Here is a 71,030-nt window from a genome sequence, read left to right as displayed (position 1 = left end):
ACTTTTAGGATTTGTAGTTGAACTTTTAGTTTATAACAAAGATTATGATATGAAATAACTAAATTAATTTGTTCTTGTTTTATTTGTATAGATGGAACATCGTACTTGGATGTACAATAGGAATTATTCTAATCGGCGGGGATTGCGGAAGGATTTTGTAGAAGAGGTTGATAACTTTATTAGACATGCAATGTCACTTCCACCATACCAAAATAAAGGAGTAATTAGGTGCCCTTGTATTAGGTGCGACTGTATGAAGTTTGAAAAATCGGAGGAAGTTAAGCTTCATCGTTATAGGAAGGGGTTTATAGAGAATTACTTTGTATGGACTAATCATGGAGAGATCGATGGTAGCCGTGAGATATTTCATAACATGGTTGTTGGTGAAAGTAGTAGGTTGGTGAAGAATACAAATCGTGACTCTAGAATTCATGATATGGTTACGGATGCTTTTGGGATGCACTTCAGGGTTGAGCCCAATGAAAATGTTGAACAAACTCTTAATGATGACGCAAAACGTTTTTATGAATAGTTAGAGGAAGCTAGTCGTCCACTACGTAAAGGAAGTCTGCACTTTGAGCTGTCTGTTGCAGTTAGATTACTAAGTATCAAATCTGATTGGAATATTTCTCAAGCAGCCATGGACTCTTTCATTGACCTTATGAGTGAATTAGTTGACCCTAATATCGAATTACCTGGTGATTTCCATAAGGGAAAGAGATTAGTTTCTACGTTAGGACTTTCGTCAATAAGAATTGATTGTTGTGAAGGGGGTTGCATGTTATATTATAAAGATGATGCAACTTTAGACAGTTGTAAATTTTGCAAAAAGTCTTTCAAGAGGCTTTTCATCGGGAATATGGTCGCTATCAAGGCGATGCATTATTTACCTCTTATACCTAGGTTAAAGAGGTTATATGCGTCGATGAGTTCTGCTCCTCATATGAGATGACACTTTGAAAATAGAAAACCACCTGGTGTTATGTGTCATCCTTCAGATGGAGAAGCTTGGAAGCACTTTGATAGGCATATCCAGATTTTGATAGTGAACCAAGGAATATTCGGTTACGTCTGTGTGCGGATGGCTTCACGCCTTTTCTATATCTGCGACACCATATTCATGTTGGCCTGTCTTTCTTACACCTTATCATCTACCACCCGAGTTGTGTATGACTAGTCCATATATATTCTTAAATTGTATTATCCCCGGTCCACGTAACCCGAAAAATTTGATTGATGTATATTTGCAACCTTTGATTGATGAGCTAAAACAATTGTGGTATGATGGTGTTGAAACATATGACATATCAACCAAGCAAAATTTCAATTTGCGTGCTAATTTAATGTGGACTATTAACGATTTTCTTGCGTATGGAATGTTGTCTGGGTAGATGACTGCTGGGAAGCTAGCTTGTCCTTACTGCATGGAAAATAGTATAGCATTCACTTTGAAACATGGCCGAAAGCAATCATGGTTTGATTGCCATCGTCAATTCTTGCCTCATGATCATGAGTTTAGAAGGATGAAAAATGCATTCAAAAAGAATAAAATAGAATATGATTCTCCACCTCCGATACTTTCAGGTGAGGAAATTTGGGAGAGGGTCCAAAATTTCAGTAAAGTTACTGAAACTCCCTCTTATAGATTCCCCGGATATAGTGTTACTCATAATTGGACGAAACATAGTATATTTTGGGAGTTGCCTTATTGGAAGGATAATTTTTTCCGTCACAACCTTGATGTCATGCACATTAAGAAAAATTATTTTGATAATTTGTTCAACACAATGATGGATGTTAAAGGTAAGACAAAGGATAACCCGAAGGCTAGAATGGACTTACAAGAATATTGCAGGCGGCCTGAATTATACTTGCAGACAAAAAAATATGGTAAGGTGTTCAAGCCCGAAGCAAGTTACATATTCACTTTGGAGGAAAGATGGAAAATTTGTGATTAGGTTACGAAATTGAAGATGCCTGAGGGTTATGCATCGAATCTTGGAAAAAAAGTAGATATGGAGGTAGGGAAGTTGAGCCATTTGAAAAGTCACGACTGTCATGTTTTCATGGAGACCTTAGTGCCTATTGCATTTTGTGGTTTGCCTGAAAGAATCTGGAAACCTATCATAAAGATTAGTTTGTTTTTTAAAGACTTGTGTTCTACCATATTAAGGGAAGCAAACCTACTCCGGATGGATCAGAACATTCATGTAACTTCTAGTAAGATGGAAAAGATATTTCCATGTGTTTTTTTTAATGTGATGGAACACCTTCCAATCCACCTTGTACACGAGGCACGACTTGGAGGGTCTGTTCAATGCAGATGGATGTATCCCTTTGAGAGTAATATTATAAGTTTGATGTAATTTTCTATTTTATTTGAAGGATCTATGGCTAACATGAATGTAGGACAATTGGAAAAAATGCAAACAATTTGTTAAGCAGAGGAATAGGATTGAAGGATCTATATGCGAAGCTTATCTTGCAAAACAAAATGCTCATTTTTGCTCTTATTATTTTGAGAGTAACGTGCCATGTTCTAGGAATAGGCCCAATAGGCACATGGTCGAATGTGTGAATTATCCATTATATCCGCCAATGCCCATATTCAATCGACCAGGCTAATGTTCTAAAGATGTTAGAAAGAAAAGTTTGAGTGATATGGAGTACAAGTCAGCTACACTTCATGTGTTGCTAAATTGTCCCGAAGTTGTACATTTCTCAAGTAAGTATTGATTTATTAGTTATCAAAATATAAAATTTACAGTGATTACATCTCGACACAACTACTAAAATTTTTTGATGTGTCACAGTCACTTCATGGGTCAATTTGGCCATGATGCTGTATATACGAGATTTGATACATGGTTCAAATAATTTGTAAGTTTATCCTGATAATGTTCTAACACTATATAGGTAAATAATGTTTGTAAGTTATGCTAACTTATAAATTTTTTTAACATCATGTAGGTAAATAATTCAAATAATGGTGTAAATCAATTTTTGAAAGATATATCTTGGGGACCTGGGCTTGAGGCCACAACAATGTCTAAGTACGTAGTGAATGGTTATAAGTTCCACACAGAGGATTGCTCTAAAAATAAAAATAGCAACAACAACGGGGTGTGGGTTCAAGGTGGTGATGGCAACCAAGTTGGAGATATTGATTATTATGGTGTGCTCAAAGAAATAATAGAAATAGAATATACAGGTTGGCCATTTAAGAAATTGATGCTCTTTAGATGCAAGTGGTTTGACCCAAATCCAACAAGACGTATAAGAGTACACAATCAATACAATATAATTGAGGTTTATCATACGAGGGATTATGATCGCTATGATCCTTTCATAATCGCACATAAAGTTAGGCAAGTGTATTATGATCCTTATCCATTGGGACGGAATAAGTCTGATTGGTGGGTTGTAATAAAAACTAAGCCTGTAGGTAGGGTGGAAGTCGAGAATGTGTTAGATGTTGCATATCAAAACGATATCTCCAGTGTTCACCAGATAGTGGACGATCAGCTAGAAAATAATTTGGAACATCGTGAACACTTATTGGAAGAAGTTGATATAAATGAAATAACAATTATAGAAAATGAGGATGAAGAATCAACTGATGAAGCTCAAACAAGTGAGGACGAAAAATTCTCGGACGAGGAACAATATGTCGATGAGCTTTAAAAAGTTGGTTTTTGAAATAACTCTTTTTTATAGCTAGTTTCTTATATGTTTCAATCTAAATATGTATTATATTATGCAGATGACAGGCAAGAGTCAAGGTAACAATGACCCTACTGGTTCTCGGGGTCGAGGAAAGGCTAGGAAAGAAAAGAGGAGGCTAGTTAATGATACTCCCTCTTTTCCACCCTCTACAGAGATACCTATGTCTTATTCTCCACCCCACGTCTATACTGAGCTGCCACAGCATCACGAGCCCTACACCTTCATGCAGACACCAGGTCTTTCATCACAAGGCCATAGGACTGTACGTCCGACATACAGTCCAACTACCTCACGATCACGTGGATCACAACCATCTGCATCGTATGGATCACATCCATCTATGTCACAACCACATAGATCACAACCACTCCAGTCACAGCCATCAGTATCACAACCACTTGAGGTCCATCTAGCTATGTCGCAGTCATAGGGATCGCAACCATCTTCATCATCAACTCCATCTATTTCAGGCCTTCGCCTACGAGGTAGTAGCTCTGACCCCCCTACACCGTCCACATATACCTCTGATATACATGCTTCGGACGATGATGTTGATGATGACGAGGAGGTGCATTATGATTGATATGGCAGGATCATCATAGTCCCCGAGGGTGATGAGTAAAAGTTATTTGTTATTTTTGCATTTGTTGTTTTGTAAAGTTTTTACTAAGATATTAATCTATTTTTATTGTTAAATTGCAGGTTCATCCCGAGGAATAAGACCACGAGGATAATCACCAAAGTCAGCAGAAAGCTTTATGATGGCCCTTATGCGACTTGGACTGATTTCCTATTCTCGCTGAATGAGCAATTTTTCAATCAATTTAAAGTATAATATTCTTTTAAGCAGTTTAATAATTTATATTTATGATATCTTCATAAAATATTTAAGTTTTGAAATACAGAGCAAGTGTGTATGGGAACACCGCTATAGCGCGGAAGTGGCTGCAAATTTCCATCACAAAGCTCGCAAGCGATTGTCGCATACTTTCTCCGAAGCTAGAAAGAAGAACAAGAAGCCTGACTGGTTACTTCAAAATTTATGGGATGATTTGCAAAGGTAATGGCTTACCGCAAAGTTCTTAGAGAAGAGCGAAAAAGGAAAAAAAGCTCGCGCATCTGAGAAGGGAGGCTCCTTACACACTGGAGGTGCGATCAGCCTAGGGACAATAAAAAGAAGATTGGTACATAATTGCTTAAATTATTTTAATTTTCAAAGTATATCTATTCTATTTATTAACTGAATTAATTTTTTTTTCCAGGAAAAGAAGTTGGGGCGTCCAATGAACCATGATGAGCTATTCAAGGAGACGCATATTGTGAAGAAGAAGAAAGAGAAGAATCAAGAAAGGTGGGTCGAGGACTGAGCCTCGACTGTATATGTAAGCTTTCACTTTTCTTTAAGTATTTTAATTTACTTTTATATAAATTTTGAAATACTAATTCAATTTAAATTTTCGTATAGGATCGCTACCAAACTAACGTGGAAGAGTTCATCCGCACTCAGCCAACTGATGAATCGGGCGAGCTAGCCCAACCTTCGGACGAGGATGCTGAAAGAATATGGATGGAGTCAGCTGGCAGTCCAAAATGAGGGAAGGTATACGGTCTTCCTACTAAAAAGTTCCATCGCTATAAGTGTGGAATGCAAGGAATAGGGACTTCCTCGCAAGGCGAACAACTTGATGGGGAGAGCCTCTCCGCTATGCGGGAGACTGTGTCAAAGCTCACATCCGAGCTAGAAGCGGCCAAGGAAAGAGAAAGGGTTAGAGATGCTCAATTCCTTGGCATGCAAGCTCAGATCAGAACTCTCCTATATACTGGAGCTTTCCGTTGCCCCGGTCTCGTGAGTCATCACCAAAGGCTCGACTTGAACGTGAGCGTTCCTTCCGTTCTCCCCGTGATTGTTCCTCCTGTCCTCCCCGTGGTCGTTTTTCATGTCCTCCACAAGACCCTTCTCGACACCGTCTTTTAATGAAAGTTCATCAGACGGTGATGATGATGTTGTACAACACACTCCTTGACTTGTATATACTTTGAACTAGACAAATAGAACCGATTCTGAACTAGTTGTAATAAGTATTAACTTGGTTTTGGATTTTTTTAGTTCTATTGAACTTTAATTTGTTAGTTTTAATGTATTTATTGAATTGTGTTGTTGTTGGCGTAAAATGTCTGTTTAGGAATTTTAGTATGCTGGCAGGTGGTGTAGCTGCCAAAACAGGCATTTTATGCCAAAATTAAAACCCAGAAAATCGACCAAAGTTGGTCGGTATTTAATTTTAGAAAAAAAATTCTTCTGATTAGCGACCAAAGTTGGTCGCTTAATCTTAAAAAAATAATAATTAATAATTAATAATTACCGACCAAAGTTGGTCGGTTAATGAACAAGGATTACCTAGATTTCACATTTACCGACCAACTTTCGTTGCTAATTGTTAAATTTTAATTTTTTTTAAAAATATATATTTTAATTTACCGACCAACTTTGGTTGCTAATCTTTAAATTTTAATAATTAATAATATAATGTAATTTACATACACCGAATAACTTTGGTCAGTAAAATTAAATTGTTAAAATATGTTACCGACCAAAGTTGGCCGGTATGTGCTTTAAATTGCACAATTGGTCCTTTTACCTTTGCGACCAACTTTGGTCGATATATAAAAGAGACCACTAAAATAGCGACCAAGCCTGTTAGGACGGGTTTTGATCGGTATTTTACATAAACAGACCGACGTTGATCGCTTTTTGTGATCGCTAAAACCCAGATTTCTACTAGTGTTTGTTTAACAAATAAATGACTGACATATACCTTTCCTTACTTTAATTTATAATAATTCTTAAAATGTACTTATTTGATAAATTATTTTATTATGTAAATACTTTTTATACTCTCCAAAAGTTAAGCTAATTCTTGGTTAACTATAGAGATTAGAGGGTACCATGTTGGAAGCAATCTAGAACTATTATGAAAGCTTAATAATTTATCAGGTACCATGTATGCTAAACAAATCAAGCCATGTACTAAACTTTACTAGTAATAAATAAAAGTAGTTTCTTTTGGACAAAATAAAAAATAAAGAAGATTTTCAGTAAGATATTTTCCAGAAGTCTCTCTCTCATTGTTTGTAATTTTTTCAGGGCTCTCACGTTATAACTTGCTTAAAACCCTTCTTACCTAAAAAAAAAAAACCTCAATTTCCAGGCTGTTTCTTTTCTGGCCTAGTTGGGATCTTCGGCTTCGCATATATAAAGAGGGCAAGACTCCCCAAATTGAGTTGGTAGTTCGTTTCATTCTGCAGCTGTTGGTTTTGCGTCATAAGTCGTAAGTCTCTTCCCCCTCACTCAGTTCCGCTGCATGAAACATCTTGTATATATTTAAAAAAAATACTCCATTTTTTATTTGTATGTGTAGATAGATGATGTATTTTCGCTTCTCCATTTACTTTCATGAATTTTAGCTCGTGACTCTCTTAACTTTCTTGTATTCTAATCTTTAAGTTTCATGTGTGTCAGCATGACTAACTGCATGACATCCGCTTTCTAGTAGAATTAATCGTTCAGTTGGATTCTCCAAATAATTTTATGGATTAAAAAGGGTATTAAACTTCTGTAATGCCGTTGATTTAGTGCCTAGTGCTTCTCGGTTTAAAAGGTGGGTTTTTGAATTTTGGGTTTGATGAGGTTATGTAGGTTAAAAAGTTACTTTTCTTGAGAATTGACAGGAAACTGCAACGTCACCATCAATTGGTGAGATATGGCTTTCGTTACTGCTGGCGTATCAATGATAAAAATTAAAATTTGGGTGTTTTTGAAATCATGATTCTTGAAATTTGTTTTGGGTTTATCACGTTTTCTTGTTCTTACTTCTCAAAAACAAAACATTCCTCCCTAAGTCCCTGTCTTCCACATACTATACCTACCCGGAAAAAAAAGGTTGCTCCCAATTGATCTGTTGTCTTAGTAAATGCAAAACCAGGGAAAACTGAATTATAGTCTATATTATTGCTCATTTTGACAAATTTCCGGAAGCGTTATATAGACTTTCTACTAGAATCTGAAAAATCCCTAAATTGCTGGTTAATGTAACAAAGACACAAGTATCATTTGCTCCAATTTATTTTGATATTCTTTTGGGCAAGTTTAGTGGGTTAATATGTGGACATGTTATGAATTAAATACTCTTAATATCTGTTGTTATGCTGTCTTTGCAGAATATGGGCAATTTGTTCTGTTGTGTTCAAGTTGATCAATCCACAGTTGCAATTAAGGAGCAATTTGGCAAGTATCAGGATGTGCTTGAGCCAGGTTGCCACTGTGTGCCTTGGTTCCTTGGAAGCCAGTTGGCTGGTCATCTCTCCCTCAGAGTGCAGCAACTAGATGTGCGCTGTGAAACCAAGACAAAGGTCTAATTTTTTCCTGTCTCTGATTTACTTTGGCTTGAAATAACTAAGTTAACATCGTATACTAATATCAAAGTTACTACGATTTACTTGTTGAATGGAAACAGTAGATGTAAGTTTGAAATTTATGAGTTATAGCTGATGCATTTATTGCACTAATATTCAGGACAATGTATTTGTCAATGTTGTCGCATCAATTCAGTATCGTGCCCTGGCGGACAAAGCAAATGATGCTTTCTACAAATTAAGTAACACTAAGGGTCAAATTCAGGCTTATGTTTTTGATGGTCGGTAACTGAGCTTTCACTTTATTTATATCTGATGATTTATTTCATGCATAGGTTTTTGTTCATTTATGACCATCTAACTTAATATTGATACAATTAAATAAGATATGACAGATTTTTTGACTTGTCTGTGCTTTATTTCATCAGTCATAAGAGCAAGTGTTCCAAAACTCAATCTGGATAATGTCTTTGAGCAAAAAAACGATATTGCTAAGGCTGTTGAGGAGGAACTTGAGAAAGTAAGTGAATTTCTTGATGAATTTTCATTGATATCATTGATGTGGATCATATAAGTGCTTTCTTGCTCTTTTACAGGCTATGTCAGCTTATGGATATGAAATTGTTCAGACACTTATAGTTGACATAGTACCAGATGAGCATGTGAAGAGGGCTATGAATGAAATCAACGCTGGTATGAATAAATTCTTTACTCTGATTAAGCCTACCTTACACGCTTACTGTTTCTCAACTGCTCTAATAGAGGGGAATATCCATTCCAGTTGAGGTATTTTCCATGTACAGTTATAGCGATCTTCTTGTGGATAAAAATATTTAAATATGGATCAAAACACTGCGGTATTACGAATTGTAGTTACGTCTATGTCTTCCAAGCTTTTGTTCTGGTTAATATTTTGATGTGGAGATAGAGATGGCAATTCGATTTTAGTTTTCCAAATTCAAAATTTTGATACTCTTGTTCAGTCTTCCTTACTATTTTCATGTTCTAACTATATTCAACTCTACAGCTGCTCGGTTGAGGGTGGCTGCTAATGAGAAGGCAGAAGCTGAGAAGATTTTGCAAATTAAGAGGGCTGAAGGGGAGGCCGAGTCTAAGTATCTCGCAGGCTTAGGTATTGCTCGACAACGTCAAGCAATTGTGGATGGTCTGAGAGACAGTGTGCTAGGATTTTCAGTCAATGTGCCAGGAACTAGTGCAAAGGATGTTATGGACATGGTCCTCGTAACCCAGTACTTTGACACAATGAAAGAAATTGGTGCTTCCAGCAAATCATCTGCTGTCTTCATCCCCCACGGACCTGGTGCTGTAAGAGATGTGGCACAGCAGATCCGTGATGGACTTCTTCAGGCTTCTGTTGAGCATTAAATACTTATTGCTCATGAATGTTAAACGGGTTTCACATCAAGCAAGCTTTTGTCATTTTTAGTCTTTTCTTTCTTAAATGTGGAAATATGTGGTGACTTTGACTTTGTTAGAGATTGGTGAATCCCAATACTATCTCTGTTTATAATCGGATTGTGAGGTATTTACAGAAGAAATTTTTAAAGAATTTTCAAGTTGTTCTACAACATCACATATACTTTTGCAGCTACCATGATCCCATACTCTTCAGCAGAAGTAACTCATTTTCTATCTGCGCTGCTCGGAAAAGTTTGTTTGCCCAAATTCTCTTAGTCTTTCATATCATGGCACCAGAACACTCGATCTGTAAGAGCCCCATGCAATATTTACGTGGTGCATTACTTGGTATTTTTACTTTACTTTGACTCACTTTAGTAGGTATTTTGCTTTACAATCAGGCATTTTGGTTGAAATCACACGTGTAATGTACAAAGTTGCGATATTGGGGAAGACTGACATTAGAAGAACGCTCGAAATTTACCATTATCTGTGAAATTGACCAATGAGAAAATTTCTTTGCCTTTTGTTCCTCTTCAGAGTATCGCTGGCGCTGCTACTAGAGTGTGCTATAATATTGGCTCTTAATGAAGCATCCTTGTGAATTTGACGTCTTAGGTTTATTACTTATCCTTCTTGACATTGGCATACTTTGAATAATGTGAGAGGAGATAAATTTCCTCTGAAAATAGTAGGAACGGCTCGAAAAGTTCAGCGTATCTCTAATGCATGTTGTTACTTCTACAATGGAGTAATTCTTTTGAAAAGTAGAGACACGGATAAATAGCACACCACCACCACCAACAACAACAACCCAGTATAATCCCACTTAGTGGGGTCTGGGGAGGGTAGTGTGTACGCAGACCTTACCCCTACGGATAAATAGCACACCAAAAAGAGAAAAGTTGCTAACATGTGGCCTTCAAATTCAAGTTATGTAGTGTCTGTCTTCTTCCTTCAAAACATCTGGCAGTTTGTTTCTATCATATAACCTATAAGCTACATTAATTGTGGAAGAGCTGTAAAGATTTCTGAAGTTCTTCTAAGGTTTTCTTCCTCTTTAACTATGTAAAATTAGTCTCGTAGTCTCAGGCATTGCCCAATGAAGCCCAAAATAATTACACACACACACACCCCAATCTCAGAGGCTGTAGAACAATGAAAAAAAAGAGATAAGTCCGGGTTTCTGTCAGGTTTGACACGTATCATTTAAAGCGATCCATCCAAAACAAGCAACTTTTAGGAGGGATTCTAGTTCTCGAGGAGAGAAACCTTGGCATGTAGTATTACCATTACCAACTAGTTTCCAGTACACCTTTTATAGCGTCAGCCATTTTCATGCTTAAGAGTTTATTGTCTTCAAACATGCAGTTTATAACAAGTACAGAGTGATTCTAGAATGTGGGACTTTGTTTGCATTAATAGGTCAAATATAGGAAATCCTCGAAGATAATATGCCCCTGAGAGAGACTGTTGCTGTCTTTGTTGTGACTTGTGACTCAGACCTTAAGGGAGAGTGAAACCCCCAGTGAAGCAGTGTTTATGGCATCCATGACATTCATCTCTGCTCCAATGGTTAGACCGAGCCGTGAGAGAAGATCGTGTTGAAAAAGAGTAGCCAAACTGCCATCACTTGCAACTCGAGCTTTAATCAGCATCAAAGGAAACGGGGAATGCTGGGCTCCCAGGGTAAGAGTCGTTTGTTTGCTGGAGAATTGATACATTAGCTCCGCTGCAATCCCTGTGTGTGTTAAGGGTTGAATTTGACGGTAAGCAAGAGCTCTCAAAGTGTCAGCTTTATCGCTCCTGCATTTTAACTGCATCAGAACATTGAGCATTCTTGCAACAGAAATGCTAGTACCAAATCTATATTGAAAGTTCACCCTACATTATTTAACAAAATGGGAATTCAAACTTAAAAAAGAAAAAGGGAAATTAATTCCTGTTGGAGAAGATTTACAAGGTGAGTGAAGCAGTGAGAATGTCAGTATTGAAGCTCAAACCAGCATCGCATTTGGCCACTGTATCAGTTGCTGCATCAAGTGAGATATCTGTTCCAGTGTTGAAAAAACCATTTCCAATGACACCAGAAAAACTTATCAGGGGGCTTTTTGTCAAACTGATGCCTGCTGTATACCCAAAATAATCACGCAAGTACTGCATTTCCACCTGTTTATACATATATAGGCATAAGAAAGGTAACAGAATTGTAATGTCAAAAGAAAGGAAAGAAATTCTCACCTTATTAGACCTCTGATATGGTAAATAGAACTTGAGAAGTGCCCTTATTTCCTGTCCCGGTACACTAGCTCTAACTACAGTAACCGAGAATACATAGATCGCAAAATGATACTTTGAGAAAGCAGAATATAAGGAAATTGAAGAAATAACAATAGATACCTCCACCGCTGAGGTTTAAGCTCCAATCTAACCAATTGAAGTGATAGCAAATTGGCGGCTGCATGTTAAAATCTCCATACAGAAGATCTGATATAAACAAGTAACATTATCAAATCCTCAATAGAATATACAAAGTTACAGATTCCATTGATTTACCTCACCAACACATGCCTATGTATACAGAGAGGAAACACAACTATATTCTAATTAAACGATTTCCAGCAGTCAAGCGTAACAAAATCAAAAGCGGGAGAAATAAATGACAGCAAGTACCTGTTGCATCTTTGCCAATATCAGAATAGATCCCTGGCTGCTTGCTCATTTTTTCTCCTCCGACCCAAAAATTGAGATCCTGAACTGTTAATTGATCCTTCCTTTTTAAAATTATATTTGAATTTGATATCTGCAAGCAAGGTAATAACAAGACAAAAACGAAGCTTCCTTTTGAATCGAGATTTCATGCTGAGGAAGCTTCCATAGGAATGGTGGTACAACAGAGAAGATTATTGCAACAAGTTTCACATAAATGGCATTTCATGGTGCCGAGGAACAACAAATATTGAGCTTTTCGTTAAAAAAAATGTAAAAATTCTTCAAACAATGTGCATATTAAGACTTTTGCTTAAACTCTTAGCTTTGGCACTTCTCTGAATCACATTATTGGATTTCCTGCACATTACTGCAGATCGATGAATAATCACATACAGCAGGACGTACAAGATCATAATATATAAATTGATTAATAATCAAATATAAAATCAATGGATACCACTGGAAGCTAGAAGATACCCACAAAAATCAAGTCTGAGTAGGTCAGTACGGTTTCTAAGAGCTGCTGCTTTTTGTTGGAGAAATCCAATATATAGAAATTTGTTTCTTGCTTCCCAAGACAAGTTAACTGCGGAGTAATATCTTTTTCCAATCAAGTAACAACTTAATGACTCTAAGTTCTGATTTGATTCAGCTCCTTTCAACATGGACTATTCTTTCCATAATAAATTAGTAGTTATTCCATTAAAACTTAGTAATAGTATTCCTTATTAAATTTCAAATTTACCATTAAACAATATTTGACTCTCCATGCTAATATTACATAGAACTAACTATCAATTACTGAATATTTAATTAATTGATTAAAACATTCTTTGCCAGATACAATTTTCAATTGCAGAGTTTACACAATAAAAAATCTCCAAACCGAAACATGAATTTCTATCAATACATTATTATGTCACATAATGTATACTTCATCATCCAATTTATTAGGTATTTTTATCCATAATGAATCTCTCCATTAATAAGTCAAAATAATAATCAACATACATTGTTCATAACAATCATATCCAGATTAGAGTATAAGTATATTTAATGAACTAGAGAATTTTTTATATATAGCAAGTATAAAAACATTTATCTCTATTTAATCTTGTTTAATACATTTATAATGTACTGTTGAAATTAGACCATTTTCATAATCAAGATAAATTATATTTAGAAATTGTACTGTAATAATGTCGATGGTGAGCCCAACTTGCACATTAGATTGTGAACTTAAACTTATTCCTTAAAAATTAATCTTTTCATGTATGATCTAAACTCTAAACACCAAAGGATACACAAACGAACAAATGGTCCAGGTAATGCAAATCTTTATTAAAGTAAATAACAATTGTTCCATGAATACATGCGAAGACACCTAAAATTATCACGGTTTTTTATTTAGACACCTCACGTAGACTTTCTTCGGATTGAATACTTGTGGTAGGCTCAAAGTATACCAATCAGACAAATTTCATTGATATGGTTGATATCGTGAGTTGCATCTATAGGATGCTCGTGTTAATTGTCCTCTACTAATGTCCTATGAGTATTTTTGAAGCATAAATATATGTTCATACACACTTTCATTTCTTAATTATTCTATTTTCACTTTAGAAAAACTTACTTATTGTGGTTTATTTTTTTGGTACACTACAACCAAAAACATCAAGCCAAAGCATATGTTATACGGTGCAACTAACGCTATCAATTATGTCAGCGAGATATGTTTGATTGGTATAACTTGGACCTACTATAAGTATTTAATTGAAATAAGACCTACTTAAGGCGTCTAAACAAAAATCATGACAACTTTAGGCGTCTCCATATATATTCATTTCAGCCTTCTAAATACTAGTGTAACTATAGGCATGGTTAATAAACTGTGTTCCCTTTTTGCAAACTGATGCTTTGTAAGATGACTAATACTTTGGCCGGTTTATATATACTTCAAACAAGTCAAAAGCAGAGCTGCAAGTTGCGAAGTTCCGGAACCTATTGGGAGATCAAGATCTTTGTTACTTTTCTTGTACGGAGAACTTTATCAATTTCAGTATTTCAAAACTGAAGCTGTTAATCTTTTCAACTATAGTATCCTTTCAGCGAGCCGTTCAAGCATCAGATATCGGAGGTATGCAGCACTTTTACAATGAAGCAAAAATGGAAAACAAATCAACAATGGGCGTGCAATAGAATCTACAGTTGCAATATTTGTTCTCATGCGCTGAAATTGATTACAAATTTCGCCTTGCCAACTAATTGATTACAATTCGACCTTCCTAACTAACATAACATCAATGTGTCTATTCGTCTATCTTCTAAAACAAATACTTTTTTATGTATCTGATCCTCTTTACCTGCTAAACCTCACACCGTAACAATGAGAAGCCGTAAAAATGTGGGCAAGAACTTTAGTTTTCTGCTTTAGGGAGGATTCTATAGACACTGTCCGGTCTTGACTTCATCCCAATATGTGTCACAGAAAATTATAATGAAAAAGTTCACTTGATTTTTTTCATTTTTTTCATCAAGTGGCTCGATAGCGGATCGAACGGAAGGCGAGCAGCACTTTCATTTGCTGCAATTTGCCCTGCTTCATTAAGCAACTTGAGAATTACCTCCCTCTTGTCTTCCAAATCCTGCATCTTGGCATCAATTTTCTCCACTTTAAGCTTTAGTTTTGTTAAGTCTTTCTTAACATCGGGATTCTTTTCTTTTTTATCCTTCTTGTTCTTCTTCGTCTTATCTTTTCCATCCTTTTCCTTGGTTTTTTCATCCTTGTCTTTCTTCTTTTTATCTTTACCTTCCTTCTCATCTTTATCTTCTTTTCCATCTTCATCCGAATGCTTATCTTCTTTCTCCTTCTCATTAATTTCCTCATTTTCAGTTTTGGTTGCACCGTCATGTTTTCCTTTATCTTCTGTCTCTTGCATTGGTTACCTTTCTAGTTTAATATACCATTCAGAGTGTTGAAACCGAGTATAAAAAAGAGAAACGGATCAAGGTCATGGTATATATTTGATGAAGATGCTGATTGTGCTAAACATTTCTGGAAATGTCGGTAACGGATTTAAGACTAATTCAAGGTATCAAAGGGAAGAGATGACGATGAATTAACAGACCTGAAACAGTTTAAACATTGGTTTCTTGATCCAAGTGTTCAACTATGGTCCGTTTGTGTTGAAAATAAATAGGAAACCAAGATTTGAGAGGCTCCGTCCATACTCCCTATTTCTCTGCCATGGACACAAAAGAATTACAGCATATTGAACGGTATAGGCATTTTCAGAATTGTGCTGACGGTATGGACACAAATCACGCTACATTTAATCTGAGCGTCCTCTAGACATAACAACGTAGGCCATAATTTTGAATCCTGGATAATTGATACGTAATTATCTTAAGACTCATACCAATTTCAGAGTCCAATTCAAAGTTGATTTTTGATTGGCTAAAAGATAATAAGGCAAACGACTTCTATTGGATAGATACAAAAATCTCTTTCGTTTCAACTTGTTGAAATTAGTATGTGAAGTGTAGAGTTGTACATAAGCAATGATGTTTGTACATAATTGATTAGTGTTAGCTTAGTGTTGATAGTTAATTATACATGTGTTAGAGTTAATTAGAATAGAAGATATATAAATGTAAAAGGTCACACGTTTGGTATGAGGCAATAACAGAAAACTTCTCCAGAACTTTCCACTCTCTCTTTCTCTACTCTCTGTTCTTCCCATCTTAGCTCAAGGATCAGATCCTCTTCTCCTTTCAACATGGTATCAGAGCCATAGATCTATGATATTTTTTGATCCGATCCTTTGAAGAATCTAAGATTAGTATAGATAAATCCACTCAATATTGTCAGAGAAGTGAGAGATTAAGAGTATTCGTCGGAAATTTGGGGAATCTACCTAGGGTTTACGATTGATTTCAGAACTTGTGAATTCCGAGAAAGTGAAAGGTTTTCCTTGAAGATTGATGCAGATTCAACCTTCGAATCACTGATTCAAGCCTAGATGATGACGAACACAACTACTGAGACAGGGAAGGACGATGGAGAAAAATTCACGAACATTTATCCCATGCATCATCTGTACTTGCATCCCTCAAACAGTCCAGGTAGCGTACTTATTCATCAACAACTAACAGGAATAGAAAACAATACAGCTTGGAGCAATTCTATGCGAGTAGCTTTATTAGCCAAAAATAAGCTAGGATTTATAGATGGAAAGTGTCGGAAAGAACAGTATAGTGGTGATTTAGAGCATGAATGGGAGAGATGCAATGCTTTTGTATTATCCTGGATAACCAATTCAGTGTCTAAAGAGCTAGCCAATGGTATAATGTACTCAACCAATGACTGTAGTGTTTGGACAGATTTAAAGGAAAGATTTGATAAGAAAAATCTAACTAGAGTTTATCAACTTCTCCGTGAAATTTGTACCACCAGTCAAAGAAGTTTATCAATTTTAGAATATTACTCAAAACTGAAATGTACATGGGATGAGTATTGGTCAATGGTATCATTGCCATGTGACTGTACCAAGCATAAGGAATATGCTGAACACATGGAGCAACAAAGACTAGTACAATTTCTGATGGGCTTAAATGAGACATATGCACAGGCAAGGAGTCAAGTTCTATTAACTGTCCCTGTTCCCACTCTCAATCAGGCATACAATATGATAATGCAGGATGAAAGTCAAAGAGTGCAATCAAACATGATATCTCAGGTAGCACCAGCCTTGCAACAACTTGATTTGAATGATTCTACAGCATTAGCCTTTATTCAAAGTAACAGGTTCAGAATAAATAATGGAAATAGTGCATTGCAATGTGACTATTATTATATAAAGGGTCACAAAAAAGAAAATTGCTATAAGCTGGTAGGATATCCATCTAACAACAAGTTTAACAAAAGAAGAACTTTTGACAACGGAAATTCAGGAGGAAGTATGGGACCTACAGCTAATAATGTGAGCTGCATTGATGAATTTGAAGGAACTAGTTTAGTAGATGGTTTATCAGGAGGGCCCAACAACATACCATTTTTCACTCCAGAACAGTATCACCAACTGCTGAAGCTAATTGACAAAGAACCTTCAACAACAGATGCAAAAGCAAACATGGCAGGTATAGTTGATCTCCTTAATGCATGCCTATCTGTAGGTTCTGAAACTAATCCTTGGGTTATAGATACTGGAGCTTCGAATCATGTGGTTTCTAGCTTGGACATATTAACTGATTCCCACTCTGTTGCCTCTAATTCTAGTAAAGTACATTTGCCTAATGGTAACACTACTTCTATAACTCACACAGGATCATTAACTCTTTCTAATGACCTAGAACTTTATAATGTCCTTTATGTTCCTAACTTCAAATACAACTTGTTATCTGTCTCAAAGCTAACTAAAGAACTGAAGTGTTGTGCATTAATCTTTCATGAATTCTGCATTTTTCAGAGCCTCTACAATAGCAGGGTGAGTGGGATTGGTAAGGAGAAGGATGGACTTTACATACTTCAACCTGCCAAGATACCACCACCTGTCAAAGTGCCTGATACACCTTCAGCTCCTGCTCTCAACTCCTTCATATCTTCAGCAACCCCATATCCTAATATTCTAATACCAGAGTCATCTAATATCACATCAAAGCCATGTTCACATCCTTCTATTTGGCACCAGAGACTTGGTCATGCACCTGTAGCAGTATTACAAAAAATTCCTTCATTGAAGACTCATTTGTTGAATAAAGACAATTTAAACTGTATTGTTTGTCCTTTAGCAAGGCAAACTAGGTTTCCTTTTCCTACTAGTACAAAGAAAAGTGTATGTTCTTTTGATCTTGTACACATGGATGTTTGGGGTCCTTATAGACAATGTACTTACAATGGATACAAGTATTTTCTTACTATTGTAGATGATTACTCAAGAATGACTTGGATCTACTTGATGAAAATGAAGAGTGATGTCTTTCTTTTACTCATATCTTTTCTTGCTCTTGTCAAAAATCAGTTTTCTACCACAATTAAGATCATAAGATCAGATAATGGTCTTGAATTCTTCAATTCCCAGTGTTAAACTCTTCTCTCATCACTTGGCATTTTAAATCAAAGTTCTTATGTACATACTCCATAGCAGAATAGAGTAGTAGAAAGGAAACATAGGCATTTGCTTGAAATGGCTAGAGCCCTTAGGTTTCAAGCTCATGTTCCATTAAAATTCTGTGGGGAATGTGTACTAACTGCAGCCTTTCTTATTAACAGACTGCCATCTTCAGTCCTATTGGGGAAATATCCTTATGAGGGTTTTCATGGACATCCTCCCACATTTGACTTTATTAGAGTCTTTGGATGTCTTTGTTATGTAACTGCTTTACATAACACTGATAAACTCTCACAAAAGGCCATACCTTCTATCTTCATGGGTTATTCTACCTCTCAAAAAGGATATAGATTATACAATATTTTTACTGGGACTTTCTTTGTCAGTAGGGATGTCTCCTTCAGAGAAACAGTGTTTCCATTTAAGCATCCTAAATCTACATTCCTACATACTTTATCTTCAAGGTCCTCTCCTACATTTCCTGTCAGTACTCCACCTTTTCCTTTTGATGATTCTTTTCCAGCTTCTATAGATTCCTTACCACCTACAACTTTAGATTCTCCTGTTCCTCCAACTACCTCTGAACATTCTTTACCTCCTTACTCTTCTATTCCTATATTCTCTCCACTTCACTCTTCTCCAATTCCTTCTCCTACTTCTTCATCTCCCATTCTGTCTGACCCTCCTACATTATTACCTTCAATTCACCAGCACCAGGATTTGCCCCATACTCCTGCAGCTCCCTTAAGAAAGTCTGGAAGACCATCTAAACTACCCTTGTGGCTTACAGATTTTGTCCATCAAGTCAAACCCTCATATTCTACTCCTTATTCCATCACTGATTCCATCAATTACTCTTCCTTATCACCTTCTTATCAAACCTGCTTGTCTTCTTATTAATTCATCATTGAACTAACTTCCTTTGACCAAGCTGTCACTGACAGTAATTGGGTTCAAGCTATGAAACTTGAGATTCAAGCACTTACAAACAATAATACCTGGGAGTTAGTGAATTTGCCTGCAGGTAAGTCTCTCATAGGTTGTAAGTGGGTTTATAAGGTCAAATATAAAGCTGATGGATCTATAGAGAGGTATAAAGCCAGGCTAGTTGCTAAGGGGTTTACTCAACAAGAAGGTCTGGACTATCATGAGACTTTTTCTCCTGTGGTTAAAATGGTCACATTAAGGAGTGTGGTTGCCTTGACTGCTCAACATGCTTGGTCCTTATTCCAGATGGATGTTTATAATGCATTCCTCCAAGGTGATCTTTCAGAGGAGGTCTACATGTCCTTTCCTCAGGGCTTTGGTAGGCATAGGGAGACTAGAGTGTGTAGACTACTCAAGTCCCTGTATGGTCTGAAGCAGGCCAGCAGACAATTGTTACAACCCATATCCACATGTGTTAGTTTATGCCATATATTAGTTAACATAAATCCAAGAAGGAATTATCTTTGAGATGATAAGAAGTCAATCCTATTGGTCTTAAATGATACAAGAGTGTATAAGGGTGATTAACAAGTATTAGAAGTTAAATGAATCAAGGATGTTGTAACTCATATTTTCAAGTAATCTAGCGGTGCTTAATACACTCAAGAGTTCATTTATTAAGTTATTTTAATCATATAATATCCGTATCATAAGTCTTGAAGTCAAACGAGTTATGAAACAAAAGTCGACAAAAGTTGTCGCAACTTAGGTTCATAATTTTACTTAAATATTAGGTCAAATGTTTCTAATCTTTTCTCCTAATTTACAAGGAATTACGGGGTGATCTACTAATCAAATTAAATATCTATGAGTCTAATTTCCAACTCATTAAACCGTTCATCGATACGATCTCGGAGTAGAGAGATATTTGCATTTTCGCGAGACTGCGCCAAACACCCTCTATGGGGCCCACTAAGGCGGTTTAAGATATTTGGACCTATATAGGATGCCTCCAACCCATTTTAAGTCATTTCTTCTCACTATTTTCAGACCTTAGAACCCTAGGAACATCCTCTCAAGGTTCTCTCAAGATTTAAGACCCAAAAAGGGCAAACAACACAAATCAAGTGTCGGGAATTCCGTGGCGCTAGTAAGTCTCTTGTTCTTCTTGTTGTTGCTCATTTTTGTGTCGTTCCAGCTCGTGTGGGAGGTTGTTTTAAAGGGTTTATGTTCTATAAATACTCCCTCATGTTCTTAATATCAATCCTAGGTGATTTTAAGCCTTCTAAAGTGATTCTAGTGCCGAAAAACACTAATTGATCGCTAGTTTCGCTTTTTTGTTGTTGTGGCAGCATTGGAGGGATATTTCATGGAAATTTAAGGTCAAATTGGAGTTGTTATTTCTGTATAAAGGTAAGGAACCTCTTACTCTATATGTATTTAAGATTATTCAAGTTGCGGCTAAGCCATTGAAGCTAGAACTTGTGAAATATATATCGAAAGGCTTGGTAGTAATGTTATTGTTTTGTGGACTGTTTTGCGTTGTTGTTGGGATGCATATTTTACTACTGTTTTGTGGAGTTTTGGAGGAGGAAGGGTGTGGAGAAACACCATATATATGTAGGGTTATGGGCTGATAGTTATTCGTAACATTTCCAGGTTGTTTGACACGATTGATGTTAATGTTGCTTCTCTTATGCTTATGTTATCAATGTTGTTGGTACTTCCTGATTCTTATAAGGTTCATAGTGAAGATTTAGTCCTAATAACGTGTACAGAGGATACCGACCTTACGTCACTCCAAAAGGTTTAGAATGTGATTCCATGAGTCGAGCATGCATTATATATATGTATCTATTTTACTCTACCGAGCCACGATATAGTTGGTCGGGTACGGCACCTATTGTGCAGCCACTGATCAGTTGGGTTTTACCGAGCTTCACGTGGCCGAGTGCGATTCTACCGAGCCTTATGATGGCCGAGTACGTTTTTTTACCGAGCCTATTATGGACGGGTACGATATGATGATGATGATGCCCACAGAGGTGAATGTTTTAAGGGTTTATGTATTTATACATATGTATCATGCATTTCATGTAAGTAGCCCTCAGAGGTACTAAGATGTTACAGGTTGTATATTCTCTATCCTTGCTTACATTACTGATCGTATTTATGGTTCCCTGCCTTACATACTCAGTACTTTATTCGTACTGACGTCCTTTTATTTGTAGACGCTGCATGTCGTGCTGCAGGTCCTGATAGACAGGCAGGTGCAGCTCCCCCACCACAGTAGGTTGTCCAGTTCAGTAGTGATTGGCAAGATCCCTTCTCCGGACTTGCCTTGGTCTTGGTATGCATTTTTGTTATAGACATTATGGGTATGTCGGGGCCCTGTTTCGGCTATGTTGCAGCACTTATGTTCCTTTAGAGGCTCATAGACAAGTGTCGACTCATGTATAGTTTGGTATGCCTTGTCGACTAGTTTTGTTGTATAGTCTTTCATAGTAGCGTGGTAGCTCGTACCTTATATGTAGTTTCTTGATTGTCTGGTCATCCCCTGCTATGTATGTTCATGCCATCATATTTTATTGCTGGTTGTCCATGATCCAGGTCTACCATTTATATTGATCTCGTCAGCCCTAAAAGATAATAATGAAGGTTAGATAAAATGTACGGTGGTGCTCGGCAAGTGTGGTCGGGTGCTAGTCATGGCCCTCCAGTTTGGGTCGTGACAAACTTGGTATCAGAGCAAGTCTGTCCTAGGGGTTGTCTATGAGCCGTGTCTAGTAGATTCTTGATTATGGATGTGTAGCGTGCCACATTTATAATCAGGAGGCTACATGACATCTAGGGTTGTTACCTTCTTCCTGAATCTAGATCGTGCGTAGAGTTGAGTCGTAAGTGTTCGTCTCTAATATTCACCTTGTTTTTTTAGTGATGCCTTCGACTAGGAAGCAAACGATTAGTAGACGGCTTGATACAACAGCGGGAGAGGGTACCAGTCAGGTGCCCCAAGTCAGAGCAAGACAAAGTGAGGCTCAGAGTGAGATGCCCTCTCATACCTCATCTACTCTATCTCCTCCAGAGGATATTAGAAGGCACCCAGCGCCTCCAGTTCCTCCGTCTGGCACTCCAGACTAGGATATGTGGAGTGCTTTGCAGTTATTGACCAGCTTGGTAGCTGCTCAGGCTCAGAGGCAGAATACAGGTGCTGCTGAGAAACCAATTAGTACAAGAGTTTGTGACTTTATTAATTTAGACTCTCCAGTGTTTACCGGATCAGACCCCAAGGAGGACCCACAGACTTTTATTGACCAGGTTCATCGTACACTTTGGGTTATGCATATTAGTGATACAGAAGCAGTAGAGTTGGCTTCTTATCGGCTACGGGATTTAGCGGTTCTCTGGTATAATAGTTGGGAGAGATCCAGGGGTCCGAACCCTCCTCCAGCTGTGTGGAAGGAATTTTCTGAGGCCTTTCTTCGTCACTACTTGCCAGTTGAGATACGACAAGCTAGAGCTGATAAGTTCTTGAACCTTAGACAAGGTAATATGAGTGTGCGAGAGTACAACATGCAGTTTGATTCTTTGGCAAGGTATGCTCCCCATATGGTGGCCGAGATGAGTGATAGGGTGCATATGTTCGTGAATGGGTTGGGACCACATCTGATAAATGAGTGTACCACAACCTCCTTGGTGGAAGGCATGGATATTTCTCGTATTCAAGCTTATGCCCAGACCCTAGAGGATCGTAAGCACCAGCAGAGGGCAGTTAGGGAGCAGGATAGGGGCCAACATAAGAGGGCGAGATTTGCAGGGTATTCTGATGACTTCAGAGGCAGCATCAGGCCACAGTTTTCGAGGAGTTCGGCGCCACCTGTAGCTAGTGCTCCTCCACAGTTTCAGAGGCCTCGATATGATCGATCCTATTCTGGTCCAGGTCAGAGTTCGCGGGCATCTGGCTCGCAACATCACAGGGATACTAGTCAGATGAGACCCCCAACATCACATTGTGATCAGTGCGGCAAGGCCCACTTTGGACTGTGTTGTCGAGGTTCTGATGCATGCTATTCGTGCGGACAGCCTGGCTATATGATGCAGGATTGTCCTAATAGAGGAGGTGATGGTATGGCTCAGCCGACTGGATCTGTGTCTGGTTCTTCCTCATCAGTTCGACCTCCAGTACGGGGTTTTCAGCAGTCGACAGGTCGTGGTAGGGGTAGAGGTGCAGTGCAGAGTTCGAGTGGTGCTCAAAATCGAACCTATGCTCTAGTAGGTCGACAGGATCTCGAGTCGTCTCCAAATGTTGTTACAGGTATTATATCTGTGTTTTCTTATGATGTACTGATTGATCCGGGATCTACATTATCATATGTTACACCCTTTGTGGCTAATAAGTTTTGCATTGAACCTGAATTGATAAGTAAACCCCTTGTGGTATCTACTCCGATAGGAGATTCTGTGATTGCTAGAAGGGTATATAGAGGTTGCACTGTGATGATTTGTAGTCGTCAAACCTCGGCAAATTTATTTGAGTTAGAAATGGTTGATTTTGATGTGATAATGGGAATGGACTGGTTGGCCTCATGCTATGCAAATGTTGACTATCGTACGAAGATGGTTAGGTTCCAATTTCCGGGTGAACCCGTCATTGAATGGAAAAGGAACATTGCTACACCGAAAGGTAGGTTTATTTCCTATCTTAAGGCAAGGAAAATAATCTCAAAAGGTTACATTTATCATCTCGTTCGCGTTAGGGATGTGGAGGCGAAACCGCCTACTTTACAATCAATCCCTGTGGTCAACGAATTCCCAGATGTTTTCCCAGATGAACTCCCAGGCCTTCCTCCTGAAAGGGAGATTGAGTTTAGCATTGATGTATTGTCTGACACTCAACCGATCTCTATTCCTCCATACAGAATGGCCCCAGCAGAGTTGCGAGAGTTGAAGGACTTGCTGGATAAGGGCTTTATTAGGCCTAGCACTTCACCTTGGGGTGCACCAGTCCTATTCGTGTGGAAGAAAGACGGGTCGTTACGGATGTGTATCGACTATCGACAGTTGAATAAGTCTACTATAAAGAACAAGTATCCACTTCCAAGAATTGATGACCTGTTTGACCAACTCCAGGGTGCCAAGTATTTCTCCAAGATTGATTTACGTTCAGGGTATCATCAGGTGAGGGTTAGGGAGAAGGATATTCCAAAGACGGCCTTACAGACAAGATATGGGCACTTTGAGTTCTTGGTGATGTCGTTCAGGCTAACAAATGTCCCAGCAGCTTTTATGGATCTCATGAATACTATATTCAGGCCCTATCCTGATGTGTTCGTGATTGTATTCATTGATGACATTCTAGTGTATTCTCGCTCGGAGGCGGAACATGCGGGCCACTTGCGGATAGTATTACAGACGCTTCAGGATCGTAAGTTATATGCTAAGCTCTCCAAATGTGAATTCTGGCTGAACTAAGTAGCATTCCTTGGCCATGTGATATCTGATGAGGGTATTAGTGTCGACACTCAGAAGATCGATGCAGGAAAGAATTGGCCGAGACCTACAACACCATCAGAAGTCCACAGCTTCCTAGGGCTAGCAGGATATTATAGGCGGTTTGTAGAAGGATTTTACTCTATATCATCACCATTGACTAAGTTAACACAGAAAGCTACCAAATTCCAGTGGTCTGACACTTGTGAACATAGTTTTCAGAAGCTGAAGAAACGATTGACATCCGCACCAGTGCTCACTCTTCCTGAAGGAACATAAGGTTATGTGGTATATTGTGATGCCTCAGGTATAGGTTTGAGGTGCGTATTGATGCAGCGTGGGAATGTGATTGCTTATGCATCAAGACAATTGAAGAAGCATGAAAAGAATTATCCAACCCATGATTTGGAATTGGCTGCAGTAATATATGCTTTGAAGATATGGCGGCACTACTTATACGGCGTCCATGTTGACATCTACACAGATCACAAGAGTTTACAATACATCTTCAAGCAGAAAGAGTTGAATTTGAGGCAGCGTAGGTGGCTTGAATTATTGAAAGACTACGACGTCGAGATATTGTATCATCCCGGTAAAGCCAATGTTGTGACAGACGCTCTCAGCCGTAAATCAATGGGAAACTTAGTACATATTGAGGCAGGTAGATGGGGGTTGATTAAAGAGCTTCATCAGCTAGCCAATATGAGAATCAGATTGTTAGACTCTGATGACGGAGGTGTTACTATACAGAATACATCAGAATCATCTTTGGTAGCCGAGGTAAAAACACGACAATATGAAGATCCTATCTTAGTACGATTAAGAGAAAGCATTCAACAGTGTAAAAGTATGGCTTTTGGGATCGGAAAAGACGGGGCAATGAGATACCGAGCCGATTATGTGTGCCTAATGTGGCAGGGTTGCGAGAGAAGATTATGAATGAGATTCATCAATCCCGATATTCCATCTATCCCGTCTCGACAAAGATGTATCATGATGTCAAGGAGCAGTATTGGTGGGATAATATGAAGAAGTCTATTGCAGAATTTGTAGCCCAGTGTCCCAATTGTCAACAAGTAAAGATAGAACATCAGAAACCCGGTGGATTGCTTCAAAATATAGAGATTCCGACCTGGAAGTGGGAGGTGATTAATATGGACTTCATTATTGGATTACCTCGCTCTTATCATAAGTTTGACTCCATCTGGGTGATAATTGATCGACTTACAAAATGTGCCCATTTTCTGCCAGTGAAGACAACTTACACGGCTGAAGATTATGCGAAGTTGTATATCAAGGAGATTGTTAGGCTACATGGTGTGCCCGTATCTATTATATCAGACCGAGGAGCTCAATTTACGGCTAACTTTTGGAGGTCTTTCCATAAGGGTTTAGGCACACAAGTAAATCTCAACACTGCATTTCATCCGCAGACTGACGGACAGGCTGAACATACCATTCAGACACTGGAAGATATGCTACGAGCATGTGTTCTAGATTTTAAGGGGAATTGGGATGATCATCTTCCACTCATAGAATTAGCCTACAATAATAACTACCATTCCAGTATTAAAATGGCCCCATACGAGGCACTATATGGGAGGAGATGTAGATCACCAGTTGGATGGTTCGAAGTCGGTGAAACAGAATTATATGGGCCAGATTTGATTCACCAAGCTATTGAGAAGGTGAAAGTGATACAGGAGCGATTGAGAATGGCACAAAGCAGGCAAAAATCTTATTCTGATGTCCGACGTCGTGATCTAGAGTTTGAGGTTGGTGATTGGGTTTTCCTGAGGATCTCACCAATGAAGGGTATTATGCGTTTTGGGAAGAAAGGTAAGCTGAGTCCAAGGTATATCGGGCCGTATAAAATTCTTCGACGAATTGGATAGGTTGCTTATGAGTTAGAATTGCCATCCGAATTAGAATTTGTCCACCCGGTATTCCATGTATCTATGTTGAGAAAATGTATTTGAGACCCTTCTCGAGTCGTCCCTATCAAATATGTACAAGTTACAGATGACCTATCATATGAAGAAGTGCCAGTGGCGATATTAGATCGGCAAGTCCGCAAGCTGAGAACAAAAGATGTAGCTTTCGTCAAAGTATTGTGGAGGAACAAAAATATGGAAGAAATGACATGGGAAGCAGAAGAGGAGATGAAGTCTAAATACCCTTACTTATTCCAGAATGAAGATAACAAGGATGCTGGTAGAAGACAGGATACATTGGAAGGTGAAACGGCTCTATGAGGTAAGCAATAATTTGAGAACACTCCTCCTTAATACAAAATGGTGATATGTAGATAATGTAAATAGGAATAATGCTTTGTGTAGCCTTGTGAAGCCATATGTTGGGCTTAATTACTTGCAAGTTTTGCTAGTGACCATTTTATAGGGGAAAATTGATCGGAAATTTCTATTGGAATCCACGATGATTTAAACTCCCCATAAACCCTTACATTCGAGGACGAATGTTCCTAAGGGGGGAGGGTGTTACAAACCATATCCATATGTGTTAGTTCATGCCATATATTAGTTAACATAAATCCAAGAAGGAATTATCTTTGAGATGATAAGAAGTCAATCCTATTGGTCTTAAGTGATACAAGAGTGTATAAGGGTGATTAACAAGTATTAGAAGTTAAATGAATCAATGATGTTGTAACTCATATTTTCAAGTAATCTAGCGGTGCTTAATACACTCAAGAGTTCATTTATTAAGTTATTTTAATCATATAATATCCGTATCATAAGTCTTGAAGTCAAACGAGTTATGAAACAAAAGTCGACAAAAGTTGTCGCAACTTAGGTTCATAATTTTACTTAAATATTAGGTCAAATGTTTCTAATCTTTTCTCCTAATTTACAAGAAATTACGAGGTGATCTACCAACCAAATTAAAAATCTATGAGTCTAGTTTCCAACTCATTAAACCGTTCATCGATACGATCTCGGAGTAGAGAGATATTTGCATTTTCGCGAGACTGCGCCAAGCACCTCTCTATGGGGCCCACTAAGGCGGTTTAAGATATTTGGACCTATATAGGATGCCTCCAACCCGTTTTAAGTCATTTCTTATCACTTTTTACAGACCTTAGAACCCTAGTAACATCCTCTCAAGGTTCTCTCAAGATTCAAGACCCAAAAAAGGGGCAAACAACACAAATCAAGTGTCGGGAATTTCGTGGCGCTAGTAAGTCTCTTGTTCTTCTTGTTGTTGCTCATTTTTGTGTCGTTCCAGATCGTGTGGGAGGTTGTTTTAAAGGGTTTATGCTCTATAAATACTCCCTCATGTTCTTAATATCAATCCTAGGTGATTTCAAGCATTCTAAAGTGATTCTAGTGCCGAAAAACACTAATTGATCGCTAGTTTCGCTTTTTTGTTGTTGTGGCAGCATTGGAGGGATATTTCATGGAAATTTAAGGTAAAATTGGAGTTGTTATTTCTGTATAAAGGTAAGTAACCTCTTACTCTATATGTATTTAAGATTATTCAAGTTGCGGTTAAGCCATTGAAGCTAGAACTTGTGAAATATATATCGAAAGGCTTGGTAGTAATGTTATTGTTTTGTGGACTGTTTTGCGTTGTTGTTGGGCTGCATATTTTACAACTATTTTGTGGAGTTTTGGAGGAGGAAGGGTGTGGATAAACACCATATATATGTAGGGTTATGGGCTGATAGTTATTCGTAACATTTCCAGGTTGTTTGACACGACTACGGTGGTCGTCGTATGTATGGAGTGATTAGGCTGTGTGTGGACTATTTTGGGAGGCTCAATATGTTTATTATTGATGTTGTTTGGGCTGTTTGGTGACTGTTTTGAATGGTGTGAGGTCATATATATAGGGGAGGTGCTGTCCGTTTCATCGTAAAATAGGTTGTGGTCGATACATAATAGTTATGACGCTTAAATGATAACGATAGTATCGTTTCTCTTATTGTAGACTAAGGAGTTTTGACAATTGCATAGCTTGAGATTGGGGCAGTATATACAAGGTATGTGAGGCTATCCATTTCCTTCTTTTGCACGACTCCGATTGTACATAATGTAATGAACGAGCTTCCAAGATACTCTACTCTTAGAAGCTAGCAGTACTTACATTGTTTTCCCTCTTATGGAATGATTGATGTTAATGTTGATTCTCTTATTCTTATGTTATCAATGTTATTGGTACTTCCTGATTCTTATAAGGTTCATAGTGAAGAGTTAGTCCTAATAATGTGTACAGAGGATACCGACCTTACGTCACTCCAAAAGGTTTAGAATGTGATTCCATGAGTCGAGCATGCATTATATATATGTATCTATTTTACTCTACCGAGCCACCCTATAGTTGGCCGGGTACGACACCTATTGTGCAACCACTGATCAGTTGGGTTTTACCGAGCTCCACGTAGCCGGGTACGATTCTACCGAGCTTTATGATGGCCGGGTACGTGTTTTTACCGAGCCTATTATGGCCGGGTACGATATGATGATGATGATGCCCACAGAGGTGAATGTTTTAAGGGTTTATGTATTTATACATATGTATCATGCATTTCATGTAAGTAGCCCTCAGAGGTACTAAGATGTTACAGGTTGTATATTCTCTATCCTTACTTACATTACTGATCGTATTTATGGTTCCCTGCCTTACATACTCAGTACGTTATTCGTACTGATGTCCTTTTATTTGTGGACGCTGCATGTCGTACTGCAGGTCCTGATAGACAGGCAGGTGCAGCTCCCCCACCACAGTAGGTTGTCCAGTTCAGCGGTGATTGGCGAGATCCCTTCTCCGGACTTGCCTTGGTCTTGGTATGCATTTTTGTTATAGACATTATGGGTATATCGGGGCCCTGTTCCGGCTATGTTGCAGCACTTATGTTCCTTTAGAGGCTCATAGACAGGTGTCGAGTCATGTATAGTTTGGTATGCCTTGTCAGCTAGTTTTTGTTGTATAGTCTTTCATAGTAGCGTGGTAGCTCATACCATATATGTAGTTTCTTGATGTCTGGTCATCCCCTTCTATGTATGTTCATGCCGTCATATTTTATTGCTGGTTGTCCATGATCCAGGTCTACCATTTATATTGATCTCGTCAGCCCTAAAATATAATAATGAAGGTTAGATGAAATGTACGTTGGTGCTCGGCAAGTGTGGTCGGGTGCTAGTCATGGCTCTCCAGTTTGGGTCGTGACAACAATGGAACATGAAGCTGACTTCAGCCCTTGTAGACTCTGGTTTTAGCCAAAGTAAATTGGATTATTCCTTATTTACCAAAAGGAGTGGCACAGATATAGTAATCATATTAGTATATGAGATGATCTCCTAATTACAGAAAGTGGCAATGATCTAATCCAAGATGCCAAAAAGATTCTGAATGATAATTTTAAGATGAAAGATTTAGGAGAGATTAAATTTTTCCTTGGTATTGAGTTTGCAAGATCATAGAAAGGCATTGTTATGAATCAAAGGAAATATGCCTTAGAGCTTATCTCAGAATGTGGTTTAGGGGGAGCAAGACCAGTTACATTTCCACTTGATCGAAATGTGAAGCTAACTAGTGTGGAATATGACAAACTATTTGGGAGACAGGAGAATGATCATGAACTAGAAGACACAAGAGTATACCAGAGGTTGATTGACGGACTTCTGTATCGGGCAATCACAAGGACAGATATCTCTTTTGCAGTTCAGACTCTAAGTCAATTTATAAATGCACCAAAGCAGTCCCATTATGAAGCAGCCCTAAGAGTAGTAAGATTTGTGAAAAATAGCCCAGGGAAAGGTCTATTAATGGGCAGCAGACAAAATGGCAAGATTATGACATTTTGTGATGCTGATTGGGCATCATACCCAGTTACCAGAAAGTCAATAACAGGTTACTGCATAAAGCTTGGAGATTCAATGATTTCCTGGAACTCCAAGAAGCAGAGCACAATTTCAAGAAGTTCAGCAGAAGCAGAATACATGAGTATGGCCACAACTGTAGCAGAATTAGTATGGTTACATGGATTACTTGAGGAGATAGGTGTGAAAGTTGATTTGCCCATGGAGTTATACTGTGACAATAAAGCAGCATTGCAGATTGCATTTAATCCTATGTATCATGAACGTACAAAGCACATAGAAATTGATTGTCATTTTGTTAGAGAAAAATTGCAAACAGGAATGATAAAAACAGCTCATGTGCCCAATAAGGAGCAGATAGCAGACATATTGACCAAGGCACTTGGGAAGCAGCTACACAGTGAAATGGTTAGCAAGTTGGGTATGGTAAATATTTTTCATCACCCAACTTGAGGGGGAGTATTGAAATTAGTATGTGAAGTGTAGAGTTGTACATAAGCAATGATGTTTGTACATAATTGATTAGTGTTAGCTTAGTATTGATAGTTAATTATACATGTGTTAGAGTTAGTTAGAATAGAAGATATATAAATGTAAAAGGTCACACATTTGGTACGAGGCAATAACAGAAAATTTCTCTCTGTTCTTCCCATCTTAACTCAAGGATCAGATCTTCTTCTCCTTTCAACACAACTTTCAAAGGAAAGCACCCGACTTTTAGTAGTTTTGCAACAACTAAAAGAATTTCTGGTTCTTTCACCTGCTTTTAAAACAAACGCCACTTAAAATTAGTGCAGCTGAAAGCTCATAGACTGATTTAACCGTATCAAGTATCCTTGACTACTGTGGAAATTCCACTTAATTTTACTGATCTAAAGACGATCCAATTATTTGTATTTGATCAATATCTCCTTTATTTTATACTTTTATTTCAGTAGTGAGAGATAGTTATGACTTATGGTACATGTGTGTATCTGACATATATCAACTAAAATTGAGTAATAGAACGCTTGTCAAAGTAAGAACAGAATTGGGTCTAAAGTTTGCAATGCGGTAAAAGAAAGATATCATTATCTTTCATATTTATATTTGTCAAATAGAAATCAATGTCAATACTTTTCACGACAAAATTACAGCCAAAAAATAATCTTGTCATTTCAAAAATCTCCGCCCTTTAATCTCGCACTCCATTAGTCTAGCCCCATGGCTCCTTAACTCCTTTCCTCTCCACTCTCCACCTTTTTTTCCTTATTATTCCAACAGTTAGTCAATCATCCCCACTTGCCCTTTACTCTCACTTTTCACTTCTTCCGATGTTTGTAATGAAAAACCCCACCTGAAAAAGGAGATTTTCTCTTTTTTTCCTCCACAATTTCTGGCGCCAAAAAATATTGTTGACCAGTTTTTATTTACTCAGCAAAGTACTACATCAAACGGTCAGATAAACTTGGAAGTCTCCTAAAGAAATTCAAAGTAGCAGGTGGCATTGGGTCCCTAAACATGGGATGGCGCAGGAAGTAGAATCCAAGAGCCACTGCTACCATTTTTGGTGGCACTGCATATAAGACTATTGTTATAATTAGGCACACGATTATGAACAATTTCGTAGCCCTTGGGTCCCTCCAACTGACTAAGGCTTGGGCCCTTTCTCCCTGGGTTGCAAAATCACCCAAAACTGTTTGTACCCTTGCTGCCAATATTCTCAACCTGTCATATCGCATTCGAATTATTTCTGGTGGTCTAGAACTTGGTAATGTGTCAAATTCCTCGTCCAATTCATCCGGGTCTACTGTCTCTGATTGGGAGATTCGGGTATCCATACCCGCGGGTATTTTAGGCCTGAACCGATAATACCATACACCAATCAAGAAGACGTATAGAAACCCAGTAGGAACAATCAAATCTGGATACCAAACAAGTACCAAGTATAGAACATGGACAAGTATCGTTGTTACTGAATTTCTCCACCTCCTAATGTCATCCAACCATTTTGCTAACCCAACAGCCCAGGCTAAGACGGCTACTATTCGAAACCAGTTAGCCTTACTCTTCCTCATGCTCCACGTGTGAGAATCCGCATCCAACATGTATCGAACCACCTCTGGTCCCAAAGGTGGCTCGGATCGAGCTAACCATGCTGCAACCATTTTGATAGCTGCCCCTCTCAATGCCTCTTGTTGAGCCACCCCAAGTGGGCGTAGATAATGCATCGTTGGTAACACTGGCTGCCCATAAACAGCACATGTTTCTGGTAACAATGATGGACAAACAAATCGAATTGCTACTTCAATTTCACCCATTTTCTTCAGCCCGGACCGCAACAGAACTAACAACGGATAGGAATTTGTGTATACTTTGTTATTCTCCAATGTAGAGACTCGTATACGTACTTTTCCTATACGATAATCGGGCTTGTCATCACCAGCATCAGCAAACATACGCCAATTATCAAATACTCCAATTGTAAGGACTGTACAAGGATCGTATACTTGCCATGTGTACTGCTCGTTCCAACGCGGGTCAAATGCATCGGTTATGGTCCGAGTCCGAACCCATTTCTTCCCGTATTTGGCAACACAGTAAGCGTCTGTGGATCCTTTTCCCGGACCCTTGGATTTCAATGGTAACAACCCGCGAGCTCCAAGAATTCCCAGCTCCAAAATACCAACAGCAGGTTTCCATAGCTGTTTAGCAGTGGGCCTGAAATCACTACACACGTGCGCTGCTTCATCAAGCACGTGATATCCTCCTTCTAAGCACATCCTCAAGTTTACCCTTCCGCAGTAGGACCCACCTGGTCCACCTTCCAATCCAAACCATTTGCCTGCAACGAGTCGCTCATCGAGCCGCTGCTCAATCGAGCTCACAGGAATTATTATATGCCCGAGGAGCACTGGATCCTTCGTTGTACGATCTTCCACTAGCAAGATGAGGCTATCTTCAAGTGGCTCACCGGCGACGAAGATTAAGTCTTCGTTCCAGTGGAACGCCGAACTATGATGATTCATGGACCCTCGCCGAGTTCGCACCGATTGAAACCCTAGCTGAGCTTTGACTCTTATCTCCGGCGCCGTCAACGGCGGTAGATTTGGGGCAATATGAAGGTCCTGAGCTTCAATCACAGTGACTCTTAGGTACCAGAGTTTGGGAGATTGATAGACTTTCGAGCGAGTGTGTGCCACGTAGGGTGCGTCTGAGCTCCACGATTCAGGAAACGCGTCGTCTGCTTGAGTTCCGATCCAAACAGACAATTGAATATCGCCGGAAACTTTGTGCTGGTCATCGCCGCCACCTTCGAGATGATACCATTGCGGAGCAAGAGGACTGTCCGGCGGATCTCGTACTGGCACATCGGTGAGGTCGAAACAAACTCCACCGAGGAAATTATCAGACGCGCTATCCCAAACTGAAATTTCAAGTGTTGAATTAGCCGTCTCTTGTTTGTTGTAGCCTAGGGCGAAGACCTGTTGCCACTCTGGATACGACAACGGCTCGCCGGGCCGGATAATACCCGGTTTAGACCGGACAAAATGGTTTGATGTACGGATCTTCACAAATGGGCTTTCACTGGGCGCAAGTCCTCTAGCTTTTACAATTCTAACGAATAGGTATTGCATTGGCTCAACGAGATCGAACGCCGAGATTTTTTCTGAATCCCCTCCGACTTTCCCGGAGATTACCCTAGGCGAGTAGTCTCCGTTTGGCCGTCTCAAAACTCTCATTCTTTCTCCAGCTCTTGCCGCCTGCATCCGCTTCACTTCCGGTGGTGGGTACTGATCAGGTGGTGGAACACTCATCATCATTGGTGGACCCTCCTCATGATGCCTGTGACTATGACTACTCTGCTGTTGTTGCTGTTCCGGCGGCATATGCATTGGCGGAGGAGACTCCTCAATCGTGACAATAGGCGGAGATTGTTCCTGTGCTTCCATGACAAACTCTGTGGGCATAGGAACTTCAAGCATCCTCTGACGGGGATCTTCCATGACAACATAAACAGGAGTTTTCCTCACTTCTTCCTGCGGCGGCGGTGGCGGCTGCTGCTGCTGCTCTGGTTGCGGCGGTGGCGGTTGCTCCTCAGCTTCTTGCATCATTTCATCATAGTAATAAATCTTCAAACCCAGCTCACCTCTAATCCAACTAAACACACTCTTTTTCTCCAAAGGGAAGTATATCAAACCCTCTTCACCCCTCCTCGCAAACTGGCTACCATAAAGCTTTACTCTACCTAAAAAATGATTTTTTCTTGCATTCCCATTACTCAGCTTCTTGTCGTTGAATACCTCAATGTCTAGCTCCTCAAACTCCATCGTTCTGGGATCGGATATGATGAATTCCAGACCCTCGTGCCATTCTGGGTTAAGATTTCTGCACACAGTTGAAGTCCGCTTCTTCTGCCCGTCAAAATCCACGACAACATATGGACTAGAGCTGCCTTGTCCATCCTTTGGTAGTAAATTACGTGCGTCAAGAATTTCTACCACAAGTTTACGGACTAGTTGCGGTGGTTTTGGGGGCGGTTCTTGCTGTGGGGGTTGCTGCTCCGGCGGCCCTGATGACATGGTTATGGGTTCATAGTGTGGAGGTGGCCGCGAGAGTGAAAGAGTTGGAAGAGATTATTGTTATGTTTGTTTTTTTGTGCTGCTTTGTTTGTTATTTGCCTTTTGCTTTTTCTGTTTTGACGCTGAGTTTTTTCAATTTTTGATTTTTTCCTGTTTGTGGGATAGTAAAATGGTAATTTTGAGGAATGTTTATGGAGGTGTGTATAATTGGATGGTGATGCGATCTCGATAGGTGAGAGAGATAGAGAGAAAGGATTATATTCCAGTCTCTCTGGTGAAGTTTCCTTTCTTTTCTTTTCATTTTTTTTCCTCTGCTTTTCGGTTTCCCTCCTTTCGGGTTCTTAATTAATTAATCCTATGTTTATTCTGTTTCCCTCCTTTCTATTCTACATTTATTTTATTTTTTTGGTCGACATTCAATGATTATATATTTCACATATCAAACAAATAAAGTATGGAGTATTCATTTATTCGAATGAACTACCGATTGGAAGAGTTATTGCTAATTAAGTTTAGTTTAAATTTGAGTTTAGCTTTATGCTTTGTGGAGAGCTAAGGTGAGGCAGACATGGAGTTTGTCTCAAGTTATCCTCCTTTATTATTTTCTTATCATATACTGTAATTATTTGGGAGTATGAAAAATATATTTGAACCTAAATTATGGTGAAATTTGAACTATGGTTTGGATTATCACTTCTTGACTACTAACAAGTCCTTTAGATTTCAGTATATTTTCCTATCCATTTATAGGTGAAATGTTAACTATTTTAGCAAAGCCTTTAGATCTGCTCAAAAGCCCTTCTTAAGATTGATATAATGGCGCTAGAGCTCCTTAATAGAATCTATATAGAACTTGTGGATAAAGTGATCCTTTTCTAGTTAAATCATTTGCTTACTTTAATTTTTACGTCATGTATAAGCCAGCATCCTTAGCGTAACTATCTCTATGAGGTTGAAACAAACCTCATTTTAAGAACATTGATGGATCATGACATGTATATGCGATTAAAAGAAAAAGTGGTACTTAGTGATGGTACAATCATATGAGCGTCATTTGAAATATTTTTATATACAAGTCATCTGACATTAACGGAAAAAGGATACGAGTAAGGTCGTTCCATATCTCTGCAATATCATCTTGTTACTGTCAGTAGTGTTTGCTGTAGCTCTTTTGTCAATATACACAAAGGTTACAGAAAATAATTGGGTTTAGACGCAATTAACTATTTTCGTTACCAAATAGTTAAGTTATTATTCTCTTTATATTTTTCACTTTTCAAGTTCACTTTAGAGCATATATTCTTTAATAGTGGTAGCTTAGGTACGTTTTAAAATGTTCCTATACAGTAGAGAATCTAGAAATTTTTCCAAGTGTGTTCAAATTTTAAAAAGTGAAAAAAAAAATTCCGACAAAGGATGTTCAATATGTGTTATATACCTCTTAAACGTAATATTTTACTTATATACGCCACTGTTCCTGTACCCTTCTTCGTTTCTCCAAATATTAGTGTGTAAAGCTTGACTATGACTAAACCGATAATTGATGCAACAGGAAGAAAATACTAGCTTTGGAGCATGATTCCACTGCCCAACAATAGCCTCTTCCTTTTTGTCAAAAGCACCTCGAACCAATTTGAAACAAAGGTAAGAAAAAAGAATCCTTTTTTCTCTTCTGGGGCCCCTTTTTCTTCACCACATAGCTATTGTCAAAACCATAGCTGTCAAATAGATTGTGTCCATTCTCATTTATGCCCGTCAGATTACATGCCCCATATTGTCAAATTCTTGTAGAAACTTTTTTTTTCGCGTACTAGTTTTACAGGCACATAGCAATGAGCCCTATTTACAGGCACATTATACGGTACGTTGTCCACTTTATTGTTGGTAAAGGTTCATTTTGAATTGCACCAATTATCTTGAAGCTTCGCATTACAGTCCACTTTATGACTAATGTTTCCACTTTACACATAGTGTTACCAATTATACCTATAAATACTGGATTTAGCTCGATAAAAGTCGAGAAAATTGCCCTGTTTGCACTGTGTTGGAAGTAACCAACAAAACTAGTGCTCTTAAATTTTGTCTCCTGAAATATAAAATAAGAACATGCTTATGGGGATTACAAGTATAATATTATGTTTACCTATATCTAAAATAGGATTCTGTCTCTTTAATGCTTTGTGGATTCTTCAACTTTTGGAAGTCCATAAGAGGGATCCAGGATTTGAATATGATTGGTGCACCATTGTGAATATGCGGATCTAGAATATATATTTGACGGGTTTAACTTTAGTCTCTTACCATGAACCCACTAAACTTTTGAAATTATTTGTTCAAAATTATATTCTTTTTGAAATTTTAGTGATTTTCACACACACACACACACACACACACATATATATATATATATATATATATATATATATAAACAAGACAAATTTGAACTGTCAATTTCACATGTAGAGGTGCGCCAAATAATTATTGCACGATTGAAGTTTTTAAGCATAGGTGCACGCACATATATTTAAGAAATTTTAAAGAAATATAACATTGTTATACATGATTTAAGGAGAGGAACATGAGTTCACGTAATCGATACCCCTTAACCTAGATACACCCCTGGTCCAATATCGGTGTGGCCGTGTGTCATGGTGCAATTAGACTGTTTATATAGTCTTGAACAATATTCCAACCCATGAGCTAGCGGAGTTAGGCTCAATGTTTATTTTCTTATTGTCAACTCACTTGAGGCACACAAAGCGAAGAAGCTTCCTCTTAAGGAATAAGGATAAAGTACCATATCATACACAGAGTTTTGCCTTTTGTGTATTGGTGGATAGTTTTCATGAGGAATCAGGTCCCTTTGAGATAAAATGACCTTTGAACTGATGCTTATTCTGGTGTATCTTTCTCTTGTTACAATCAGAATCAAATGAGTCCCTAGCTAGCTCCTCAATTGACTTGGATACTTCTTGCTTTTGTAAAGTGCACTACATTTACTGTGGTAGTATTTGATTGGTATTGTCAAACTGTAATTGTTTGAAAGCATTTTGCAAAACTAACGTAACTGATACTATCTGCACAAATATTATAACATAAACAGATCATATATCAACAATTATCCGATGTATTTTGTCAATAGGGTCTTGAATGCAACTTAGCTTGTGTGTTCGCTTTGATGTTTATTGCACGTTGAATATGTTGGGTACAGAATTCTTTATCACATAACATTATTTAGGTAGAGATACTAGTCAATCAATTTTACTTGACTGACATTTATGAGAAACTAAAACACCTAAAGAAAATGCAATCAAAGCTGTTATAATAATCATCTTATTCTTTCTCATCGTTTCTTTTGCTGCTGCTACCAATAGATTATTTTCGTGCCACTTCTTTGCCATTTTTGCATCATGAAATTCTTCTTCCTCGCTTGCTTCGCTCTTTTCCTCTTTGCCATTTTGACTTTGTTCTTTATCATCCCTAATTGGACCTTCTTCCTCCTCTGGCTTTTTCTGTTGATTCTCTTCATGAGAATTGCTATCAGTTGCTACCTCGTCTTCTTCTTTGTTTTCTGGTAATTCCTTTGGGATGATAACATACAGAATCCCATCTTCAAGCCTTGCGCTTGTATCCTCAGATTTTGATTTTTCAGGTGCTTTAGTTGATATTTTAAAGCGGATATATTTATATTCGCTTACTTTCCTTTCTCCACTTACCGTTATATTGCCAAATATATCAACTTGAAGCTTCACCTCCTCCCTTTTGAACCCCTCTAACAAATTACAAGAACAAGATAGAATATTTAACACCATCATGATAATATATACGAACATATTGCTCTAACTTAAAAAATTGTCAATTAATACAATCCAAATAATAACTTGGAAAAGAAAAAAAGAGATTTTAAAACGCAAAATGAGGAGACAATGAAGTATGAATACCAGGAAGATCAATAAGAAGATAATGGTTGTCGGTATCCTCTATCCAGCCAGAGGAAGGTTCAAGATCTTCATATATGGAATTGGTTGAACTTGTCCAATTAGCCCCTCCTCTATAATCCCCAAGATGTGACATTGATTAGAGTTGGTTGATGTAGTTGAACTAAGTAATTGTTTTACCCTTTCCCTTTGTCAGATAAAGCTGTTAGTTGAGTTCTGTTGCAATGTTGTGTGTATATATATTTGCCACAAACTAGAACAATAGCCTGAATATAATGCACTATATTGTTTAGTTTATTATGATCATAATTAGATAGCTTTTCTTGCAAGATCTTGCAATTTTTATTCGGTTCTTTCACCTTGGGACTCTGTTACGGCAAATCCCTTATTTCCTTGTTGAGAAAGGTAATGCTTTTATTCGATGCTTTACTTCAATCCAAATGGTCAAAAAAGAGAGAGAACTAAAGTTGTCATTTGTTGCCATTGTTCAAGTAATCTATGGACATTAATTTGCACACATTGTCCTTAGCTTAATGGCGTGGAGGATAGATTTTTCCACAAACAGGATTATTTCAGTTTCTTCTATTGCAATAAAGTATATTATTCGTATATTTTTTGTTGAACCTTATGCATTTTCAAGGTGATCAATTTGATATGAACAGTGAAGATAACTGTTACTATCACAGTAAGGCAATTAACGACATAATTGACATTAAAAATATGTAATAAGAATAACAAAACTTGAGTAATACACATTATCTTATTTTCATTCAAAAGCCAAAGTGTTAGGAATTAGGACATAAAAAGTTTGGAGGAAATGTGAAATTGAAACTCTCTCGTACACCGAGCATATGATATCCCAAATCGTGATCTTTCGATGCAGAATGAATACACAGCTTAGGGTTGTTATCGGGAATGAAATTGATAATATGAACATAATTTCTGTCAAATTATGGCCAAGTGGCATGGCCTTCAACAAGTGGCAAGGCCTTTCAACAAATGTCAAGACTTTCAACAAGTGGCAAGCGTTTTCAACAAATATCAAAACTTTAAATAAGTGTAAGACTTTGAACAAGTGGTCAAATCCTTTCATGCAAAAGTGCCTATAAATAGGCCCAAACACTTGAAGAATATTATCAAGAAAAGTTTATCAATTATCTCCCTTTAAATTCCTCTTGTTTTACTTTATTATCTATTATTCCATAACATAGACTACTTGCTTTTGACTCTTTATATGATGTGTAATGAAAAAACTAACAGCACAACAGTACTCTTGAGCAAGAACAAACTCATGGTCAGAAGACAGAAGCCCACTTGTGAATCTGTATTCTAGTCTATTTACATATATATTGATCAACCACTTCTAGTTACATGACTAAAGCGACAAGGATGACTTCAAATAAAATTTGAATTCTAGTCTAGTCTAGAAATATATACCGCAGCGGAAACAATTCTTAACTTGAATGTAAGAAATAAGAAAATAGTATGCACATAAAATTTTCTTTTAGATGAAAATTCTCGGAAATATGTCATATTCAAGAGTCCTAATATCAATTTACATGGTCAGTTTACCTGACTTTTACAGTAAATTTGACTTGAATTCTTTAGATTTTATCTATAAAGTGGTCTGATTAGAAAAGTCAAACATGGTCGATTGGCGGGAAGTAAAATTCCTACCTGACAATTAATCCCGAACAAGATATGTCGCCTTAACTAGTTTTAGATTGTGAGAAGTAAATTCTTTTCCTAAACATCGCCGTTAGTCCCATCTACTTCAAATTGGTTAATTTACAAAAATAGCCTATTGATACAAGTAGGTGGTCACAACTCAGAACGGGGTTCAAGACTATCGTAATACTTGGAATTTTTTCTCCGCCAATATTATTGTGAGTTTATCAATATACTTGAAAAGTTTATATACTCAGCTTTATAATAATATTTTAAGAAGACTATGTTTCACAATATAAAAAGTCTTTATAAAGTGACCCCAAATTATTGATTTCATAAGGACCCAAAAAAATTATACTACGTACTTTTTTTATAAACATATAAATTTGATTGAAGACTATCTGAATTTTGCCATTGTCTGCAAAGCATGGCGATGTATTGCTACCAAAGACAATTTTAACAGCGACCTGCCTAGAATTCCATGGCTGATGCTAGCAGAGGAAGAGGGTAACAAGGACAAAGGCAGTGACGACGACGATAGTTCATGTAGAAAGTTCTTCGGCCTCTACAATGGCATGATTCTGAAGAAGAGGATTCCGAAAGCTACTGGAAAACGATGTATGGAGTTTATGGGATGGTTTATCACAGTAGGAGAAGATGACGGTGAAGTCAGTCTGTTACATCCTTTCTCCGGTGTTCAAATAAAATTGCCGCATCAAAATACCACCGAAGATTATGAGGCCTACCAACTGGGCCATCCAATGACCTTTTTCCAGAAAGCGGTTATGTCAGCTAATCCTTCTCATACATCCGATTATGTTCTCATGGTCATCGAGGGAGCCATCAACTTCCTCAGTTTTTGGAGACCAGGAGATTTGAGATGGACCAGGATTACGTGGGAAGAAAACTCACTCTCCACTTGGTGATGTCGTATATTTTAATGGCCACTTTTATGCAGTCGATTTTCTGGGCCGCATCCTTTTTTGTGATGTTGCTGGCCCTGAACCCACTAAAAGTCATGTTGGACTTTAAGCCATTGGGCTTTAAAGTAGAAGTATGAATTGGAAATGGAGGGAAATAAAATGGAGGGAAAATAAAAAATTTGAAGAAGTGAACTTTTGTCTTGCACTTTGTCCCTCATTGGCGAGGGACAACCACATTTGTGTGCTTATATATAGAATCACTTCTTAAAGCTCTTAAAAGGAGTTGAAGAGAATGAACCCTCGCGTCGTCGTCGTCGCGCGGCTCGACTTGGCTCTCTGACCGTGATTCTGCCGCGGTCGCGGTGGAACCGCGGCAGGTTTATTCAGAGAGTCTCTCTGACCGCGGTTCTGCCGCGGTCGTGGTAGAACCGCGGCAGGCAGTCACCTTTTCCAGACACCTCTTCTGATAATTGCCTATAAATTCTGAGGCAAGACTCCATTTTCTACACACGAAAAACACTCTAGAATTTCTTTCTTTCTGAATACACTGCATCCTAATTCGCAATCTCTCTCTCTCAAATTCGTAAGTGTGATTTTGCTCCATTCTTTGAGTTCGTTGGTATCCTGCAGTTTGTATTGTCACTGTTGCAGGAAGGTTTATTCCGTTTTATCCTGGGAGGATTTAATCCATTACCTTGGCAACTTGTGAGGGGTTAAAATTCCTTAAGGACGCACAAGAAAATTGTGGACTCGGAATATTTCTTATTCTTTATTGTTTTCTAGATTTCTTTATTCTTCTAACAGTTTTGTTTTCTGATTTTTGTTTTAACACAGTATCGCTCACAAGCTTAAGGAATTTTATTTACTAACGTTTCTGTGTTGATTATTAAACTGTTTCTATATACTTTGTTGGAGACTAAATCTTTGTTGCTTTCTACTCAAATAATTGTTTATGTCTGGTTTAAAGTACATAAAAACTTTGTCGGAATAATAAACGTACGGATTTGAAGTATATAAAAACTTCACCATTGTTACGTGTTGTATGTTTGGTTTGGTATTCAGTTTGAAGATATCAAAACTTCACTGATTTAACAAGTTCTGTATTGTTTTCAACTTTACAGAAATATGACGAATGAAAACCAAACTAATGGAAGTGTTGCGGGAACGGGTGCTACTGTTACGAGTGTTGCTGCCTCGTCAAGCCGTTCTACTCCTGCTCATGCTATGGCACCGGCAGAAAAACCCGGAAAGTTTTCCGGTATTGACTTCAAACGCTGGCAAATGAAGATGCTCTTCTATCTTACTACGTTGAGTTTGCAACGTTTCATCAAGGAGGATCTTCCGGTCATGGCTGAAAATACTCCGGATGATGAACGACTTGTTGTAACTGAAGCATGGAAACATTCTGACTTCTTGTGCAAAAACTACATATTGAGTTGTTTGGAAGATGGTTTGTACAATGTCTATAGTGTCATGGAAACTTCAAAAGCGTTATGGAATGCGCTTGAGAAGAAGTACAAGACTGAGGATGCCGGACTTAAGAAGTTTGTGGCTGCAAGGTTTTTGGATTTCAAGATGATTGACACTAGGTCAGTCATAACTCAAGTCCAAGAATTACAAGTCATTGTGCATGACCTCTTTGCTGAAGGTATGACCCGAATCAATAATTTTATTAATAAGATTTATCTTATTATTAATTATGAATTTGTTATTGAAGGTATGGTCATAAATGAGGCCTTTCAAGTCGCTGCTTTCATTGAGAAGTTACCTCCATTGCGGAAGGATTTTAAGAACTATCTTAAACACAAACGGAAGGAGATGACACTAGAAGACTTGATTGTTTGTTTGAGGATAGAAGAAGACAACAAAAATGCTGAAAAGAAGTCACGTGGAAACTCGACAATAATGGGGGCAAACAAAATAAGAAGAGGAAGAAGGCTTCTGGACCAAAGAATTACCCAAGCAAGAAAAAGTTCAAGGGTAATTGCCACAACTATGGAAAATCTGGGCATAAGGCCGTGGATTGTCGTGCGCCAAAGAATGATAAGAAGAAAAAGAATCAAGCTAACATGGTTGAAGATGAAATAGAGGACTTATGTGCCATGTTGTCTGAATGCAACTTGGTAGGAAATCCAAAAGAATGGTGGATAGATTCTGGAGCCACCCGCCATGTTTGTGCTAACAAGGAGTTATTTTCTTCTTATGCCCCCGTAGGACCCGACGAGACAATCTTCATGGGAAATTCATCTACGTCCAAAATTGAAGGAGTTGGCAAGATTGCGTTGAAGATGACGTCGGGAAAAATAGTGACTCTAAACCAAGTCCTCCATGTTCCAGAAATTCGCAAGAATCTTGTGTCTACCTCACTTCTTGTCAAGAATGGATTCAAATGTATTTTTGTTTCTAATAGTGTTGTACTAAGTAAGAACGATGTATATGTAGGAAAAGGTTACCTAAATGAGGGCCTTTTTAAGCTAAATGTAATAGCAGTTCCTATCAATAAAGTGAATGTTTCTTCTTACTTACTTGAGTCAAACACTTTATGGCATTCGCGTTTAGGTCACGTAAACTTCAAAACATTGCGGAAGATGATAAATCTAGAAGTATTACCAAAATTTGATTGCATTAATTCCAAATGTCAAATATGTGTGGAATCAAAGTATGCTAAGCATCCTTATAAGTCTGTTGAAAGGAATTCAAGTCCTTTAGACTTAATTCACACAGATATTTGCGACATGAAGTCAACACCATCTCGCGGTGGGAAAAAGTATTTTATTACTTTTATTGACGATAGCACGAGATACTGCTATGTTTATTTACTTAATAGTAAAGATGAGGCAATTGATGCTTTCAAGCAATACAAGAGTGAAGTTTAAACGCAACTAAACAAAAAGATCAAAATGATAAGAAGTGATAGGGGTGGCGAATATGAATCTCCTTTTGAAGAAATTTGTTTGGAAAATGGCATTATTCACCAAACAACTGCCCCTTACTCTCCACAATCTAATGGAATTGCGGAGAAGAAGAATCGAACGTTGAAGGAGATGATGAATGCATTACTAATAAGTTTTGGCTTACCACAGAACTTGTGGGGGGAAGCTATACTTACAGTTAACCGGATAATCAACCGTGTACCTCATAGTAAAACACAGTCCATTCCTTATGAAAAGTGGAAAGGAAGGAAGCCTAGCTTGAAATACTTCAAAGTGTGGGGGTGTTTAGCTAAGGTACAAGTTCCTAAACCTAAAAGGGTTAAGATATGTCCAAAAACGGTTGATTATATGTTTATTAGATATGTAACCAATAGCAAGGCATATCGTTTTCTGGTTCATAAATTAGAAAATCCTGAGATTCACATTAATACGATAATAGAATCAGATAATGCTGAATTCTTTGAAACTATTTATCCGTATAAAAAGGAAGTGAAGTGACCTACCAAAAGTCAAAACGACCTCGGGAGGAAATAACAGATGGTATGCCTAATGAAGAAAATCCAAGAAGAAGTAAACGTCAAAGGATATCTACTTCATTCGGTCCAGATTTTCTGACTTTTCTGTTAGAAATAACCCTCGTACCTTCAAGGAAGCAATGTCTTCCTCAGAAGCACAATATTGGAAGGAAGCTGTCAATAGTGAAATAAAATCCATATTGAGCAACCATACTTGGGAATTGGTTGATCTTCCTCCAGGTAACAAAACGTTGGGTTCTAAATAGATTTTCAAGAAGAAAATGAAGGAAGATGGTACTATTGACAAATACAAGGCAAGACTTGTTGTCAAAGGATTTAGACAACGAAAAGGTCTTGACTATTTTGACACATACTCGCCAGTAACAAGAATTACATCCATTCGGATGCTAATAGCGTTAGTCGCCTTGTATGGTCTTCAAATCCATCAAATGGATGTAAAACAGCATTCTTAAATGGTGATCTTGAGGAAGAAATTTACATGAACCAACCTGAAGGATTTGTGGTTCCGGAAAAATAAAAGAAGGTGTGTAGACTTGTCAAGTCCCTTTATGGACTAAAACAAGCACCCAAGCAATGGCATGCGAAATTTGACCAAAAAATGTTGTCAAATGGTTTTAAGATTAATGAATATGATAAATGTGTTTACATTAAGAATGTTCCAAATCATATAGTCATTGTTTGCTTATATGTTGATGATATGTTAATAATGAGCAAAGACATTGCCGACATTCAAGCTACTAAACGTATGCTCGCTAGTAAGTTTGATATGAAAGACTTAGGAGTTGCCGATGTAATTCTAGGAATTAAAATCCAGAGGACTCCTCAAGGTCTACCTTTGTCTCAGTCACATTACGTGAAAATGGTACTGGAAAAATTCAAACACTTGGAATTTAGAAGTGCAAGAACTCTAATTGACTTAAACCATCATCTTATAAAGAATAAAGGTGAAAGTACGTCTCAATTGGAGTATGCTCGTGTGTTGGGAAGCTTAATGTACATCATGAACTGTACACGACCTGAGATAGCTTGTGCAATAAGTAAACTTAGTCGATTCACAAGTAATCCCAACAAACATCACTGGGTGGCAATGAAACGAGCTCTGGGATACTTGGAGTATACCCAAGACTACGCCTTGCACTACAATAAATATCCTGCGGTTATCGAAGGATATAGTGATGCAAATTGGATAACCGGCTCAACAGAAACAAAGTCCACAAGTGGATATGTTTTTACTGTTGGTGGAGGAGCAGTATCTTGGAAATCTTCCAAACAGACGTGTAACGCTCGTTCTACAATGGAATCAGAGTTTATAGCTTTGGATAAAGCCGGTGAAGAAGCTGAGTGACTTCGAAATTTCTTAGAAGACATTCCGTTCTGGCCAAAGCCTTTGGCTCCTATTTGCATACATTGTGATAGTAAGGCTGCCATATGACGAGCAGAGAGCATTATGTACAACGGAAAGTCTCGTCATATACGACGAAGACATAACATCGTTAGACAACTACTTTCTAGTGGAATTATCACTATTGATTATGTAAAATCAAAGGATAATGTGGCAGATCCGCTTACAAAAGGCTTAACTAGAGAGGGAGTTGAGAAATCATCTAAAGGAATGGGACTATGGCCGAGGACAAGTCAACATGGCGGTAACTCTACCTAGAATCTTGGATGTTCCGAGATCTAGGTTCAAGGAGCTCAAACAAAGTTGTGATTGACCGGTTCAACATTGTCAAAATAAAATCTTTGGTCCATTCTCGTGATGAAGACAATGTTCAGTAACAAGGATAGAACTTTACACGTTCTTTAATGATTACCAAAGTTTGATGAGGTATCTATCAAATAGTATCAATCTAAAGGATTACACGTTTAGGAATCACCTACGTAAGTGTGAAGTGTAACCGCTTCAAGGAGAATTATGTAAGGCCAATTCTCTACGCACTTATGAGACCAGGCGGTGTTCATGGCTAAAACGAACACAACAATGAGAACCAAAAGACGGTTAAGGGTTGGTTGTGTGACATATGGCTGTCTAGGTATACACTAAAGTTCGACGGTTCAAAGATATCAAATCTACCGATTGACCGAGTATATCCGACATATGTTCACTACGGAAAGTTCAAAGGGAAACCTACTTATCCAGATGCAATTAATCCTTACTTGCAAAATCACATAGCTTTCATCTATGATCTTTCTTGATACAGACATTCCCATTCATGTGGGGGATTGTTGGACTTTAAGCCATTGGGCTTTAAAGTAGAAGAAGTGTGAATTGGAAATGGAGGGAAATAAAATGGAGGGAAAATAAAAAATTTGAAGAAGTGAACTTTTGTCTTGCACTTTGTCCCTCATTGGCGAGGGACAACCACATTTATGTGCTTATATATAGAATCACTTCTTAAAGCTCTTAAAAGGAGTTTAAGAGAATGAACCCTCGCGCCGTCGCCGTCGCTCGCTCGCTCGGCTCGGCTCGACTCGGATCGGATTTGGATTTGGAAAATGATCGATCGATGAGATTATTTTTTGGACAAAATTTATTTAATTATTTAATAATTAATTAAATGCCAAGTTACTGCTGAAAATACGCCAGAATCTTGCTGAAGATTCAGAGAGCCTATCTGACCGCGATTCTGCCGCGGTCGCGGTGACAAGCTGCGTATTCTTCTGAAAAGTCACCTTTTCCAGACGCCTCTTCTGATAATTGCCTATAAATTCTGAGTCAAGGCTCCATTTTCTACACACGAAAAACACTCCAGAACTTCTTTCTTTCTGAATACACTGCATCCTAATTCACAGTCTCTCTCTCTCAAATTCGTAAGTGTGATTTTGCTCCGTTCTTTGAGTTCGTTGGTATCCTGCAGTTTGTATTGCCACTGTTGCAGGAAGGTTTATTCCGTTTTATCCTGGGAGGATTTAATCCATTACCTTGGCAACTTGTGAGGGGGTTAAAATTCCTTAAGGACGCACAAGAAAATTGTGGACTCGGAATATTTCTGATTCTTTATTGTTTTCTAGATTTCTTTATTCTTCTAACAGTTTTATTTTCTAATTTTTGTTTTAACGCAGTATCGCTCACAAGTCATATAGTAGCTCAGCTACCATTCGGTCTGGGACACCATCGAGAGCAGTTATATATCTTAGAATCACTAGGATCGTTATTTGTAGTTGTGCGTAATGGTGTCCATGCAAGGCATGTCAAAGATGATTGCGACAGAATTCCACTGACCTTCATCCCAGTAGACGGTATTAAAGCAGAGCAAACATATGGGACAACAGACTTTCGAGTTTTCCAGGTCGATTTAGCTGCTGGCAATGTGACTCAACCCAGGGAATTAGGGGACAGAGCTTTCTTTCTGGGTGCTAATGCTACTCTTTCAGTCCAAGCTTCTCAGTTTCCATGAATTAGGCCCAATCACATTTATTTAACAGAAGACTATTGGATAACATACCTCTACTTTGAAGAAGGTGGAGGCTTGGACTGTTGAAGTTTGGCAAAATGCCAAAGTCCCACATTGGTTGGGAGTTAAGTTTGGGGGGGATTTTTCCCCTATAAAAGAAGACCTAATGTTTAGGATTGAAACACACCTCTCATTTGCCTTCTCATCTGTTTAAGGCATTTGTATCTTCTCTCTTTAGTATTATTTCACTTATATTTTTGGAGTGAAATAAAATATTGGTTGTGTCCGAGGAGTAGGCAAAATTAGCCGAACCTCGTAAATTTTGGTGTTCCTTTTATTGTTGTTTTATTGTCTTATTTATTATTTGGTGGTTGTCATAATTTTTGGTATAGTAGTTGTGACTTATTCACACTATATACATTTGGCTTCTGCAACAATTGGTATCAGAGCCAAGGTATTGTCTAAGTATGCTCTGTGGTTGCAGCATAGTCTGATCTTCCACATCAGAAAAGATTTATCTTGGTAACTGAGTCAAGGTTCTGTCTGAGTATGCTCTGTAGTTGCAGCTTAGTCTGATCTTCTACATCAGAAAGGAAATAATCTTGATTTGTGTCGTCAGCTATTAAATAATATTTGTGTCAAATATGGGGGACAATAAACAAGAAGAATCTACATCAAGTGTCAACAATACGTCATCATTGGCATCTTCGCTTATGACAAGAAATGTGTCAAATGCGAAATTTGCGGTAGAAATTTTTGACGGGTCCGGACATTTTGGGATGTGGCAAGGCGAGGTTCTAGATGTCCTTTTTCAACAAGGGCTAGATCTGGCCATTGAAGAAAAGAAACCAGATGTTATTGGAGAAGAAGATTGGAGAATTATCAACCGTGTTGCTTGCGGTACCATTCGATCCTACCTTGCTAGAGAGCAGAAATATCCATACACAAAAGAAACTTCTGCAAGTAAATTATGGAAAGCACTGGAGGATAAATTTTTGAAGAAAAACAGTCAAAATAAATTGTACATGAAGAAGAGACTGTTTCACTTCACCTATGTTCCTGGTACCACGATGAATGAACATATCACCAGTTTCAATAAGTTGGTCACAGATTTGCAAAATATGGATACAACTTATGATGATGGTGACTTGGCCTTAATGTTGTTGGCGTCACTTCCTGATGAGTACGAGCACCTTGAAACTACTCTACTCCATGGAAATGATGAAATTTCTCTCAGAGAAGTTTGTTCAGCTTTGTACAGCTATGAACAAAGAAAGCGAGAAAAACAGAAGGGCGGAGAAGGAGAAGCACTGTTTGTGAGGGGTCGTCCTCAAAATCAAACGAGGACAAAGAAGGGAAGATCCAAGTCAAGATCCAGACCCAGCAAAGATGAATGTGCTTTTTGTCGAGAAAAAGGGCACTGGAAGAAAGACTGTCCGAAGTTGAAGAATAAGGCCAAACATAACAATGGAAAGGCTATTATGGATTCAAATGTAGCTGATTGTGATGATTCAGACTTCTCATTAGTTACAACAGAGTCATCAACATCATCAGACATATGGTTGATGGACTCGGCTTGTAGCTATCATATGTGTCCCAACAGGGACTGGTTCGTGGAATTTCAAGAAGGAGAATATGGAGTCATCCACACAGCGGATAACAGCCCTCTTACCTCATATGGCATTGGTTCAATACGATTAAGGAACCATGATGGAATGATCAGAACATTGATAGATGTTCGATATGTACCGGATTTGAAGAAGAATCTCATCTCTGTGGGAGCCCTAGAATCAAAAGGGTTCAAAATCATTGCAGAAAATGGAGTGATGAGAGTATGCTCCGGTGCACTAGTGGTAATGAAGGCTAATCGGAAGAATAATAATATGTACCGCTATCGTGGCAGTACAATTATTGGGACAGCGACAGTAACATCCAGTGACGACAAAGAGGCAGAAGCAACCAAGCTATGGCACATGCGCTTGGGACATGCTGGAGGAAAATCCTTGAAAACTCTATCAGATCAAGGATTGTTAAAAGGAGTAAAGGCTTGCAACTTGGAGTTTTGTGAGCATTGTGTTAAAGGGAAACAGACAAGGGTTAAATTTGGTACAGCGATCCATAATACTAAAGGCATTTTGGATTATGTACACTCTGATGTTTGGGGTCCTTTCAAAACACCTTCATTGGGTGGGAAGCACTATTTTGTAACCTTTGTTGATGATTTTTCCCGAAGAGTATGGGTGTATACAATGAAGAGCAAAGATGAAGTGTTGGGAATTTTTCTCAAATGGAAGACGATGGTGGAGAATCAGACAGGCAGGAGAATCAAGTGTATTCGCACAGACAATGGAGGTGAATACAAAAATGATCATTTCAATAAGGTCTGTGAAAATGATGGCATCGTCCGACACTTCACTGTTAGACATACACCACAACAGAATGGAGTGGCAGAACGAATGAACCGGACCTTGCTGGAGAAGGTACGATGTATGTTGTCCAATGCTGGCTTGGGCAAAGAATTTTGGGCTGAGGCAATTACATATGCATGCCACCTCATTAATCGTCTACCATCTGCTGCTATTGATGGCAAAACACCATTTGAAAAATGGTACGGAAAACCTGCTGTAGATTATAACTCTTTGCACGTGTTTGGCTCAACTGCATATTATCATGTGACGGAGTCAAAATTGGATCCAAGGGCAAAGAAGGCTATTTTTATGGGAATTACTTCTGGAGTCAAAGGATATCGCTTATGGTGTCCTATGACAAAGAAAGTAATATTCAGCAGAGATGTTACCTTTGATGAATTTGCTATGGTAAATAAGGTAACAGAAGATACCAAACAAAATGAAGGTGCTTCTAAGCAGGTGGAGTTTGAGGGAAAATTTATTTTTCCTACACAAGAAGCAGAGGAGGAAACAAATGAAGATTACCCTCTGGAAGGAGAGCCAGTAGAGGAGATTCCAACTCAGGAATCTCAACAACAACTTGAATCAATAGCAACCAGCAGGCCAAAAAGAACAATAACGAAACCTGTTCGTCTCATAGAGACGGTTGCTTGTGCAACCTCAATTGTAGCTGATGATATTCCTACTACTTATAAAGACGCTGTCCAAAGTTCAGAAGAAGATAAGTGGAGGATTGCCATGAATGATGAAATACAGTCCCTTCATCAGAATCATACATGGAGATTGACCAATCTCCCGAAGGGAAAGAAAGCAATTGGGTGCAAATGGGTATTTGCAAAGAAAGAAGGATTTCCTAACCAATTAGATGTTCGCTACAAAGCAAGATTGGTGGCCAAAGGATATGCTCAAAAGGAGGGAATTGATTACAATGAAGTGTTTTCTCCAGTTGTAAAACATTCCTCCATTAGAATTATGTTGGCTTTGGTAGCACAATTGGATTTGGAACTAGTTCAGATGGATGTAAAAACTGCGTTTTTACATGGAAACTTGGAGGAGGAAATCTACATGACTCAGCCAAAAGGATTCAAAGTTGCTGGAAAAGAAAATATGGTGTGCAAACTTGAAAAATCGTTGTACGGATTGAAACAATCTTCTAGACAATGGTACAAGCGATTTGACGAGTTTATGTTGCGGCAAGGGTACAAGAGAAGCAAATACGATCATTGTGTGTATTTGCACAAGCTTAAAGATGGTTCCTTTGTATATCTTCTCCTATATGTTGATGATATGTTGATAGCTTCCAAGAATTTGGAAGAAATTGATAAGTTGAAGATTCAACTGAAGAAGGAGTTCGAGATGAAGGATTTGGGTGAGGCAAAGAAAATTCTTGGCATGGAGATAATTAGAGATAGACGTTCAAAGAAACTCTGTTTATCTCAAAAGGAATATTTGAAGAGAGTACTTCAACGTTTTGGCATAGATGACAAGACTAAGCCAGTTAGTACTCCACTTGCTTCCCATTTTAAGCTAAGTACTACTATGTCGCCAATGGATGAAGCTGAACGAGAGTATATGTCAAAGGTACCATACGCAAATGTTGTTGGTAGCTTGATGTATGCAATGGTTTGCACAAGGCCTGACATTTCACAAGGTGTTGGAGTTATTAGCAGATATATGCACAATCCAGGGAAGGAGCATTGGCAAGCTGTGAAGTGGATTCTACGGTATATTCATAATACTGTAGATGTCAGGTTAGTTTTTGAGCAGGAAGACAATCAGTCTGTAGTTGGATATTGTGACTCAGATTTTGCGGGTGATATGGACAAACGAAAATCAACTACTGGTTATGTGTTTACTTTTGCAAAGGCACCAGTTAGTTGGAAGTCTACTTTGCAGTCAACAGTTGCTTTGTCTACAACAGAGGCAGAGTACATGGCTATTACAGATGCTGTGAAAGAGGCAATTTGGCTTCAAGGATTGCTAAAGGAGCTTGGTGTTGAACAAAAAGGTATCACAATTTTTTGTGATAGTCAAAGTGCTATTCAATTAGCGAAGAACCAAGTTTATCATGCAAGGACGAAGCACATTGATGTTCGGTATCATTTCGTACGAGAAATCATAGAAAAAGGTGGAGTCACGGTGAAGAAAATTCATACTACAGAGAATCCTGCTGATATGCTGACAAAGGTGGTGACTGCGGTCAAGTTTCAACATTGTTTGGATTTGATCAACATTGTTGAACACTGAAGATTGAAGATGAAGACACAACCAAAATTTGTTATTGAGAGAGAATTGAAAATGTGGAATTTTGCCAAGGTGGAGATTTGTTGAAGTTTGGCAAAATGCCAAAGTCCCACATTGGTTGGGAGTTAAGTTTGGGGGGATTTTTCCCCTATAAAAGAAGGCCTAATGTTTAGGATTGAAACACACCTCTCATTTGCCTTCTCATCTGTTTAAGGCATTTGTATCTTCTCTCTTTAGTATTATTTCACTTATATTTTTGGAGTGAAATAAAATATTGGTTGTGTCCGAGGAGTAGGCAAAATTAGCCGAACCTCGTAAATTCTGGTGTTCCCTTTATTGTTGTTTTATTGTCTTATTTATTATTTGGTGGCTATCATAATTTTTGGTATAGTAGTTGTGACTTATTCACACTATATACATTTGGCTTCCGCAACATGGACATGGGGGTGTTCAACTTAGCAGATGGAAGCATCCAGCCGCATTACAACGGTGTTTCCCTCAGTCGTTCTGGTCCTCCAACTTGGGTCACACCAACTCTGTATTGAGTCAGACTCATCCTTTTTTATTCTACTTGTTAAGCTAATGTTCTTGAATTACCATAAAAGTTACTGTTCTTTTTATAAAATAATTATAGCCTGTCATTTACATTCAGAAGATTGATGTATCTTTCTTGCTGGCTTCATATAACTGGACAAAAGATACTCCCATTAGTTGTTGTACTTTGTTTCTTTCAAGTATGCATGTTGTGTTGGGATGCGATCAGTATTGGCCTTATTCTCAAAACTCCTGCTGGAAACTGTTCAAGATCTAATAATATTGAGGTGCAGTCACCTCTGCCACTGATATACTAACTGAAAAACAGAAATAAGCGACGTTACCATCTTCTAGTTGTCTGTAGTAACGAAAGAGTTCAAGGCGCTTCTATTACTCTGCTTCAATACATGAGTCAATGACTGACTGTACATATATTACTTAATGTTGGTTCCCCTCCTGAGTTTAGTATTGCTTCCATGACATTTAACTTCTGGCACAGTCTTCGGATGATTTTGACGGAAAGGTAAGTCTCTTCACTTATTAATCAACGTGAGGTGCTTCAGAGCAAATTTTGCATCGCTTTATTTTCGTGATTCAGTGAGTTGTAGAGAACTTTCTGCAGTGAAACATCCACTGAAGCACATAGATATCGCAGTGTGCAGGTTCTCTCTTCATCGTCAATTGTTTCTCTGGTGAGGTTTTTGCAATAAGGAGTTTGCTCATGCACATTTATAGTTGTAGAACACTAACAAAGGAAGCAACCTCTAACTTTTTACCCATCAATGAACAAGAAAAGCTGAGTCTTTGCTTGGAACAGTTACATTTTGAATGTTCATAGTCATGGAAAATAATACTCCCATGATTAATAGTAAAAACGTTTTTATTTAATAATTCACTACTACATTAATACATGGAAAAAAACAAAATAATCTGAAAAACTTTCAGAAACCTGTGTACAATTCCAGAACATGAAAACTTTCCCAAATTTACTCACACTCATTCTCCTCCGTCCATTACCAGCTTGGTAAATAAGAGGAGAAAGGGAGCAGATCTACTACACTTTTCAGCTACTGTTTTTTTGAGCTTATTTATTGAGGTTGAATTGCTCTAACAAGGCTTCCCCTCAATGCAGTTCAGAGAGCCTGAAAATCGTGTCAGGCTGCTCACAAATGATCCTGGCTTGGAGCTGATCATATCAGGACTCCTCAAGAATGCATGATTTGGATTTCCAGATTCTACAAAGAACGCCCCGTTCATCATAAGATCTCCCTGTGATTTCCATACCCAATTCTTCCACACGCTCTCAGGTGCATAATCCCTTTTTGTCACCTACACATAAAAGGAAAAAAGTTTGAGCGTCAGTTCTATTAGACCTGTTCCAAATCTGCTAGTCTCTTGATCCATTTTATTTTATATGACAAATTTAAGGAAGATAACAAAGACTTTTGGAAAGTACCAAAAGAAAGGCTGTTATACAAAATGGAACAAAGTGGATTTTCCGAAAATCAATAGTTTTGCATTTACCTCTTTGGCGTTTGGATTAGGGGGAGCGATGAAACGATTTCCCTGGCTAAGTATGGTAGGATGCATGCTTCCTCCAATAGCATACATTAGCCAATGTGTGTAATCATTGTTGACAGCATGAACAAATCCCCATCTCACTCTTGGCATCCTCTGCATCAACCCTTGTCCAAAGTGATTGAAAGCAAGTGTTATTTGCATAATAGAGTCCCTTGAGGAGCTATCACTGGCTCCAAACAACATGACCTACAAAAATTTAAGCAAATAAATCAAATGTTTGTCTTCTGTATTCTCATTAATTAGAAAGCAAAATCAGGTATGGAGAAAACTTGGAATAATTAAGCTAAATATTTACTTCATTATGTTTAGTGAAATGGCTGTTGGAAATAGTAATGGCAGTGGAAGCCTCAACAGCATCAATGAGACCATCCTGACAATTGGACATTGAGACGTGATCAATCCAAACATTTGTGGATCCAAAGATTGAAATACCATCGCCATCACTTTTCGTTCGATAACCGTAATGGTCGACGGAGTCTCTAATTAGGCCACCATTACCAGCCTTAGTATCATGAATGCGAAGGTTACTAATTATAACATTGTGTATGAACTGTAACATAAGGCCACCACCATGAGCAATGTGCACTTGCTTTCCTCGGGCGTCAATTGTCTTGTTGCTGGTCATAATAAGCTCCTCGTTTAGCCTAATTACCATGTTCTTGGCAAATATAATCCAAAGTGGCTGCGGCTGTATCACGGCGTGGCGTAAAGTTCCAGGCTTGGGATTAACTAAATCGCTGTCGGAATTGTCAGTTACTACGTAGATTTTTCCACCTTTGCCTCCGGTTGTCTTGCGGCCAAAGCCAAGGACGCAATCTGCTAGTTTCATGCGGTTTCGAGCCCAGTTTGGATCGCACCGCCAGCACTGGTCAATTGGGTTCGTCGCCTTGCATTGACCATTGTACCTGTGCAGGTCCCTTCTTCTGCTATTGCTGCCCCGTACGGCCCTGGAGATACATAGGCAAATTCAAAATTTGGAGTCGGTGGATTCAGAATGTATGTATAATTTATCATATGTAATACTTTTAAGGCGGAGTACATCCAGAGACACTTAAAGTTGACATCATTTTTCATTTAGACATCTAAATTGAAGGTTGTTCCTGTTGAGCACTTATATTATACTAAATTTGTTCCAATTAGGCTCTTTTTTGACAATTAGCCAAACTTACAAAGTGTGTGCAATGCACTCGCGGCTGACAAATAAAAAAAAGGATATATATCATTTTGAGTTAAAAAGAAAAAAGAAAAAACTATTTTAAAATCTATTAAGCAAACAAAATAAAATAACATTCTCAAAAAGAAAAGAAAAAAAACTTAATTTACACCCAATCAGAAAATGCCACATTATTAACAAAAGAAAAGACAAAAAAAAGGACACATTGGTGTTCTTGAAATCATTGTTCTTGATGTTCTTCACTATCTTCATGCCTATTCTTGTTCCAACCACGATTTTAATCCAAAATTTCAAGAGAAACTCTTCCAAATTGTTATAACTTCAACTAAAAATTTCCTACCAAGACTCGAAGACAACCCAATATTAATTTCTCAATTTTTCATCAAATCAAGTAACCCATTTTAAACCTTTAAGCTTTATAAAGACATAATTAATGATGTTCCGATTTGAAATGAAGAATTCGAACTCATTTTAGTTTTAATCAATTGGGGGGGGGGGGGAGGAGCTGCTCCTGGAGAAGAGTGACAGTTGAAGATAAGTGGGGTGAAGAAGAAGGGTTCGGCGATGGGGGTTAGAGAGGAGGGTGGCGGAGGATTTGGTGGCGACGGGGGGGAGTTTGGCGGCGGCTCGTTGTTTGGAGTAGGGGCTGGCAGCTGCTTTTTTGGGATTTCATTTCTTACTTTATCAATAGGGACGGTCATGGCTCAAACTTTCGAGCTAAATCAATGGTGGAGGCACAACAATGGTGAAAGTGGAGGAGGCAATGTTGGAAATGGTGGTGGACATAAAGAAGAAGAAGAAGAACAAGAAGGAGGAGGAGGAGGAAATAAAAAAGACAAAAAAAACTATTTTTGGGCTCTTCACGCGCCTATATTGGGTGAAACTCACTCTATGTGTCAACTCAGCAAGAAGTGTCTAATTGGAATAAAGTTCATAATGTATGTGCTCATTAGGAACACCCCTAAGTTCAGGTGTCTAAATGAAAAGTCGTGTCAATTTTAAGTGTCTCCATTCAGCCTACTTTTAAATTATTTTTGCATATGTATGCAGAATTCAATCGTAAATTCAGTTGACAACACATATTATGATGTGGACTTCTATTCGAATTAATAAGATTTAGGGGTGTCAAATGGGTGGGTTGGGTTAATTTTAGACGGGTTAAAATGGGTTGAGTCAATAAATGGGCAGGTCAATAACCCATCCAAAAATAATTTAGGTCAAGATGAGCTAAGTCAATAAATGAGTAGGTCAATGACCCACCAAAAATTAACTTGGCCCGAGATAGTTGGGTCAAGTTGGGCTAAAATTTGAATCATGACCCAACCAGCCCAATTTTTACCAAGCTTTAATTAATGTCTATTATTTTCTTATGAATTATTTAATTATCAAATAAGACTTTTTTTCTTTTGTTATGGTCATATATAACACAAACAAAAAAAAACTTATTTGTAAGATATTTTAGCAAAATTACTCATGAATTAATTTGGGTTAAAATTAGTACAACTTTAGATGAACTGAAATAGGTTGGATCAAAATGAGATGAGTTCAATAAATTGGCAAGTCAATGACTAGCTCAACCTTGAACGAATTGGCCGGTCAAATAGGTTTGGGCTCAAATTGCCACCTATGAGTCTGGATTAAAAAGTTGAGTTCACCAACTAAAAAGTGAAGGAAGAAATGAGAGGGAACTTACTTGTCAACTTGGTTGTTAAGATGATCGGCTACAATCTTAGGATTAGGATGATAGGCATGGCGAGCGGCCTTCTTTGCTTTCTCGGCTCGCTTCCGCCACACCTCATCAAACTCCCCAATGTGTGCCTCTATGCTAAGAACTAGAACAACCATAACAAACAAAAACAAATTATTCTTTGTGAATTCCATGTTTGATAATTATATCGTACAAATTATCTCTCCTGTAAATTTCTCTCTCTGTGATTTTCTTGTTTTCGCATCCTTTAAAGGGATGATTTGTAATAGAAATGGATAGAATATCCTCCACAGTTTCAAGGCGATTAGAGCAGAGGAAGTAAATTAAGAAGTTAAGAGGGAAAAGTGGAGAACCACTTTCACGCTTAACGGTCAACAGTTGCTCTAGTTCTAATTCTTTTGACATAATATTATAACCCCCTCTAAATTTGTGATCTTTTTTCATCCCATTCACGAACTAAGAGCGCACAAGCGGTTATAAAAATTCCATTTCTGAATATTGCTGTCTGTAATTCCTTGCTATGTTTACATAAACATATATAGACCTATGAACAGACTTTTCATTTTATTTTTAAAATTAACTTATATAGTATAGTTAATATGAAAAGGAACTAGAGTACTCCAAAATCAAAAAAAGAAAAACAATGGCAGAGGGAAACTAATTAGGACGAAACCTCTACCAAATAATTGGAGAGGAAAGAAATTAAAGGGCCTAATATAAGCTAAAAAGTAAATCAAACTCGGGACTCAACCCCTAAAAATAAGAAAGGGAACTGCAGATGTATGTTTACCTAAAAATTTCAGTTGATAAACATAGAAATCGATGTTAATAAAGAGCTTATTGATATTACTTATAAGTTGGTCACTTTTCTGTTGTATATTGAATTTTTTTACTAATATTTAATTGATAATTCCACGATCTCTAAGTCTAATATTTTACCTACAACTGTGGTTTAAAAGTTATTTTGATAGTCAAGATTTCTAATAATACTTCAATAAAACATGTGAAATGTAATAATGTATAGTTGTATACCTAAAGATATACAACAATATGAATTGTAATATCTTTTAAAATGGATATTTTCCGATAATTATTTTTGGTTGCATTAATTTTCCTTAATTATATATCGTTGTAATTATTAAATCTGTAAAAGAACAATTACAGAAAATAAAAGAACCTAACAAATTAAAAAATAGATAATTAAAATCAAAATTGGAGAAGATATTAAAAAATATAGTAAAATTAATGAGAGTGTTATAAATAGAGTTTTATTTAAGGTGAATGTCTATATTTTAGAGAGATGGTAGGGATTTTACTTGGTGGTTAAGTCGCTATTTCCCTATAAATAGAGGGTCATATTCCATTGTAATTCGTCCCAAATCAATAATAATTCTCTCTCCCTACTTTTCTCTGCAATACTCTTCTTTTCTTTTATTGTTTCATAACACATTAGCATGATACTCTGACCAATTGAGTAGAAGCTTTGAGATTGAGCAAAATAATTGTCAATTGTTCCATGAACTTCCTTCATGGTTAAATTCTGGATTTAAGGTAAGTGTTTTACTTTATTTTTCTCTTTTAAATTCTTGACATTCTAGAATTTGATTATAAATACAAGCAAAGACGATAAATTTTGATTGTAACTCTAATGAAGTTTGAAAAATATTATAACCATCCAAAGTGGTAAAATTTTTATGCCTTGCCATGATCAAATTCATATATGATTGTAGGCAAAGAATTGAAAACCCGTCTCATTGAACTTGCTTCATTCTCATTCCCTTAAGAGAATGTGATAGTAGTATATGATAAGTCTGAAAGAAGACAAAATTATTACCGTGAAGGTATCAATGAATGTGGACGTGGCAATAGACGAAATTATAATCGTCATCATTGTGGTAATAAGAACAATAAGAGTTCTCAAAATAATCCTTCATTCTGTGAAAGTAATGTTTGTCATCGATTTGACATGAATTTTTGCAAAGCACATACAAATGATTATGGTCCATTCATGATGTGAATATGATAACATGTGATTTATAAATATATATTCATTCTCGGAAGGATATAAACGTGCTAGTGGTAGTGAATATGCCACATTCACATCTAGAAATATGGTTGAGATGAAATAAGAAAATAATTTCATTATTAAGGCATGAATGGTCTTTGATCATGTACCCGTAGACATGTAATTTTTGACCTGCCACGTCTTCAAGTTATATTAGCAGTTTCGCATATTTTATATATTTATTTGAGTTATTTGAATTTTTCTAGGATTCTAATATACAAATTTTATTGTTATTTAGTATTTTTTTAAAAAAATCAAAAACACAAAAATAGTTTCAAGTCTATTTAATTTAAGGTTAATTAGTACTTAATGTAGTAATACTATTTTCACCTATTTTTATTTTTTATATAATCTTGAAAAATACCAAAAAATAGTTTCACAATATAATATTATTTATTTCAATTAATTAGAGTTATTATGTATTTTATAATATAGATTTTACATTATTTGTAGAAAAGAATTAAGATTATGGGTTGGAAAGGTTCAATTTCGGATGGCCCAAAACATTGAGCCCGTACTCATTCCCCATTTGACCTAACCTAATTCCTACTCCCAATAAAAGAAGAACCTAATCTCTAATTCCGGAGGCAAAAAAAAAACTTCACCCCTTCTTCAACAAAAAACCCAGTCGTCCCTACACTAAAAAAACCCCAAGAAGAACCTAAATCCCTATTCCTAGACCCCTCTGGCAGCCATCTTGTCACAACCCGGACTTCCTACCCTCGGAAGTCATGATGGCGTCTACTCGTGAAAGCTAGGCAAGCCGAGCGTTATAGATCTTATTACCTTTTTTCTTAACCTTTTAACAATTTTAAATCAACATGCGATCAATAGCGGAATAACAATAATAATAATAATGAAAGAAATGCGGAAGACGAAATCTGATAACTTAACTAAATACTAGTGTAAAAATTCAAAATACAACTCTACCCAGAACTCGTGTCACAATATCAAGGACCATCTATGAATACTACAAACAGTTGTCTGGAAAGAAAGATACAATCTGTCTCTAAAGTAAATGAAAATAGAATATAAAAGATAGAAGGGGACGCCAAGGCCTGCGGACGTCTGCAGGACTACCTCAGGTCTCCGCTGGACTGAAGGCAGCAATCACTCTAAGGTCCAAAAACTTCGGTACTGAGATCTGCACACAGTGTAGAGTGTAGTATCATCACAACCGATCCCATATGCTGGTAAATGTCGAGCCTAACCTCGGCAAAGTAGTGACGAGGCTAGGACGAGATACCAAATAAACATGTGCAGTTAAAGCATATACATCAAGTAATAATAACAGAAACTAGCAGTTAAAGATGGGAAGGGGAACATGCTGCGGGAATATCAAGTACCAACAAGAACTCAGGAGAAAATCATAAAGAACATCTTAAAGTTCGCATCAATAAGAAGAAGGAAACAGTAACAAATCAATATCAACTTTTATTCATTATTGTTGTTGCGCGCAACCCGATCCAAATCATTTAACACTGTTGCGACGTGCAACCCGATCCAAATCATATATCACTATTGCAGCGTGCAATCCGGCCCCTCATGTTCTCCCTTATTACTCCATGTTATAGCATGCAACCCGATCCCATATAATATTGTTGTGACGTGCAACCCGATACAAATATACAATTCAATACCAATCACAAAGAGTCCCGTCAAGGGATCAATAAGGAAACAATAATATCCCGACAAGGAAATCAACAATGAGAATAAACATATTCCGGCAAGGGAACCAACAGTAAGAATTAAATACGTTCCGGCAAGGGAATCAGCTATAACCAAACTTGTACCAACATTTAACTTCACAAATGAAACCTCAACTGGAACCAATACTCAACAATAAATAACTACCACGAGAATAATGACAATTCTTGCCCAACACGGAGAATCAACAACTTAGGCATTTGTAGTATTTATTAAGAACACACAACGATTACAATTTAAGACTCACGGGTATGCTTGACAACGACGTATAGATACTCGTCACCACCTATACATCGTACACTACACTAGCACATAGCAAATAAAGCATAATACTTATTCCCTCAAGCTAAGGTTAGACAAAATACTTACCTCGAACTTCCACGGCCAACTCAACCCTCAAACACCGTTTTTTCTTTAGAATTCGCCTCCAAGTTACTTGTATCTAGCCCAAATTAATTTAACAACATCAATAAATGCTAAAGAATTCATATCCAATGCTTAATTATAGGTTTTCTATCATTTTTCCCAAAAAGTCAAAAATCGACCCCGGGCCCCTTGGTCAAAACTCGATCAACCATTCACCCGCAAGCCCAAATATGCAATTAGTTTCGAAATCCGGCCCCATAACGATGTCTAAATTCCAATTATTCAAAAAGCCCTAACACTACACAAATTCCTAATTTCTACCATGAAAACTCTTGATTTTTTTATTAAAAAGTGATGAAAATTATTGGGTAATTGAAAGAATAAAGTTTAGAATTGATTATCAACACTTTGGGGATAAATTTGAGTGAAGAAAATCGCCTCTAGGTCTTGAGAGTTCGAAAATATGAAGAAAATAAGTTCTGCCCGTTTTGAAATCTGTTTTAAAATGACTGGACAGGCCTTCATAGTGTTCACGATGGGCCTGTCGCGTTCACGATAGGTCAGACCCAGATGGCCTTCGCGTTCACGTAGCTTTAGCTCCTCAAGCCTTCGTGTTCGCGGTCAAGTGGTTGCATTCGCGTAGAACAAAATTCCTTTCCCTCAGTCCTCGGCCAAAAGGCCTTCGCGTTCACGATAGCAGGTCCGCGTTCGCGAAGGATAACACCCCCAAGGCTCCGCGTTCGCGACCTGTGTTTCGCGTTCGCGTAGAAGGAATTATTTTCCTTCAGACTAACTTACCCTTCGCTTTCGCAAGAGTCCCTTCGCGAACGCGAAGAACAAAATATTAGCACACCAGAAACAGTAAACTTGCAATTTTTCCTAAGTGCAAAAACATCTTGTGGCCTATCCAAAACTCACCCGAGCCCTCGGGGCTCCAAACCAAACATGCACACTAACCTAAAAACATCATATGGACTTACTCGTGCGATCAAATTGCCAAATTAACATCTTTAACAACGAATTTAGCATCAAAATCAAAGAAAAATCTCAAGAACTCTTAAGTTCAAATTTTAACAACCGAGGGTTCGATTCACGTCATATCAAGTCCGGTTCTTACCAAACTTTACAGGCTCAATTTAAAATACCATATAAGACCTGTACCGGTATCCGAAACCAAGATACGAGCTCGATACCATCAAATTCAAACACATTTAAATTTCCAAAAACTCTTATAATTCAGTTAAACAATTTTCTTCAAAAATTCATTTCTCGGGCTTGGGACCTCGGAATTCAATTCCGAGCATACGACCAAGTCACATATTTTTCTACGTATCCTCTGAGACCATCAAATCACGGGTTCGGCATTTTCATCAAATTTTCACATAAAAGCGTTTCGAATATACGCCGAATCATGCACGCAAATTGAGGTAGTATAAAAGGAGGCTTTTAATGCCTCAAAATACAGAATTCACTTGTAAATCAAGTGATGGTCTTTTGGGTCATCACACGTCTCCTTTGGGAAAATGAGCTTTTCACTCTCATTTCCAAAAAAAGGAAAAACGACAACTCCCACCCAAGAAAATCGACCCCCCCCTTTCCCTATTTTCTCTCTGAACCCCACGCTTACAATAGGACCTAAGAAGCTAAGACATCATCCCAATTTCCAAAAAAGAGCCGATTGGAAACGGCAAAGAAAAAAAAGACTCACGTCTGCTTTTTTTGGGAATTTCCACCGTGATAACTTTCGTTAAGTGTTTGGGAATTTTAGTGGGATTTTGTGATAAGGAAGATTGGCATTATGTGGAAGTGGGTTTTGAGTCACTTGTAAAGTTTTTCCATTGATAAGCGTCCGAAGATCAAATTTTGAGGTCGCATTTGGGTTTCGAGTTTTCCGGTGTCGATTCAAAGTTTCGGTTTGTAATTTCGGTATTTCAGTCCAAGGATTATTGCTTTGTTTAGCCAAATTGATTTGTAATTTTCAGCTTTATTCATCAATAAAAGGTCCATTTCTTAATTTTCATTCTCATTTCATTGTGTTATGATAGTTTGGTGCGCGTGTTGATTGATTTGTGATTCTACGTGTTTGAGTAGCATGCCTTAGTTTTCATTTAAAATATTTTAATTAGTTTTTATTTCGATTATGATGTATGTAGTCTTGGTTCTTGAATAAATGCTTTAATTGGGTAGATGGAAAAATTGAAGTTGTTTTCTATCTTGGCAAGGAATAAGAATGGGTCATAAGGTGCGTCTTGAACCATAAGGAATCTGGCCAAGTAACAGATCATGTTAGCTAGCCTATTTGCTCCCCAATAATATCTTGTTCATGAATTTGTCATCACAACAATCTCAAAGATTAGGAAAATAATTAAATGCGCTAGTTGCTTTAGGCGCGATTAATAATAATCATCACGGTTATGGGTACGGTTCCTGTGGCATTGTCGTGATACCCAATCCCTAATTCGGGTGTGCATTTCATGTGATCCGACTATAACTTCGAATAATAATAAAATAAATATGTTGTAAATTGCGGGTACATTTCATGTGACACGGTTTGCAATGTGTACCAAAAACGACAAGTGTACGACAATTGTGACTTGCTCCAGAAAATAATTCTATAAACATTAAAAGCGGTTAGAAAGGTAAAAATGCACGTAGGTTTAAAATGTGTAATTAATCAGATAATTAGGCCAATTATTAATAGTTAAGCGACTGTGCTAAAATCACGGAACCCGGGAATGCCTAACACCTTCTCCCGAGTTAACAGAATTCCTTACCCGAATTTTTGTGTTCGCAAACCATAAATAAGAGTTAATTTCCTCGATTTGGAATTTTAAAATAAATCGGTGACTTGGGGCACCAAAATAATTATCCCAAGTGGCGACTCTGAAAATAAATAAATAATTTCATTTCGATTAATGTTACTTTAATTGGAAAAACTCTATATCCTTCGGGAAAAAGGAGGTGTGACAGCTTTGGCGACTCTGCTGGGGAGAAGAACCCAGAACTTCTGGTTCAGGGTTCAGAATTCGAGCTTAGAATAACTGTTATAGTTGGCTTTTATCTATTATCTAATTTTCACATGTTTGAGCCTAATGTGCTAAATGTCGCTTTTTACCGCTTTGATATTGCTTGAACTATATATAAACTGTTACGAAACCTTCTTCTCTCTGATTCTTCTAAATCATCTGGGAAGCGTGCACTTCGTGTGACTTCTTTTCTGTTAGAGTCAATCCCAATTTTAGAATGAGGTACGGATAAGTTGCAAAGCCGCTGAAGCTTCTGTATTCCCGGTACGCCCCCCCCCCCCCCCGGCTCGAGTTGTTCGCTCGGGTAAGCCAGGTCTAGAGCCATACACCTATATTTTAAACCTAGGATAACATAGCCTAATGTCGGATCCCTAGTAAGAACGTTTATTTGCATCACGTGCATTTGACTTTGGGGACTCAACACAGAGGTTGGGTCCGTCTAGGACAGGTGTACCCAAATTAAAAGACCATCTTGATGCATCTTACGTGCTACTTGCGTATCTCTTTTTTTCGACTTGCATATTGAATGGCTTTCAGAATAGGGAAAGAAAATGAAAAAAAAGGAAAAAAAATGAAAAAAAAAGAGTGAGAGGTAGGTATTTGAAATATCTTGAAACTCTGCCGAAATTTTGAAGAAAAAAAAGAGTAATGTCATTTCAAAATAAGTCACATTTTCCTCTTGCGTCAAAACTGACCGAACTACGCGGGTTTGATTCTCACCGGATGTGAGATACGTAGGCAAATCTCATCGGTTCCGGCCCCAATTTTTAAAAATCCAAAAATATTTTCCTTTGCTTCCTCGTTTAGAAAATTCTTTCTTTGAGACTATAATTTTTAAAAAAATTCAAAAATATTTTCCATTACTTGTTTCTTTAGAAAGTTTTTCTTTTAGACCCCAATTTTTAAAAAAAATACAAAAAAAAATTCTTCTCAAAATCCAAAAATATTTTCATTCTTCTTTCAAAAATTGAAAATAAAATTCAAGATTCAAAAATATTTTCTTTTTTCTTTAGAAACATTTCTTTCATAAACTCAAAATAAAATTCCAAAAATATTTCTTTTCTTCTTTAGAAGTTTTTTTTTTTTCGAAATTCCAAAAAAAAGTCGAAATTCAAAAAATATTTTCTTTCTTGTTTAGAAGTCTTTCTTTTCAAAAATTTTAAAAAACAAACGTACAAAAAAAACAAAATCCAAAAATATTTTGTTTCTTCTTTTTAAGTCTTTCTTTCGAAATTCCAAAAAAAAAAAGAAGTCAAAATTCAAAAAATATTTTCTTTCTTCTTTAGAAGTCTTTCTTTTTAATTTTTTTTTAAAAAAAACAAACAAACAAATCAAAATCCAAAAATATTTTGTTTCTTCTTTTTAAGTCTTCCTTTCGAAAAAAGTCCAAAATCCATAAAAAAAAGAGTTAGTTTATTTACTTTATTCCTAATCTTTTCGAACTACGCAAGATCTGATTCATGTTCCCACATAATACGTAGGCAATCCACATCAAGTTCGATCAAATGATTTTGAAAAAAAAAAGAAAAGGAGAAAAAAAAAGAGGAAGAATGATAATACCAAGGACCGACTGAGTCCATTTTAACATGTTTTTGTTTTGAATTGTGAAGAAAGTTGAGGTGGTCGGTTTGTGGTAAGCTGGAAACACAAGATTCAAAGGAAAATGCCATTGACAACTGACATCGAAGCTGTTGCAAGCAGTCAAGAGACTCAGGGTCAGAAAGTTCAACAAGATTCTACTGTGGTTGAGGAAAATAGAATACTGAAACAGCAAATGACCGAAATGTGTCAAGCATGGGCCAATGGTCAAAGACCGCCCTTTTCTATTCATGATTTCTCAGAGTTCACACCCATCTCGACTACTTCCATTCCGATCTCATTGTCTGATCAATCCTATCCACCTAGGTTCAGTCCTTATCCCAACTGTGCAACTACAGTTGGAACTTCTGTTGCATGCTCTCAAAGTTTGCCATTGACAACCAATCAGACAACCACTAATGTTATGCCTGTTTTCACCATCCCACAGCCGACGGTGGTGCAGAGGAAAAGTCACGAGTCACAATTTTCTACCCAGCAAGAGCAGTACCACTCTTTTGAATACCACTCGTACTTGTTTGATGCAATCATTGAGAAGTCTGCCCGAAAGATGGCACATGAAGAAATGACCCAAAGACTGAAAAGCTTAGAACAACAGTTGAAAAACATGCAGGGGTTGGCAGGTCAGAAGAGTATTGCCTTCAAGGATCTATGTATGTTCCCCAATGTTCGTTTGCTACTTGGTTTCAAGATCCTCAAATTTGAAAGGTATGATGGACATGGAGACCTCATAGCCCACCTGAAAAGGTATTGCAATCAGCTAAGAGGTGCAAGAAGAAATGAAGAATTGCTAATAGCTTATTTTGGTGAAAGCCTTACGGGTGTAGCCTCCAAATAGTTTACGGATCAAGACGCATCTTGCTGGTATGTCTGGGATGACATGGCCCAGGCCTTTGTCAAACAGCTTCAATATAACATCGGCATCACCCCGGACCGTAATTACCTTTCAAACCTAAAGAAGAAACCAACTGAAAGTTTCAGGGAATATGCCATTAAATGGGGAGAACAAACAGCTAGAGTTAAGCCACCCATGGATGACCACGAGCTAATCGATGTCTTCCTTCAGCATTAAGAGCCAGACTACTTTTAAAACATGATATCCGCAGTTGGCAAATCCTTCTCGGAAGCAATCAAAATGGGGGAAATGGTTGAGAATGGCCTTAAGATAGGCAGAATTATAAGTCAAGCATTTATCAAAGCCGCAACTCAGGTTGTCCAGATTGAATCTGATAGTTTTAGTGACACGAATAAGAAGGATGAAGAAACCATGATGACAACAAGGTCAAGAAGAGGTCCTAGGAGAATATCTCGAAGGTATGAGCAACTGCGTCTAGTTTCTGATGATTCCCCTGAGCACTACTACCTACCTCAGAATCCACAATACTCTATTGATCCACCATAGTATGTTGTCCAGCCACCAAGACACCCCAAAAGGCGAGCACCAACATCCCAAAATCTCCACCAGCCTCCACAAAATTTTCAAGTGCCCTATAACCCACATCCAAACTAGGGGTATAGAGGGTAACAAAGATTGAAAGATAATTTTACACCAATAGGAAAGTCCTATGCAAGCTTATTTGAGAAGTTAAAGCATTATGACATATTGCACCCATTCCTCCAAATCATGTGGACCCATGTGCAAGAAGCTTTGACCCTTCTAAAAGGTGTGAATACCATTCCAATGCCCAGAGGCACAATGTTGAAAGTTGTCCGGATTTGAAAAGAGAAATAGAAAGGATGATCCAGGAATAACTGATTGTGATCCAAGACAGTGACACCCAAAATATAGTGCAGAATCCTTTACCTGCACATGATGATGCACACTTTGTGGGGATGATGCGTGGTGACAGGGAGTATGAGAATCCTCTCGAGAACCTTCTGACTGAAGTTAATGATTTTGAAATTGGAGAAGGCTCTGCTAATTCTGATGAGCAATTTTGTAGCTAAATGTCAGGCTTAGCAATTGGAAAGTCATTCCCTCCTCACTAGGAAGGAATCCTGGTAGCTTGTTTTGATGTTTTTTCTATTATCTGGGTTATTTCAGGGTTGTCATCCAGATTTTATTTGTTTTATTGAGTCAAACCCTTCTATCTCTCTATTCTGTTTGTGTGAGTCTTGTCTGCCTATTTTGTTCATTATCTGGGTTATTTTAGGGTTGTGACTCAAATTTTAAGTTGTTTGTCTTGTTGTTTACTCAATAAAATACAGTTTCTCCTTTTGTGTCATTCCATGCTTAGTTCTTTTCCGGTTAGTTTTAGTGATATGACATGCATGCAAAAATTTTGGCCAGATCTTAGAAAATTGATTTAATCTTGAATTGGACAACTAGAACAAGACATTTTTAAGAATGAATAAAGAGTTGAAATACTTGGGAACAAAATTCGAGTAAAATTCACCTTCAAATCATTGTAAGGATCAGGTTTGAGGATGTTTAATCAATTGAAGTTTGTTGAAAAGTTTGACATTAATGGATAGAAAGTGTCTTGTCACCATGACACACCAAGAAGATAAACATGTTCGTCAATGTTGTGATCACGAAAAGATACTATGTTTGGCGTTCTCGAGGCTGGGAGGCCCTTTTTTTGCTATCCAAACACTTTATACCCTTTGTTACCCCTTTTGAGCCTGTGTTATTTTCTTTGACCACCCTCTTTTGGAATCAGGTTTAGAGTTTAAAAGTCCAATAAAAAATGAAAATGAAAAAAATGATGGAAAAAAAGAAGAAGAAATCCATGCCCCAAGAGTACAAACTGGGGCAACTCTTAAAAAGTTCAAGTAAAAAAAAGGAAGAAGAAAGAATAATCAAAGGTCCATTCCCCCAGAAAATAAAAGTTGGGGAACCATGTTTTGAAAAAAAAAGAAGTAAAGAAGAAAAGGGAAAAAACAAAAAGAAAAAGAAAAAAAAATGAAACAGAAAGAAAGATGAAAAATAGTTAGGTCAGATGTTTAAACTACGTTCGACCTAATTCCTTAAAAAAATGATACGTAGGCAGCCTCACGGTTCGGTCCAACCAAATAAGAATTCAAAAAAAAAAAGAAAAAAAAATCCAAAAATCCCCAGTATCTAAAATTGGGGCATGAGTTTGTTTAGTTTGAAAGAGTCGATTCCAAGAGTTGTACGTCTACAACCCCTCATTTTGAGTCTACTTTGGGCCTTCATGCCGTCCTTTTTTTCCAACCCTATCCAAGAACCTTCCAAATAAAGACCTCCTGATCGGCCTCCAAGAATGCCAAGAAAAGCATGAATGAGCAAGGATTGTCACACGCCATAGAATAATGTCAAGTTGCTCACAAAAGGGAGAGTAAAAGAAAAAAAATGAGAGAGTCTTACTGGTAAAAACCCTCAAGGCACTGTAAGGCGACGGTAAGCAGAGATGAATAAATGAGAGAGACTTAAGGATTTATGAAAAGTCTTCCCCCCGAAAGACTCTTGTCATCCTACTTGACGCAAACAAAGATAACTTGTGATTCTCTCTGACAGACAAATTGCTCAAAAAGCAGGAAGTCATTCAAGATATCAGAAAAGGTCATCCTAAGAAAAGATCTCCAGTTGGGATAAGGCTGATTGAGCAACAAATACAAAAAGTACTGAGTGTGAAACAATCAGGGTTAATACAGAACAAAAGTCTCTTGAAACCAACCTAAGCTGATTGAGCAAAAGCCAAGCTGCCCAAGACTTAAGGCCACAAACCGACCACCACTTTTAAAACTGACAAAATTTTCTTTGTTTGAAACAGGAACAAAGTAGTGCAAGGAATGTGGTACAAAAAAAAAAGAAGAGAAGAGTCGACAAAGGGAAGTTTCTCAAATCTTTGCCTTTTTCTATCTTGCTCGTGTGCATAAATTTTGCCATTTGGTCGTCACATTTTGCCTCATAGGATAAAAAGTCCTAGTCTGATTGATTTTTCTCCCAATAGAAATCTTGGTGAATCTTTCTCCTAAGATCACAAAAAAGGGACCTAGTCTGATAAATTTTCTCCTAGGATCAAAATCTTAGTCTGATGAATTTTTCTCCTAAGATAGAAG

The 71,030-nt window shown here is 37.7% G+C and overlaps 7 protein-coding genes and 1 pseudogene across 9 annotated transcripts; 4 read left to right on the top strand and 4 right to left on the bottom strand.

Annotated features, from left to right (window-relative positions):
• Window positions 1–6,915: 6,915 nt before the first annotated feature.
• Window positions 6,916–9,709, top strand: LOC107771030 (hypersensitive-induced reaction 1 protein-like). Of its 3 annotated transcripts, none has more exons than XM_016590359.2 (6): window positions 6,916–7,055; window positions 7,945–8,136; window positions 8,300–8,420; window positions 8,568–8,659; window positions 8,736–8,832; window positions 9,167–9,709. In XM_016590359.2, the coding sequence occupies exons 2-6, from the start codon at window positions 7,948–7,950 to the stop codon at window positions 9,523–9,525; spliced, it is 858 nt and encodes a 285-aa protein (XP_016445845.1). In that variant the 5' UTR covers window positions 6,916–7,055; window positions 7,945–7,947; the 3' UTR covers window positions 9,526–9,709. The 3 variants fall into 3 exon arrangements, with proteins under 3 accessions (XP_016445845.1, XP_016445844.1, XP_075112075.1); XM_016590358.2 differs by lacking the exon at window positions 6,916–7,055 and adding an exon at window positions 7,521–7,666; XM_075255974.1 differs by lacking the exon at window positions 6,916–7,055 and adding an exon at window positions 7,713–7,830.
• A 1,188-nt stretch (window positions 9,710–10,897) lies between these two features.
• Window positions 10,898–12,383, bottom strand: LOC107771031 (mitochondrial outer membrane protein porin of 36 kDa). Its single transcript, XM_075255975.1, has 5 exons — window positions 12,232–12,383; window positions 11,959–12,045; window positions 11,800–11,873; window positions 11,519–11,727; window positions 10,898–11,364 (listed from the first exon to the last, which is right to left on the bottom strand). Exons 1-5 carry the CDS (start codon window positions 12,278–12,280, stop codon window positions 11,058–11,060), a joined length of 726 nt encoding a protein of 241 aa, XP_075112076.1. The 5' UTR covers window positions 12,281–12,383; the 3' UTR covers window positions 10,898–11,057.
• A 3,912-nt stretch (window positions 12,384–16,295) lies between these two features.
• On the top strand, window positions 16,296–18,356 carry LOC107771034 (uncharacterized). Its single transcript, XM_016590364.1, has one exon. It carries the CDS (start codon window positions 16,296–16,298, stop codon window positions 18,354–18,356), a length of 2,061 nt encoding a protein of 686 aa, XP_016445850.1.
• A 99-nt stretch (window positions 18,357–18,455) lies between these two features.
• LOC142182194 (uncharacterized) lies at window positions 18,456–19,280 on the top strand. The gene has a single exon (XM_075256237.1). It carries the CDS (start codon window positions 18,456–18,458, stop codon window positions 19,278–19,280), a length of 825 nt encoding a protein of 274 aa, XP_075112338.1.
• Window positions 19,281–31,682: 12,402 nt separating this feature from the next.
• LOC107822021 (protein QUIRKY-like) lies at window positions 31,683–35,601 on the bottom strand. The gene has a single exon (XM_016648511.2). The coding sequence runs from the start codon at window positions 35,200–35,202 to the stop codon at window positions 32,065–32,067; it is 3,138 nt and encodes a 1,045-aa protein (XP_016503997.2). The 5' UTR covers window positions 35,203–35,601; the 3' UTR covers window positions 31,683–32,064.
• Window positions 35,602–38,348: 2,747 nt separating this feature from the next.
• LOC107822022 (uncharacterized) lies at window positions 38,349–39,395 on the bottom strand. The gene is made up of 2 exons (XM_016648512.2): window positions 39,144–39,395; window positions 38,349–38,974 (listed from the first exon to the last, which is right to left on the bottom strand). Exons 1-2 carry the CDS (start codon window positions 39,274–39,276, stop codon window positions 38,454–38,456), a joined length of 654 nt encoding a protein of 217 aa, XP_016503998.1. The 5' UTR covers window positions 39,277–39,395; the 3' UTR covers window positions 38,349–38,453.
• Window positions 39,396–39,673: 278 nt separating this feature from the next.
• LOC142182192 (putative F-box protein At5g55150) lies at window positions 39,674–41,840 on the top strand (annotated as a pseudogene).
• Window positions 41,841–54,643: 12,803 nt separating this feature from the next.
• LOC107814717 (putative pectate lyase P59) lies at window positions 54,644–58,500 on the bottom strand. The gene is made up of 4 exons (XM_016640168.2): window positions 58,230–58,500; window positions 55,658–56,309; window positions 55,306–55,548; window positions 54,644–55,110 (listed from the first exon to the last, which is right to left on the bottom strand). Exons 1-4 carry the CDS (start codon window positions 58,415–58,417, stop codon window positions 54,889–54,891), a joined length of 1,305 nt encoding a protein of 434 aa, XP_016495654.1. The 5' UTR covers window positions 58,418–58,500; the 3' UTR covers window positions 54,644–54,888.
• Between the last annotated feature and the right edge of the window lie 12,530 nt (window positions 58,501–71,030).

The sequence above is a fragment of the Nicotiana tabacum genome, chromosome 6, assembly GCF_000715075.1.
Source record: "Nicotiana tabacum cultivar K326 chromosome 6, ASM71507v2, whole genome shotgun sequence".
In the NCBI taxonomy this organism is placed as follows: domain Eukaryota; kingdom Viridiplantae; phylum Streptophyta; class Magnoliopsida; order Solanales; family Solanaceae; genus Nicotiana; species Nicotiana tabacum.
This window is presented reverse-complemented; position numbering and strand designations above follow the sequence as displayed.

What these genes read in the sequence shown, in the direction of transcription:
- LOC107771030 (XM_016590358.2), top strand. Translation starts at nt 7,550, where the DNA reads ATGATTCTTGAAATTTGTTTTGGGTTTATCACGTTTTCTTGTTCTTAC. An exon ending in TTGAGGAGGAACTTGAGAAA is followed by an intron (nt 8,660 to 8,735) that starts GTAAGTGAATTT and finishes GCTCTTTTACAG; the next exon opens with GCTATGTCAGCTTATGGATA. An exon ending in TATGAATGAAATCAACGCTG is followed by an intron (nt 8,833 to 9,166) that starts GTATGAATAAAT and finishes TCAACTCTACAG; the next exon opens with CTGCTCGGTTGAGGGTGGCT.
- LOC107771031 (XM_075255975.1), bottom strand. Translation starts at nt 12,280, where the DNA reads ATGAGCAAGCAGCCAGGGATCTATTCTGATATTGGCAAAGATGCAACA. An exon ending in CTTAAACCTCAGCGGTGGAG is followed by an intron (nt 11,874 to 11,958) that starts GTATCTATTGTT and finishes CGGTTACTGTAG; the next exon opens with TTAGAGCTAGTGTACCGGGA. An exon ending in CATATCAGAGGTCTAATAAG is followed by an intron (nt 11,728 to 11,799) that starts GTGAGAATTTCT and finishes ATGTATAAACAG; the next exon opens with GTGGAAATGCAGTACTTGCG.
- LOC107771034 (XM_016590364.1), top strand. Translation starts at nt 16,296, where the DNA reads ATGACGAACACAACTACTGAGACAGGGAAGGACGATGGAGAAAAATTC.
- LOC142182194 (XM_075256237.1), top strand. Translation starts at nt 18,456, where the DNA reads ATGGCTAGAGCCCTTAGGTTTCAAGCTCATGTTCCATTAAAATTCTGT.
- LOC107822021 (XM_016648511.2), bottom strand. Translation starts at nt 35,202, where the DNA reads ATGTCATCAGGGCCGCCGGAGCAGCAACCCCCACAGCAAGAACCGCCC.
- LOC107822022 (XM_016648512.2), bottom strand. Translation starts at nt 39,276, where the DNA reads ATGTCACATCTTGGGGATTATAGAGGAGGGGCTAATTGGACAAGTTCA. An exon ending in TCTTCTTATTGATCTTCCTG is followed by an intron (nt 38,975 to 39,143) that starts GTATTCATACTT and finishes GTAATTTGTTAG; the next exon opens with AGGGGTTCAAAAGGGAGGAG.
- LOC107814717 (XM_016640168.2), bottom strand. Translation starts at nt 58,417, where the DNA reads ATGGAATTCACAAAGAATAATTTGTTTTTGTTTGTTATGGTTGTTCTA. An exon ending in CTTAACAACCAAGTTGACAA is followed by an intron (nt 56,310 to 58,229) that starts GTAAGTTCCCTC and finishes ATGTATCTCCAG; the next exon opens with GGCCGTACGGGGCAGCAATA. An exon ending in CTAATCCAAACGCCAAAGAG is followed by an intron (nt 55,111 to 55,305) that starts GTAAATGCAAAA and finishes TTTTATGTGTAG; the next exon opens with GTGACAAAAAGGGATTATGC.